Source organism: Microchirus variegatus (assembly GCF_963457635.1).
Source record: "Microchirus variegatus genome assembly, chromosome: 21".
In the NCBI taxonomy this organism is placed as follows: domain Eukaryota; kingdom Metazoa; phylum Chordata; class Actinopteri; order Pleuronectiformes; family Soleidae; genus Microchirus; species Microchirus variegatus.
The window spans coordinates 16,405,994-16,466,941 of record NC_139822.1 but is presented as its reverse complement, the minus strand read 5'-3'; the positions used below and the strand labels follow the sequence as shown (position 1 = coordinate 16,466,941).

General features: G+C 45.5%; 1 protein-coding gene across 1 annotated transcript; it reads right to left on the bottom strand.

Moving 5' to 3' along the window:
- Nucleotides 1-484: 484 nt before the first annotated feature.
- Nucleotides 485-33,599, bottom strand: LOC310942277 (cysteine-rich motor neuron 1 protein). The gene is made up of 15 exons (XM_083907631.1): nt 33,181-33,599; nt 28,106-28,267; nt 27,669-27,842; nt 19,976-20,218; nt 15,976-16,155; nt 12,377-12,580; nt 10,987-11,115; nt 10,542-10,695; nt 8,294-8,415; nt 6,289-6,510; nt 4,721-4,936; nt 3,179-3,400; nt 2,415-2,558; nt 1,390-1,568; nt 485-745 (listed from the first exon to the last, which is right to left on the bottom strand). The coding sequence occupies exons 1-15, from the start codon at nt 33,479-33,481 to the stop codon at nt 551-553; spliced, it is 2,847 nt and encodes a 948-aa protein (XP_083763757.1). The 5' UTR covers nt 33,482-33,599; the 3' UTR covers nt 485-550.
- Nucleotides 33,600-60,948: the final 27,349 nt, after the last annotated feature.

The window sequence follows — 60,948 nt, the reverse complement described above, 5'->3', positions numbered from 1 at the left end:
CCTGCTGATGATAATGATTACATCCACGACAACACTGCAGCACTCTGGTGGAGTGTCCCCTTTAAACTACACCTCCCGTCCTAAAGCTTTTTTTTTTTTTTTTTTTTTGTAAATGCTCCTCAAAGTTCCAGTTTTCAAGGAGGCAACAATAAGAAATAATATCACAATGTTCACAGTCAAAGTCTCACTGGCTGCCACCGTTCTCTGTTTAAAAAGCAGATCACAGAGCCTTTTTTTTACGAGTCCACACGTCTCTGACCGCTGCCCAGCATCTCACTCCGCCCAAATGTCCAAACACAGAAAACTATGCGCACGTGATGATAAAAAAAAAAGAAACTAAGGTCACTTGCTTTGTCTCTTGCAGAGCATCCTTGCTTTTTACTGTTGCACAGGTAAAAAAAAAAAAAGGGAGGCGGGGGTGGAAATATGGTGGTGCCTGAGGGTGTGCACAGTTACGTTAAACGCCTTGGATACAGCAGTACGAGAGAGTGGGGAGTCGCCGGGAACGTGCTCTGATCTGCAGAGTCTCTTGAGTGCGTGTGTGTTTTTTTTAGCGCGACGTCCAGTTGTTGCCCATGCTCAGTTTGGCCCTGGGGATGGTCATCTTGTCCGCACACGGGGAGCCCATCTCTGGAGAGAAGTGGATGATGCCGCAGTTGTCCCGCACGTTCTGAAACTTGTTCTCCTTGGAAGGCTCCATGTAGACCACGGAGTTCTTGTTCACATGCTTCTGTAGGATAACTGTCTAAGGAAGGGAAACGTGAAGGATTAGGAATAGAACCAGCAAAACTGTTTTCAGCTGTGCTAACATCATCATCACAAGGGTTTTTAAGGGTTTTCTAATCATCCAATAGCCTTCTAACGCGATTAGCAAACACAATGTACCATTAGAACACTGGAAATGGGCCTCTATACACCTATGTGCATATTCCATTAAAAACCAGACGTTTGCAGCTGGAATAGTCGTTTACCACATTAACAATGTATAGAGTGTATTTCTGATTCATTTAATCTTGTATTGCTTTTCCTTCAAAAAATAGGTACATTTCTAAGTGACCCCAAACTTTTGAAGGGTAGCGTAGATGACTTCAGGTAGGTGCATGCTTGGCTTTACAATACCGTACAGTAACAACATGGTAAACATGTTGTAATCGGGGGAATTTCACTGATTTTTATCACCTCGTTCCAGCTTGAAAGAACAGCGCGAAGAAGAAAAAGGACCTTAATCCTGACGTCCTGACAGGCCTCTAGCACGCCTCCCGACCTCTTCACTTATCAACTCTGAACTCGCCCGTGTAATTTAGCACCTTCCTAATCCAGCACTTCCCAACCAAAGGAGGCTGATTTGTGTGATTTACTAAGAGCTTCTTCTTTTTTTCTTTCTTTTACCTTCTTTGGTGCACTGTAGCAGGACATCTGCACCCACTTCTTTTTCTTGTTGACGAGTAACGCCACGATGAGGAAGATGATCACGGCGAGGAGGAGACCAGCCAGGATCCAGGCAGCCGACTGATAGATGAGGGCCATCTCCGTTCGGCTGGGGTAATTCTCACCCAAAGCTGGTCCGTCTGTGAGATGCAGAAACACGCCGTTATTTCAATGTCATCGTTACCATAGAGAGCTTGTTGAATTAGTTTATATTCCAGCAGTATTTGCTTTAAAGGTATGGCATGTAATACCTGGCAGAATCAAATATTGTTGGCGTAATAGCATAGTTATATTTGAACGTTTTCGGAAAAAACATTTTTTTTTTTATCAAGCACAATGGTAAAGTTAGGCGAATATCACAATTACCAAAAAATGACTAAAGCAATTATGCTATTAGGTAACGCTATGCTAACCATAAGTTGTCATATATACTTTTATATAAAGTAATTTGGTTTTTGGAGCCTTGGAATGCCGTCCTTTTTGGGATGTAAAGGCTACCGTAGTTCCCTGACATGCTCGGGACTGTGTGAGCTGAAGACTCCTCTAGGGCTGCGTCCAACCATTATTTCCATGATTGACTAATCTGTCGATTAATCGAGTCATCGTTTGGTCCAGAAAATGTCAGAAAATGACGAAAACGGACGTTTTAATGATTTCTTTGTTGTGTGGAGCAAAGAAACCAGAGGAAAAAAATCAGAAAACTGGTTTTAACTCCTCACTCAAAATAATCGACAATTCATTTAATAATCGTTAGATGAAGTAATTGTTTCAGCCCTAGAGGCCTTCATTTGTTACCGTCTGCAGTCTCGCTATTAGATGTCACTAATTCTTACAGTGGAGGTTTTCAAGAGCGATAAAGTCATGCCATTCCTTCGTTCCCTCATTCATCGTCATCTTTTTTCGTTGGCTTATGTTTCACTGTCGATCGAAACCCTGCCACTCGTCGTTATTGGTTCATTGGAGACGTAAACACTCAGCATTTTTACCTGTATCGGCGATGATGTGCGGCACATGGACAGTGGTGGTGGTGGTGGTGGTGGTGACCGGCGCTGCGCTCTCCGCCGTAGCAGCAGCGACCGTTGCCTTGCGCACACTGGTGGACACCGTCACCGGCACTGACGTCGTCATTTCTGTTCAAACGGGATGATTATTAGCAAGAATCGCACTGTGAATACATGTATGGTTCCCCTGCTGTTACGTCGATCGTTGCTGTGTTGTATAGGAAATGTCCTCCCCGTCTTGTTTTCCACTGGAAAAAACAAAAGGGCTACATATCGGCGTGAACAATGGGAGAACTACGCTGACATTTTCCCTCTATAGGAAAAGCTGATACGCAGCTTTTGCCTTCCTGTGCCGCCACAGACGGCGTGTTTGCCGGGGGACAGGAAACACGTGTGAATGTGCGGATGCTCGAGGAATGTTTTCGCTCTGGAGTGGACCGTGTGTGTGTGTGTCACATGGAATGTTGTTTGCGGATTATTGTGTTTGCCTATGTAGCGCCAGAGTGGCTAGGCCTAATGAAGAAGCACACATTTGAGTCTGGCAAATGGGCATTTTCTGAGATACTCCCACTTTCTCACAAATGCCATGTTATGAATTATAACTTTTCTCCAATAACAGGCTCTGCCCTCGTTTCATTGGTCCACATAGAATTGTGGTTTTGCACAGCTCTGATGGTTTTTTGAAGTGATCCATAAATCATATTTTATTGTTTTATTGTGTAAAAAAAAAAAATTTATAAAAAACTCACCCAGACAGTGTGGGCAGCACTGGCCCTTGCGTAAGACGGGCACCCTGCAGTTGGCGGCCGGACAGCGCTGAGAGAAACACTGAATGGTTCCGTTGTTGCAGGTGCAGCTGGTGCAGGCGTTCGCCTTCCAGGAATCTCCGGCCAGCAGCACGTCTCCGTCGCTGGTTATGCAGTACTCCTGCTGGCTGTTGTTCACCGGCAGCAACGGGCTCAGCGTCTCATCTGTGGTTGCACACACAGGTATGTGAAGGCTTCAATCGCGACAGTGCACGGACATGTTTGAGCCTCTTTTTATGCATTTACAAAGCGGTTGCGTTCAAGATGACTAGTTCACGCTGTGTCGTTCTCTCATCAGAGGCCTGAGATCTCTGGCCTTCCCATGACCAAAGACTTAGCTTATGTATAAACACCGTTCTGCCCAACTGTAACCATACATCGTGTGGCCCGGTCACTGTGATGTCTCTGATTCCACCACATTCCTGGCGACCAGGCCCGTACATATATCAAAGGCTGCCCTCTCTGACAATCTGCTTTTGTGAGGGGGGTGGAGGGGGTGAGATGCAGCGATGATAAGGCGGGCCTGGCATTCTCGAGGAGCAGCTCTCTCAGGCGCAGTCATGCGTTGCTGATTTGTGGGCCTCATGCTTGGAAGTGCTCGGGATATGTTGTTTTTAAGTGTGAGAGAGACTCGAGTGTTTGGGCGCAGCTGTAAATAAAAATAGGCGTGTGCGGTTTTGCTGTGTTTGCCTTGACGTTTGTGTGTGTCTGAGTGCGTTCCCACAACTGTCTGTACGAACAGTACAGATTCAGAGAGATTAGCCCACATTCTTAGAGTTGGATGAACCTCTGGTGTGAGCCGCTGGGGTAAAGAAAAGCAGTCCACATGTGCTACTGCCTGCCCTCGAGGATCTCTGTGTAAACCCAACAGATCTTGGCTGGTTTCTTTATGAGCGCCTGACAAAAAAACGGACCGACAAAGTGCAACATGCGAGACCTTTCAAACCCACATGCTGATAGCATATGTAAAGCTGCCCTTATATATTTACCTAACTACTCGGGACACACGATATTGGACTTTTTGAGTATTCTGAGTATTGCGTGTGACGTCAGAGAGGTGCGTAGCTGAAGCAGGAAGTAATGCGTTCCGTGTGTTTACATTAGCGAGCCGCAGGTGAACGTCTCGCCCTTCATATTTTGAGTTATTCCTCTTATTGTGAGAGTCGCACAATAATGAGAGAGACTGTGTATCACCCTGCAGTGCTGTGAATAAAGTGATGTTCTTCGATAGACAGGCTACATCCAGGATAGTTCAAAAAGTCAATCTAGAGTGTCCAATTTGACCTAATCCCCATATTGCATGTTTTCGGACTCTAGGCTGAAGCCGGAGAAAACCCACAAGGGGAGAACACGCAAACTTCACTTTTCCTAGTCCTAGTTGCATAAATAACGAGCTTCCCATGTTTCAAAGACCAGCAACCGACCATTTCTAAAGGCGTTTGTGGCATAAAATATTAAGTCAACCCCCCTGTGTTCGTCTCTTACCTGGACATACGTGGCAACACGTGTCCTTGTTCCTGGTCGGCGTCTGGCAGAGAGCCGGGGGACACACTTCCGTGTCGCACAGGACGCGGCCCTTCCTGCAGGTGCACCGCGTGCACTCGTCCAGGTTCCAGGTCTCGCCCTCCACGTAAAACTCCCCGCCGGGCGCCCTGCACACCACCATGTCCATCCCCTCGGGCTGACCGCTGCCCGACTCATCTACAGTGACAGAGGAGAGAGAGTGTGTGTCACGTGTGGATCATGATTTACATTCTGATGAGAGAGATTAAACGAGTGTTGCACTACGACGACATTGAGAGAGTAAACGCGGAGTGGAAGGTTACTAGAATACGGATGTAATGGGAGAACTACGCTCCAGTAAAAGCCTCAGGCGGTGCGGTGTCGTGTCAAAGTTGTGTTTTGACACTCTCTCTCTCCGTCCAGCAGAGCAGCAGACATCTGCTAAGACTTAGCCCCGTTGTCCCCCCGACTGCAAAGAGTGTGAATCTCCGGAAGAGTTGTAGACATTCTTTCACTCCTAAATATTTGAACAGCCCAGCTGAGTCACTCCTCCATAAATACTCCGCATGAGTCGGTGGAGGGGTTTGTGGATAAAATAGCGAGGGGGGGCGTGGATCAAGAGTGACTTCCATTTTTAGAGAGAAACAGACAGAGAGAATGTGTGTCTGTGAGTTTTTTTTTTCGTGGCAAAGCAAGGCGAAGGTCCTAAAAAGCGATAATGGCCCAGAGTTCTTGGCTGAACCGAGCTGCGAGGAGACGTGCGGTGACAGATGTGTGGCCTCGCTGCACGTAATTCTGTAATTGATTACGTCCCAGAGCTTAAATGAAACTACATCTACTGATCTCAAAGCAAGAATTCATTAGTACAGAATACGTGAGCAACAGCACGTACACTCTTAGAAATAAGGGTTCCTTCTAAAAGGGCTGAGGATCTACCTGGAACCATTTGCTTCTGAAAAACCCAAGAGGGTTCTTGGTAAAACTAATGGTTCCAGTAAGAACCATTTTGATCCCTTTAAAACCCCTTTCCTGAATAAAGGGTTTTAAAAGGGTTCTTGGTGGAACCCTCCAAAAGGGTTTCATGTGGAACATTTATAAAAAAGGTTCTACCTGGTGCCAAAAAAGGGTTCTCCGACTAGCCGAAGAACCTTATATGGTTCTACTTCGCACTTTTATTTCTAATGATGAGAAGGGGAACAGTGAAGCTGGTGTGTAAGTTTGTGGTGAATTAATGGATTGAGGAGCAATTGGAACATTTCTCTTTTTAAATGAGTAAGGATAATCTGGAGGTTTATTATGGGAAAAAATGAAAGAAAATATAATTTATATTAAAGAAAAAACAGGAATTTTAGGACTAATCAAGGGCCGCTTCTTGGCAAATGTATGCTTTTGAAATTCTGAGTAGAGCCACATCTTTTCTCCAATATCACCTTCTTTTTGGTAAGTAAATGAAGAGTTTTCACAAAGAGCATTAAAACCCCAGGCTCCATTCCTACAACCCTTTAATCCTCCATATGAAATAACCTGAATATGCCTTCGCAGACGCTTACCCTCGCACGTGGGACAACACTGGTCGGGCTTGACGACCGGATGAGAGCAGCTGGGGACGGGACAGGAAATGAGGACGCACATCTCCCGCCCGGCGTGACAGTAGCAGTCGCGGCAGCCGTCGTGCCAGCCGTCGCCCTCCTCGTAGCGGTGCCCGTTGGAGGTGAGGCAGTAGCTGGGCAAGGGTGCTGCCGGGGCAGTTGTGCTCGGGATGTGGCCGCTTTCTAAAGATGAAACACGTGAAAACACAAACGTTATCGAGTGGGAAACGGTGGGAAGTGGAACAGCTGTGCGAGAAGCTTTGTAAAGTCACGGGAAATGTCATCGATCATGTTTGGTTTAAACTCAGAATTCTGACTTTAAAACTTGGAAGTCTGAATTTAAAACTTAGAAGTTTGAATTTGAACTGAGAATTCTGACTTTATACTGAGAATTCTGACAGAATTTCTGAGTTTAAAGTCAGAATTTTGACTTAAACTCAGAGTTCTGACTTTATTATCATAATTCTGACTTTATTCTCATAATTCTGACTTTATTCTAAGAATTTCTGTTTTTAAAACCCAGAATTCTGACTTTATTCTCAGAATTCTTACTTTAAAACTCAGAATTCGGACTTTATTCTCAGAATTCTTACTTTAAAACTCAGAATTCAGACTTTATTCTCAGAATTCTTACTTTAAAACCCAGAATTCTGACTTTATTCCCAGAATTCTTACTTTAAAACTCAGAATTCTGACTTTATTCTCAGAATTCTTACTTTAAAACTCAGAATTCTGACTTTATTCTCAGAATTCTGACTTTATTCTCAGAATTCTTACTTTAAAACCCAGAATTCTGACTTAATTCTCAGAATTCTTACTTTAAAACTCAGAATTCGAACTTTATTCTCAGAATTCTTACTTTAAAACTCAGAATTAATCCTGTGTGGCCCAAATCCTCTTCCGTAGAGGAGTAATTCATCAGTCAGGAATATGTGAGTGTTTTTTGATTGTGTATATTATTTCAATAACAACATACAACAGCATCCATTTCAGCGTCTTTTAAATACATTCTAAAATAAACACATTCCTAACCTCTGAATAGTAAATAAAACAGTCCACATAGGGACTGATCCAGGAGTTTCAACGTCAGGTAAACAGCAGTTTATTTGTAGTAGAATTGGACAGAGTGTGTCTATCTGTTTGTGGAGGCGAGAAGCCAGCTCTACTGATCTGAAAACTAAGTGTATTTGAGTTGGAAATATTTATAAAGCAGCTTAACTGGCAACACAAACATGGCTGGGCATAAATATGGCATCTGCATACTTGCTTTAAACCTAAAGGGGCTGCTGGAATCTAATCAGAGCAGCACAAACAGCTCCTGAACACCAACAAGGAACCAAAAACAAGCAGACGGAGAAAAGCCTCCACAGCAGAGCAGTGAAAGGTCACAGGAAATCAAAGCTGCAGCTCAGTGGCAGAAATACAAACCGCTAACAGAGCTCTGCTATCTCCTTCCATCCTCTAGCCTTTTGCGACTGCCAACATGCTGTGTATTGTGATAAGGTCTATCCTTTGGGGGAGCACGGTTGGTAAATGTCACTACCTGTCTGTAAATGCGTTGTTACGGTCTGGTAACAGATGAAAGGTCAGTGAGCCCACCGTGAAAAACAATCCAAAAAAAACTAATCAAGAAAATTCGATGAAAATCTCATGCAGCGCCCGAAATAAGAAGAATAAGTTCCCCGTGTCTGAACGTGCGTCGTAAAAAATATATGTTGTGTAAAATAGTGATTGTGTCCTGGTGAAGTCCTTTAAAGTTATTGGGTCACAAACAGGATTACGAAACATCTGAAAACATAAAAACTACACTCCATGTCAATATGGCCAGCATCTGTTCTGGGCTTAAAAAGCCGAGCAACAGGAAACTGTGACAACGATCTACAACCTCTGATTTAGAGCTCGTAGTTTGACAAATGCGACGCATTGGTGTGAGCTACGTGGAATAATAGAGTTTAGTTTAGTTTACCTTTACACATGCAGATGGAGCAGCCCTTCCTGTTCTGTCGATAGCCGTCGCTGCAGTGCTTGTCGCAGGTGAAGGGAGGACACTTGACGCATCGGCACATCTCACAGCCGTGCTTGTTCCGCCTACACAGCAGCAAACATACAGGTTTTAATAATACCATCGATATCAAGTCGCTTCTCGTTGCAGATGTCACCAGGATCAGCCGTCGTGCCCCCTACAGTCTGAAGACGTATCTGCATTTAAGGGGTGTCCCATTTCTAAGTGACAAAATAACCCTCAACACTTGGTTTTGAGGGCCAGTTAAGATTAAGGGTTGAGATTGAGGATTAAGATAGGAATTGGAATTGGCCCTTATTCTGATGGTTGAACAGTATGACGGGCAAAAAGCTGGAGAATCTGGAAATATATCAGTTGGATCCACTGGAATGGGATGGATGAGCTGCAGGTTGATAATCTGTCAACGCTTGGATAAAAGAATGACCTGCATCTAATGCCTCTCACCTCACCTCCTTCTCATTTATCCTCTCTCAACCTTATTGCGTCTCCCAAGGAGGTAAGTGATGATACCCTTTTTTATAATGCAATGGCCTCATTCGGCCTCGGTAATGACGCCATTAATCTTTATCTTCCAGGATCCCCAAGAGCAGCGCTGGTGTCCCATGAAGGGGACACACTCAACACAACAGAGGACCGCCCCCCCACCCCCCGCCCCCTGCCTGCCCCCTCCTCCATCATCCATGCTGAAGCAGCAATAACAGGTTTCTGAAACAACACATGTGTGAGGGCTCGGGCCAGTGCCTCACTGTACAAATACAGAGACGGAGAGCGCTGTGTGTGACCTTTGTTTAAAGACGGTAGTGTGGAATGCCAAGCAGTGCTTTGGGCTCCAGGGGGATACACGCCGGGCTGTTGGGGGGGGAGGGCCCCCCGGGGGGGCCTGGGACTGCTGCTAGGCTCAGCACAATTTCCACTGTGCCGCAGCGCTGATGGCTACTGGAATACGATTGGAGACGTGTGTAGGCACAGTGATGATTTTGAGATAGGAAGGATGGAAAATTTCGCCCTTTAGCCCAACAGAGATCACTCTCTATATATATACGGCGTACCTTCATCCTGAGCTTTCAGCTTTAATGCTTTGGAATAATCAAGAGTGTCATCAGTACGACACAATGAGCCCTTTTTGATTTTTGGTTTCTGCGTGCTGGGTTCCTGTGCGAGGAGACGGATCTGTGTTGGCAAAGTCTCTGAGGGGGTTTTAGACTTCTGAGGCTCCACTTAAAACTGCTACTTATGAGGGATAAAGCCAGGACTTCCTGCTCCTCGTCTCCTCTCGAATACGTTTGACAACAAAAGCCGCCTTTGTCAATGTCGCGATGTGTTTTCGATTGTTTTTTTATTTGCAAACACGACAATGATTTATGAAATGAACGTAAAGTGCCCGCCCGGGGGGAACCAAATATCCCAGCAGAGAGCAATTCCAGATGTTTGATTGGGTTAAATGGGATTAGAGGGAGATTTAAAATCCTGGGATACACCACCAAGGTGGGCCCTTTGATCTCGGATGCCAAAGTACAGTTGTGCGTCTGTTGTGCTTCCTTTTTAAACGTGACCAAACAGGCACTGGCCTCCGCGATAAGCTCAACAAATTTAACTGAATTTAATTTACCATTGTCTTTAGGCACAGCGCTTACAACTTTCCTCTTTACTTGCTCGACTGTACGATCGTAGCCGGCCTCCCGCATCCGTTGTTGCATTTTTACGTAGGCCATCTTGTTCCTGGACGACTCCAGGCTTCTTCTGTATCTCGTCCTCCGACCAGATACTGATCAGGCACTTGGTTTCGGAGGTGCTCCACGTACAGCGTCCAGCGCCCTCCTTCACCCCCGCCAAAAGTCCTGGGGTCGATGCTAATTAGCGCGCCCTATCTGCTAATCGCCTAAACCCTGACCTCCCGCTGTCGCGAGCCCGACGCGTTCTCTTTATACGCGCTTTGAAGTTGTCGGGGACTACGAAAAGCGTAATGTAAAGTGGGCCTAAATCCACCCCTACATTGGCACAACCTTCAGCTTCATGAACGTTTCACATTGGAAACTGATCGTTTCAAAACAGAATTTCCAAAGATTTCTTCACGCATCTACTAAAGATCTACGTATGCCTTTAAACAGGAGTGAAAACACGGATGACAAATGAGTGTAGCCACGCTTGAGGGATGAGGGGAAAAACCCAGGGTGACTGGGAAATTACTTACACGTATCCATAGGGGCAGGTCTTTGTGCAGGTCAGAGGTTTACACCTCGGCGTAGGGACGCTGCACTCGCACACCTCGCAGCCAAAATCGTCCCTCTCGTATCCCATCGGGCATTGCAGGGAGCAGTATTTTCCCAGTTCGGGGCAGGAGTCGTCTGAAAGATTTAAGGTAAAGGTCATGCAATGCACAGGGGGGGGGCACAGCAATCCATCAAAGGGGGGAAAAGGCGTGAGTTGCTATGGGGAATGTGGATGTGTGCGGTGGTGACGATTGTTAAACACGTCTCTGTGGTTGTCGAAGTCAAAAGTGCTTGACAAATTAGTTCGACATCATCGGCGTGTGTGTGCGAGAAAAGGTAAATGTTGTGTTGTTTGTCCACCGCAAGAAGAGGCACGTCAAAGGAAATGGAAGCTTTAACGCCTTAAAGTGAGGACAGCGAACTTACTGCTGAGACACTGGCAGAGGAGACATCCATTCTGGTCTTGCTCGAAGCCGTACGGGCACTCGTTGCCTGACAGGGAGCAGTTTTCCAGTGGAGGACACAGCAGGGGGCTAACTGTTTCATAAGAAGGCTCTGGGATAACAAAAGAAGAGATGGGGGGGGTGAGATTTTTCGCATGTTAGCAACAGTTTAAGTAAAAACAATAAAGAAAACAAAGATTTAAAAAAAAAAAAATATGTGTGCTCAGATTGCCTCAGGTCTAATACCTCATTTCTGCTGTTTTGTGCCAACTTTAATAGCTACCTATTTACACTGCTATTATTCTGGGTAAACAATAATTACAGATAACTGTGGAGCAATTACACCTGGGTGGGTCTCACTGTGAGGGGTGGATTATACCTCTATATCGTACAGCGTGGAACTGTCTACCCATTAATACGTTGATACGTGTAAATGTTTTTTGTTTGTTTTTTTTTGCTCTAAGACTACCAGGAACCATAATAGGGGTGTTTCCGGGACTTTAGTCAGACTCTGGCACTGCCCAGATCGAGTTGAACCCAAGCCAGGTTTATCGAGAAGCCACAACAACTGAAGACAGCTTGGATTATTCACACACTGTGGAGCTATTGTCTGTACACTGCATTGACTTCCTAACCTGGACTGGACCACCATCACCACACGCCGACTCAGTAGGTCTGCGCACTAGAATTTTAACCCTAAAACCCTTAACCCAAACCCAAACCCCATCCCCAACCCTTACCCTTGTTAGGGTTAGACCTGGACTGGACCACCATCACCACACGCCGGCTTAGTAGGCCTGCGCACTAGAATTTAAACCCTAAAACCCTTAACCCCAAACCTAACCCTCATTTAGAAGAGTTGACCTTTGTTTACCTCAAATCTTAGCCCCCAAATTTAACCAGAAAAAGTCCTAAGGAGGTACAAGTACACAGACACACACACACACAAACAGTAAAAGCAACCATAGCTATTCCCAAAACCACTCTCGCCACGTTCAGTGGGAGGAGCAGCTCCAATGAGCTGTAACAAATTATGCTCACAAAAAAAAAGGATCCACTTCATTTATGGAGAGCCTCCTGTGCTTTATAAGCATGCTGAAGCCACACACACACATATGCACACAGGTGGGTCTCATTTTGGCGGGGCAAGACTAATAAAGGAACACAAAGAACCCCGCAGCTTGAAGAATGCTCTGTGGCCTCCCCTTTAATGAGCCCATGGCGACATTGGCCTCTGTAGCAAAAGCTGCGGGGCCGCGGGAGCCTCCTCCGTGTGGTATGTGGTCTGATGTGTGTGTGCTTCACGTCGTTGATATGAGGTTCACGTTTTAAGAGATAAAAGATAAAGATTCTGATAAAGTCTGTCTCTGTACCTTCACAGAAAGGGCAGCACTCCCCGGGGATCTTGACCGGGTTCTGGCAGCTCTGTTTGCAGGCCATGGCCGTGCAGTGCGGATCTCCGTCCACGCACTGGCAGAAGGTGCAGTCGTCCTCCTTCCACTGCTCCTCGTGCGCTCGCAGCTTGTTGTTCACCCAGCAGCTGGCCTTTGTGCTGTCCATCGACAGCAACTCCACATCTGAGAGACATATACAAAATTGCAAGGGGGGGTTAGAAGAGGACAGACTTTGATCCGAATAAGTCACATGTCGCATTTTGTGGTTTTGGCAACGGCGATAGGAATTGAAACTCAAAACTGCAGTCGTATGCACCACATACTTCCTCCTCTACTGTAACTGAATTAACAGGGGAACAGAGTGAGAGCACAGCAGAGGGAAGTGGGATACTCCACGAGGGAGCGAATTAGATCGAAACTGGCTCGTCACAGACTGCTATGGAGGGACCACCTTTGAATTCCGATGACTTATTTACATTTTAAGTACTGAGGAGCCCTTGGTTTTGCAACAACACTGCACTTAGGGACCTTAAGCCTAATTTATACTCCTGCGTAAAGTTCTCTGCGTAGGTTACTCAAAGCCCTCTGCGTCGTCTCTGACAGCACAAAATATTTTTTAAGTGTCCGTCACTCCGTCAAGGGACAACGGAGACGAGACGAGAGCTGCGATTGGTCCTCGGGACAGGCCGAGCGAAGCTGCTCTGTGCCGGCTCACAGTGCGCACCGAGCGTCCACAGAGCTGATCACCGCCGACAACGTCGCTGCCAAACTATAAATACGTCATATCTTAATACACAAACCACATGTTTAGACTCTAAATGGCTCATTTCTCGCCTCAAATGATCTTAAAACTGCGTCCCGTGACACAGAAAAGTGAGAAACGGCCACTGTTTCAACAACAACAACAACAGTCTTTCTCTCTCGGACGCCGTTGCTCACTGTAGCCAAAATCACAACAACCTTGCGCAGCGACCCCTACCGATCGGGCGGGAAATTGCAGCGCGTATCCGTCCGCGACGCAGAAGTATGAAGGCTCGAGGGGTCTCCGTGGTTACGCAGTCGGAGTAATATAATGTGGCCTTTAGTTGCAATGAGACGGATGAGGTTTGGAGTAATGCTGTGTCGCCCGGAGAGAAAGTCAGAGATGTAATAACTGGAAACAGAACAAAGATGATGACATCCACAACTGCTGCTCCCCACAGTGTCTCCTCATAGCTGGGCCAAAAGCTTGAACTCATCCATGTGAGTTTTTGGATGTGCCCCCAGGTCAAAGGCTAGGTCAGTGTTTTATACCATAAATCTCAGTCCAAAGCAAAGAGAATTTCAGATCTGTGGCCATTAGTGAGAACCATAAAATGTGACGGCTTAAAAGCCAATAAGCGCAGCCCTTCTGAGATGATGCATCACGCCTGAGCCCGGTCGTGGAAGCCCCCTTGTTTCCACTGTCTATAAACAACTTTAATTGTTTTTTTTGTTTTTTCGCTTGTTGTTGTTTTGCGCTGCTTATTAACAACAGACATCATAGACGGTGACCTCAGCGTTTTCTGTGTGCGAAACAAAGGAAGGTGTGTACACAATTCGCCGTGTTGACACGTTCGCTGCAGCTTACGGAAAGCGTGTCAGAGGGAGAAAAGCTTCACATAACAGTCCTAATTGCCCCCGCGGTTTGATCCCAGCTGAGTTTAAGCTGCCGAAGCGTCTTCCATGTGGCTGCGATTAACCTGAACAGGATCTCTTTCTCTCTCCTAATCGCCCTCTCGCTAACTGGGTACACCTCAAGTACACGTAAGTACTGCATATACCTTCAAATATGCTGCATTTTAAAGCTGTAGTATCTATCATCTAAAGGGATTCCAAACCAAATCAGCTCTATCTTTGCTCTACACTCTTAGAAATAAGGGTTCCAAAAGGGCTGAGGTTCTACCTGGAACCATTTGTGTTACCAAGAACCCTGTAAAACACCTTTCCTGAATAAAGGGGTTTAAAAGGGTTCTTTTCCAGGTGGAACCTTTATAAAAAGCTTCTACCTGGAGCCAAAAAGGGTTCTTCATTCATTCATTTTGTCCCACGATTCTACTGAAATAGTTGGCCAGAACATTGATTTGTAAAATATGTGTGTCAAGCTTCTTACTGGTTTGAATTCTGCTTCAAACAAGAGCCTTTCTGTTTGCATGTTCTCCAAGTGTTTGTATGGATTTTTCTCAGAGGAGCCCGGGTTCCTCCCACAGTCCAAATACATGCAGCTTCAGGTTAGGATAATTTGAGACTGAGATGTGAGTGTGATATGTTGTTTGTCTCTCATTGTAACAGGCGAGCGAGCAGTCCAGGGTGTACCTTTCCTAAAGAACAAAGATGGGATTGGCTCCACTGCAACCTCAGAAGCATAAGCTAAGGTAGAAAATGAATGAATGAACACTAGAAATGTGTCAGGAGGTGGGATATCTCAGCTTTGCTGCAGTTAGTGTAATTTTTAATGAGTGTCTTCACAAAAGTCCTCTCTTAATCCAGATTGAAAGCGTTGCTCTCTTTGTTCTCCGCACCGAGCGTGAGCAGCTTTCTATAGAAGAAAAGAAGAAGAAGATGAAAGCATTCCGCGCTATCTAAATGCCGGCACATTCCAGGTGTATCGCCCAACACTGACCTAACGCGAGCTCCTCTGCGATCCACCTCTTCTTCTTCTTCTTCTCCGTCTTCCCTCCATCTCATGCTTCTGTCTAAGTGTAGCCACGCAGGCAGACGCCAAAGCTGGCTACCATCTCCATCCACACACGCTTCTGGCAGACTGTAATGTGGTTGCCATATGTGTTTTTTTTTTTTTTTTTTACAATCAAAAAGAGTGCACATATCCATGCTCCCGAGCTGGCTTTGAGCACATGTGTTTTTGTGAGCGGGTCCCCCCTCTATTAAGCCAGGGCCAGATATCAAAAAGAACTTTAAAAGTTATTTTTTTTCTACGGTCAAAGTGGAAATGAATCACTTTAGTGTGCCTCTTTAGTTTATGTATGACAAGAAATGTGGAAGCTGGTTAGGGTCAGCGGAGGTAAGGTAGGTTTCCATATACGCTCGCCGTTCAAAAGTTTGCGGTCACTTAGAAATATCCTTATTTTTGAAGGAAAAGCACTTTTTTTCTCAATGACTATAACATTAAATGAATCAGAAATACACTCTATACATTGTTAATGTGGTAAACGACTGTTCTAGCTGCAAATGTCTGGTTTTAAATGGAATATGTACACAGATGTATAGAGGCCCATTTCCAGTGTTCTGATGGTACATCGCGTTAGAAGACTATTGGATCATTAGAAACCCCTTGTGCAATGATGTTAGCACAGCTGAAAACCTTATTGGTTTTAATAATAAAATAATGTCTTGACTATATTTTCTATTCATTTTGCAACTCTTTTGATGAATAAAAGTGTGACTTTTAATGGGAAACACCAACAAAATTGTATAGGTGACCCCCAACTTTTGAACGGTAGCGTAACCTCTACCACATCAAAATTTTTACCCACTAACTAGTGTCGCGTTTTTTCAGTTGCGACTTTTGGCAAAAGACTAAATCGAGCTGTCACTTTCACCTATGCAGACGGGGCAACATTCTCCCTCGGGAATGTAGAAGTTCTCACAGTCCAGCTCCGCGCACTCCGCTTTGGAGCAGAAGGAGATTCCACCTCGGCACTGACACAGCCAGCAGGGGTCCATGCGGTACACCTCGCCCTCTGAGAACTCCTTCCCGTTGTGGATGCACTTGGGAGAGACTACAGAGAAGGAGACGGAGAAGAAACGAGAATCAGACGCAAGGAACGAAGACACAAGCAGGTAATTATCACGTGTCCTTCACATTTTTGGCAGGAAACTACCTCCAGAACTTGCTCCTCATAACAGAATGGACGCAGTTTCCATCACACATGTCAAGTGTGATGTATACAGTCAATTACAAACTCACAAACATCCCGTTTGTTTTCTGCAGTGGACTGAAATGTACGTATCTGAGCCAAATGGCGCCGGGTTATACGCTGATTCTGCAAGGTGGACTCTCACATGTCATCAAACAATAAGGGATAAGAGATGTTACAGAGAGTCTGTGAAAGGCCAAGTAAAAGGAAACAGTAAGCTTAGTTACAGCACCATTAGAATTTGGGTTGAATTCCAATTCCTTGCTTAACCCTCAGTCTTAACCCTCAATCTCAGAAATGCGCGCTCCCTCTAGTGCAAGTGCTGTCCCGATTCTCAGAAAAATTCAGTTGAGGGGCGAGTTTAAGGGCTGTATCACCCTCAATATTGAGATTTTCCGAGACCACCCTTGGGAGCAAGGGCTACCCAGAATGCTTTGCTTGTTTTGACGAAACGAGTACGCTACAAATGAAGTATTTTCTTTGTAAATAGAGATATAAAAATGATGAAAACCATTGTATTATCTTAGTTTAGGCCCATTTTATGGATTACTGACGTCATTGTTGCGTAACATTTATATTTATTTTACGATCTTTTGTCAATAGCCGGCCGGTGCGGACAAGCGATCGTTTGCTATGGTTTACTTTTCAATAAGCCGTGGTGTGTGGTAACTGTCAGCTGAATATGTCCGTGGTTGTGGTATTTGTATGAGTATCATCTTATAACTAACTGACAACCGAATAACTTGACTGACAAACGGATCGTAATAAATAATCGTGACGTAAATGCGTTCTTTTTATTCTTCTTTTTTGGAGTTGACAGACTGGACGCAGCTTCTTTTTCGCGTTATTCTGCCCCCTACAGTCTGCAGACGTATCTGCATTTAAGGGGTGTCCCATTTCTAAGTGACAAAATAACCCTCAACACTTGGTTTTGAGGGCCAGTTAAGATTAAGGGTTGAGCTTGAGGGTTAAGATAGGAATTGGCCCTTTTTGCGTGATTACGACAACATCCTCAATCACATTCATATGAAATATTAGTTATAGTACCAGTCAAAGGAAAGTCTCCGTCTTAAATAAACACGTCGTAACTTCCCATCAAGCGCGCACTCAAACACGAGGGAAGTGTGGTTATGTAAGAACGTCTCCAAAGACTCACGGCGGCGTAGTAAACGCATAGTGCACATGCGAGCAGATGTTTCTCGATATAAATGAGAGTGAAGGTTACGGCGGCATCTGTATGCCATAGCTTTGAGTGCAGACTCAAAGTGTCTGCACCAATGACCCCGTGGCTCCTGACAACCAGCGCTGCACTCTAATACAAAGCAGGTGGACCAACTGAGTTGAAAGTGGAGTAGAGATTTGTTCATCTTTCCTTTTTTTTTTCTTCTTTCCTTTGCCTGCTTTCTGTCTTTTTCCCTCTTTTGCGTGTAACAAAACAAAGCAGAGGAAATAAGCAATAAGCAAATTTTTTTTCTCACATGACGCGATGCTTGCAAGTTACTAGTAATCGCGAAAAACAACTGCGTCTAAAATTCCGGTCGCGCTACGTATTGTTCAGTCGTCCCTAACTGAAAGGTGAAAAATGGATTGACCCGCTGACTCCCAGCCGGTCTAAATAATTCATAATGTCTGTCGTACTGGGCGCTTTTAGTGGTTTACGGGCAACTACAGCAAAAACCGCAGAGGGAAATGACTCCAACAGAAGAATAATGATGGGATTTATTAAAATAAACTTTAGTGTGTCACTTGATCAGCTCAGAAATAAGAGTTTACCTCATGTCACTGACACCACGGCTCAGCTGCCTGACTGTATACAACAAACGCAAGCTGAGCTCCCGAAGAGAGATTTATGCGGTGATCTCAGCCTAATTGCTCAACACCGGCGTAAACCTCCGAAGAACATGTGCAGTCCCCCGAATCAACCCATGCGCTCGCGGCTGACTACAGGGGGAGATATATTCAGTTTATGTGTGACCTAATGCGCTGATCCGCGGCAAACCGCGGCTAAACGAGGTCCAGTGGCGTTGGACTGTAACGCGTGGTGACGCATCCAAGATACTCGAGTCTCAGCTCTCGGGCCAACGGTGGAAAGAGTCGATCGTCGATGGAGGCCAAAATACACAGGTGTGGGGCTCATCGTCACTGACCTTGACTGAATATGAGCCTGTCGCCAAGTGGTGAATGGAAACAGGCCTTACACTTGGGGACAATGGCTGTGTAACAAGTGTATATGGTATTTATAACTAACTTATTGGGTTAGGGTTGTATGTCTTAGTTATACGAGAGGACTGGGAAGGTTACTAGGGTTAGGGTTGTATGGGTTAGTTATACAGGAGGTCTGGGAAGGTTACTAGGGTTAGGTTTGTATTTTGGTTATACGAGAGGACTGGGAAGGTTACTGGGGTTAGGGTAATGTGGGTTAGTTATACAGGAGGACTGGGAAGGTTACTCGGGTTAGGGTTGTATGGGTTCGTTATACAGGACTGGGAAGGTTACTAGGGTTAGGGTTGTATGGGTTAGTTATACAGGAATGGGAAGGTTACCAGGGTTAGGGTTGTATTTTGGTTATACGAGAGGACTGGGAAGGTTACTAGGGTTAGGGTTGTGTGGGTTAGTTATACAGGACTGGGACGGTTACTAGGGTTAGGGTTGTATGGGTTAGTTATACAGGACTGGGACGGTTACTAGGGTTAGGTTTGTATGTCTTAGTTATACAGGAATGGGAAGGTTACCAGGGTTAGGGTTGTATGTCTTCGTTATACAGGAAGGTTACTAGGGTTAGGGTTGTATGTCTTCCTTATACAGGAAGGTTACTAGGGAGTCCAGTGTGTGTATCCTTGTCCATGTCGCTGTCTGAGGAGCTCTGTGGACACAGTGCGCAGTCATGTAGGCCTAACAGACAGTGAGGGCAACACAAAAGGCATCAACTCCCCCACGCCCAAAGAGCAGCGGACATTTGCTATCAAAACACTGATCCCATGGCCCCTGCAGCTGCCATTCAGCACCCGCTGGCCTGCCGGACTTGATTACCCTCCCTACTGGCAGACTGGAGCACATAAAAAGCATTCCCATCAATGAACTGTTGAACCTTTTCTCTTTGGATGTGTGACCAGACAGGAACCCACTGACACTGCACTTCTGTTGAACAAAGTCAGAGCCTAAGCACTTTTCTGGTCACTGGGCTTGTTTACTCGGACACGGCGCTCATTTATACACGAGGAGAGGCCAGAATGGGAATTTGTCCTGTTGGTACAACAGTGAATATTTGTTGGGAGCGCAGAGTAAACAGACTGATGCCACAGCTCCCCTCGCTGACTCTCCTAGTTGTCTCTGGGTCCACGACAGAGAGAGCTGAAGTTTCCCTGTGCGTGTGATCAATGTCTGCTCTTGTGTCTCTTTCTCACCTCCTGAGAAAATCTCAAAGAATCAAGCTGCGTTAAAGAATAATCATTGTAGTTAATATCCCCTTAAGCAATAACAAATATTACAGCCTTAGAAATTCTCTTGGAACCACATCACCCTGGGAGGCATCGACCAGGTCTGATAACAGTAATTATCAACTTTCCTTTTCATCTGTGGACATTTGGTCAGCAGGGAAAGTAATTGCCTACTCTCACACCAACTGTGCTTTTGCTCACCTCAGTGGGAGACCAATCAAAATAAGACTGTGTAGCGTAGTCACCTTTCTGGCACTCAAAGGTGTCACAGCAGTCTCCTGGCTGACCGCTCGCCTGGGCGAGGAGCACGGCTCGCTGTCCGCTCGGGCACTGGGGCTTGAGGCAGGCGAGGAGGTCGCAGGTGCACCGGGGAGGTATGGAAGGACAGCAACCAGCAGGGGGCGTGTAACTCTTGGTCAGCGCTGAGCCGCGAGGGCAGGAGGGCACCTCCACGGCGGGACACGTCACCCTGGCGCACCTCAGCTCCTCTGAAAGAGACAAAGATAGGGACGCACGTTCACTTTAAGACATAGCTGGGTAACGCGGCGAAACAAAAACACAGCTTTGGTGTTGTTTTATTTCTTCATCCCGTGTAGGACGCCACCCTAAACTGCTGGAGTCTGTGACAGTGCCCTCTATGTTCCTCTTGGAAAAAACGGTTGACGTGTGCGTGAAGGGCTGGGAGTTGACCCACAGCGCTACTTGTGTTACACTCTTAAGAGTTCACTCTGTGCACGGTCATCATCGGATGCCCCCAACCTCAGTCTGTGACTGCTTTACAGCATCCTGTCAGATAAATGAGAGTTGCGCTCTAGACGCGACGACACTCCCCACATCCTGGCCCCTCACGCTCTAAAAGCCACTCATTAATACCTGCCAACTTTTAACAGAGACCTTCTTCTTGGCAGTTTGGAATCTCTTTTACCCGGCGAGTTTTGTCTATTCGTTTGCCAGAGCCAACATAATAGCTCTGATACCCCTTGTTGGGCAGAAGGAGACACGCAGGGGCGCTGTGGAAATGGGCAAGGGGCTCACGAGTGTATTTTGGAGCCTGTTCAGGAAAAGAAAAGTGGAGCGCCCCTCTATGCCGACATTGTTGGAGAACAGTAGCTACCTTACAAAGATTAGATTACCCAAATGTGTTTAGTTTGCTCTCAATGTCACTGTAAAGTATACAGTGCCCGGCAGAAGAGAAGGATTGTGGAGAGCAGACTGGCGTCCTGTCCTGTAATTGTCAATCACTAAGTAAATTCCCAGCTGAAAGCACAGTATTTACTGCCACTGCAGCCCGAGCCTCGACGGCCAAAAACGAAGACTGGATACCCGGCGTTAATTAGCAGAGAGACCGTGGATGGCGATAATTTCAAGCTTTAAATCATCGCTGACATTTAAAGGAGGGGAAAATGTCAGCAAATTACCGCCTCATAAGACAGTTAAACGGAGCGGAGAGTGATTTAGTCGTGAGGAATCCTTGACAGTCTTTGCATACATATGGTTTTTGAGGTGAGGGGAATAACACAGACTGGGGTTGCATAACTAGAAGCGCAGTTGTATTGATGTTCTTCCCAGAGTGATTCTGGCTCTATTGCGCAACACAAGTCTCTCAGAGGATGTGCCTCCTCGACCATGACATTTGAAGGCCTGTAAGTGGATCCCTATTGGTTTTGCCACCAGATGGGGAACCTGAACCAGCGAGGACTTTGGGATTCAGACCTCGGATCCCCTGATAATAGCTCTGCTTTGCCAGTTCTCCACTCCGGTTCTTCTTAAAATTTTTTACTGTATAGCCTCATTCATCCCAGCTCCGTCGCCTTCTCATGGTCTGACCTGATGCTCTGCTGGCACTGAAGCTCAGTAGTCATTTGGTGTGTACCCAACCTAAAAAAAAAACATTGAGCAGAGTGACTGTAAGACTTTTCTAACAGATGAAATGGAGGATAAGGGAAACATTGATTTTCTTTTTCTGGTTCCAGATAAACAGAGCAGGAGTGTGAAGTATGGAGTCCATCAATGAGAGCTTTGTAGAGGTCCACACTGTTCCTAAGGCTGCTTGAGTAAACAATACCTTACAGATACTTAAATAGTGTCACAGAAAGTGGGTGCAAACCCCCCGAATTAAGGGCGGCTACAACCATTTCAACGGTTTTTGGCTTAATTCCTACAGTGGAGTTAAATAAACTTCACTCGGAGGTGCTGATTGGTGAATGTTTTCCTTCCAATGGAGTAACGAGGCTCTGCTGCTGCTCAGTTCGAGACTTGTTTTACATATGAAAACCTCGCACTTTTTTCAAAGCCATAGAAAAACGCCTCAGGGACGATCTTGCACAACGCTCATGTGCTGAAAAACACTTTTTTCTGTGTATTGTATGTGTCCCAGAGAAGGCTGATTGCTCTTTCAGTAGTGATAATGGCTGGGGGTTAGAGTGCGCTGGGAAAGGCAGCTGGCAGACAGGCCATTGTCATTCAAATGAACAGAATTGAATCCATCTGTGAAAACGGTCCAACCCTTGCAGGTCCAATTAATATAATTGTCTCGCAGGCACATTAGACGAAAACACAATAGAGACAGACAGAGACGTCAGCAGCAAATGGATTTTTATCCTACGCTGTTTTGGTTTTGTATCACGGCGCATAAATAGCGGTAATTAGCGAGTCAGCAATGACAGAACCAATCTTCACATCCACAGCGGTGGCCGCACTCCAGTTCGCACGAACACAAAAGACCTCGTTTTCGTGCGGTCGACGAAAACTGTCTTTGCTGATTAGGAAACATGCAAAACAGAAAGATAGGAAAGAATGATAAAACCTTTGGCCTCAAACGTACGACTTTGCAAACCTCGCCCATCGCCCCCAACCGCCCGACTCGCACTCAGGTACAGACACCTGACGCCGGTCTGGAAGAGGTGGGATAAGGAAATTGCTTCATTACCCGCAGATTAGTCCCTTTTTGTAAATAATGCATATTTCTGGCAGCTCATTGAAGAAAGAAAAACACCTCCTTTTCTAAATGGGGTTTTTCTTCCCCTTCATGCTCGGATACAAGGAGTACAGTCTTTCCCCCCGAACCGGAGCGGCTCAGCCAGGCAGAGGACGCTGTGTTGACAGCCTGAGTTTACTCATGGAAAAAAGTGCACAATGTGAGTTCTGTTCACCGACTGACTTTGGAAGCAAGTCAGAGGAGAACAAAGCTGTCTCAGTCCAGCTGCCCTACGTGGGTTTTTCTCTGGTCTGTCCTCAGGTTTTATAAAGTTGCTACGCGAAAGGGACACATCAGGGCCGTCTCTCGCGTAAAAGCTGTGGGGGTCTGGCCCGGTGCCCGCCAGCAGTTACTACTGAGAAAGTAAGCATTGTTTGCAGTCTGTGTCGGCGTGTGTCAGTGTATATACGCGAAGACTGTGCGGAGTGAGTCTGTGAGATGCGTCCGGAGGTCAAAAGGCGCAGACCCTAGGGGTCGTCGAAAAAGAAAGACTTAAAAAAGGCTGCGGCCCGTTTTACGCCTGGCTCTCGCGACTCTTTGACTAAATATTTGCAGATGAAAAAAAAAAAAAAACGTGATCTCAGCGTTCCTAAGAAACACCGCCGCAGCTACGAATGAGTGTGTTTGAGTGAGGTCATGAGAACGTCCACGTGTAGGTGCACATTTGCGTGTGTATATCTGTGCATTCCGTTGAAACACACCCTTTCCTTTGCCGTTAGATGGCCGACAAGATTAGGTCAATGACGGGGAGCATGAAGGTTCTGTCTCCACACGTGGTCTATCTCTATTTTGCATTATTATCCATTATATCTTACACTACCGTTCAAAAGTTTAGGGTCACTTTTGAAGGAAAAAGCACTATATATAACATTAAATTAATCAGAAATACACTCTATACATTGTTAATGTGGAAAACGACTATTCTAGCTGCAAACGCCTGTTTTTTAATGGAATATGTACATAGATGTATAGAGGCCCATTTCCAGTGTTCTAGTGGTACATTGTGTTTGCTAATCGCGTTAGAAGGCTATTGGATGGTTAGGAAAACCCTTGAAAACCCTCGTGCAATTATGTTAAAGGTGCATTATATAATAAATCTTAGGCAACTGGCCATAAAATCCTCCTAATGTGTCACAGAGACTCAGGAATAATGTTCATATAACAAACTGAACTCACCAACAACAACAGTACAGACAAAATATTTGCATTAAAAAAAATTTTTTGCAGACTGCAAATCATGTTTATGTTTTGAAATCATGTTTTGGCATGTGGCGCCACCTACCGCCGTCTACCAATCATTGCATTGCAGTAGAGTCTCAGCTGCCGAGCAACCACGGGTTGCCAGTTACGTCGGAAAACGGAAAACCTAAAAGACCTCGGCGTTTTGAATTTGAATGTAGTAACCGTTTTTGGCCACATTCTTACATATGGCACCTTTAACACAACTGAAAACAGTTTTGCTGGTGACTTTTAATGGAAAACACAAAAAAAGTGTATAGGTGACCCCAAACTTTTGAACGGTAGTGTACATAAAACACCGGAGAGTGTACCAGTTCCTCAAAGGACATCACAGCACCGATTCAAAAGCAGAAGACCTGAGATGTAGACAGCTGCTGAATAAATTGTGGCAGGCGCACATGAGTTTAGCCATATGTCTGTTCCATTTCAGGGGGATAACGGGAAAAGGATATCTGATGGGGAGGAGAGCAACAGGGTTTTGGTCGACGCGCTGAGGTTTTAGGTCTAGATTTAGAGAATGATCAAAGTTGGACATGCAGGAATGTTTAATGTCTCGCTGGCTTCGACGCGAGCTGGGTCGGTTCCCGGCAGAACATGAGGAGTGAGTGGGCTGACACCAATCCCAAAATGGCTTTTAAGGGAAGTTCTTTGTCCCGACTGTCACACAAGAGTTTGTCCCCCCCCCCCCACCCCCTTTGAAATCACTACCCACACACAGACTGGGGGGGAAAAGAGCAGCTTGCAGAGCAACAACAGGGGCCACAGCTCCCGCAGACGGCGCACCAACACATGCCACCGAGACGTCTCATGGCCCCTGCCAACCCGCGGTGGTCTGGCCTGGCTCAGACCTGTAATGGCTCTGCCACAAACAGGCTGCAACTAACGGGCCTTTTCACTGGGGCCACAGACTGAGGCGGCACAGGTGGGGTGAGCAGAGTCAGTTGGTGTCGCAGTAGTGAGCGACATCCCTTCGTCTGCTCCAGGCTGCAGTTGCTCGTCAGTGAGCAACGACATCGGAATTCCTCTGAAATAGCAGTGACCTTATCGTGAATGAAATATGTAAACTATCCCTGAGTGTAAAACTACCAAGACTCTGGGGCTTGTTCTTTGACACAAATACCTCAACAAAAACGCTTGGCCTCAGTTGTGATTTCCTGTCTTCCGGTGTTCGCCTCCCCCCCCTGACCCCCCCTCCTCCTCCTTCACTTATCACATCCTCTTTAGCTCCCTGACATGTGGGTGTTGCGTCTGGCGCGCCGTGTTTCATACGAACCACCGAGGCCGTTTGCAGCCATATTACATCAGTGTCTCGCGCACGAGATTCCCACAAACACTACGGCGCGCATAGCTGGGGGATCAGGCAACCAAACGGTGACGGAGCGGAAAAAAAGAAAGATGTTGAGTTTGAACAGAACGCAGTGAGTCACAGCAGAGAGGGGTGAACTGACAAGACCACTGAGTGAGTCAGAGAGAGGGAGAGGCCAAACTGCATCCATGTGTGACCACCCTTTTTAAGACGAGAACCCACTTTCTGGCTGATTCAAGTCGCCGGGACGCAGGTTTAACTCGCTTTAACGCCACGCTGAAGACAAGTGCGGTCAGCTGGGCTCTTGTGCACCCGCGAGGAAACATTTACTTTCACATAGCGCTGTCAAACGTTAAACGCGTCGACGCGCTTCCATGACGACTGACCAGGAAAAAGACGCGCGTGACGTCATGTTTTGCGTGACTCCCGATTTGTTAAAACGACTCTCTAAAGTAACGCTAAGCTTTAAAAACAGAGGCGCACATACGCAGTTAACACAGGTACGCCGGTTATTTGTAGCGCTGCTCTTTTCGTTTTAATAAACGGACCGCTCCAGTTCCACTGTAGGTGCGCTAACGGCGCTAATGCAGCCAACGGAGCTAACTGTCGCGGCACGCAAACAATGACGTCGTGCGCGTCTTTTTCCGGTCAGTCTTCATGGAAACGTGTAACGAGTATTCGACCTATTATTTTCCGATTAATGGAGGACGCCAAACCCATCCGATTACTTGATTAATCGAGGAATAATCGGTAGAATACTCGATTACAAAAATATTCCATAGCTGCAGCCCCAGTAAGCTACATTAAATCAGCTAACGTCGATGTTTACATTAGCTTCTCGATAAAGCGTGAAATGGTCCTACACTTCTGACAGTTTCTGCTTTTTAGGGGGCTGTTTCATTCTCGATCCGGAATGTGCGTCTGCTAAAGCGGTCCGTGTGGAACAATGATCCCCGCGAGTGATTACCCTCTCGAGTAATCGTTGCAGCCCTGGTCCAAAGACGGCGAAGGGTTGACGAACATTGTCATGGTGAGAAAGACCACAGAGTCTGGACGCTCCTACTGATGACAGACAAAGGAAAATCTCTGTCGAGACAAACGAGATAATTATCGCACACGTGTTGACGCGTCTGTCATCACACAAACTTGTGCACGTGGGCGCATCGTTCCGCGTGCACTCGCATACTTGCAGACACAACACAACACACATTTCCCCCGGTCCCTTACTTAATGAGGGGGCCATCAGAAGGGGGGGGTTGGTGGGCGTGTGTGTGTGTGTGTGTGTGCGCGCTGTGGTGAGAACTCATAAGCTGCTGAAAAATGTTGTTTACAGTTTTCACTGGTGCAAGTTGTTTAAACTGTCACCCGTCGCACCCTCCCCGACACGGACGGCTAACAGCAGCACGTCTCTGTTGGCACTCAGGACTCGAACGATGATGATGATGATGATATGTCTAAACAGTATAATGCTCGAGCCGAGGCGGCCGCACTGTAAATGTTATCTGTGCCATCTGCAGACTAAATAACGTCCAAACGTCTTCTGGGAGCGACGGTATTTCTATTTTTAAACCTCGTCCTGTTTAGCAAATGTCATTTAGGAGTTAGCTGACACTTAACGCCAGCCTATCGACCAGATGCCTCACGAGCCAAATGAGGACGTATGCCAGTTACACATGAGGTGGACGCAATTACACATTCTTCTCATGTACACTACCGTTCAAAAGTTTGGGGTCACTTAGAAATGTCCTTATTAATGTTATTTTCAGTGATTATAACATTAAATGAATCAGAAATACACTCTATACATTGTTAATGTGGTAAACGACTATTCTAGCTGCAAACGTCTGGTTTTTAATGGAATATGTACATACGTAGGTGTATAGAGGCCCATTTCCAGTGTTCTAATGATACATTGTGTTTGCTAATCGCGTTAGAAGGCTATTGGATGATTAGAAAACCCTTGTGCAATGATGTTAGCACAGCTGAAAACAGGTTCCCTTTAATGGAAAACACCAAATTGTATAGGTGACCCCAAACTTTGAATGGTAGTGTATCTAAAAGATTCTTAGGCACTAGTTGTCTCCTGTTGCCTGAGGATTCCCAACACTCCATCAACCCATCATCTCTCTTTTTGCTGCTGTCAGATTCACACCTTCTCTCCTTTCACTGTCAAACATAATTTATCTGTGTGTTTTCTCTTCATGACAACAAGGGATCTGTTTCTCTTCGTTCTCCTCCTCCACTTCCATTTCCCACCCTCTATTAGCAGTGTCCTGTGTATAATAATAATAATAATAATAATAATAATACGCACAGACTGTTGTAGCTGCAGCACCCATTTCCCTACATTTGTGTCTAAGTCTGTGTCGAGTTACATGTTGGCTGCTGCTGTGGTTGCAGGTCATTTCAAGGTTACCTGCGGCTTCCTGGCACTGGCTGCGGTTGATGTAGGCGAAGTGGTGATGGCAGCTCTGAGACTCGCACGCGCAGCCCTCGGTGGTCAGGTTACAGCCTGAGAACATGCAGGCCGGGTCGGACGGGCCCACGTACCTCTCCCTGTGTTTCTCCCGGTGCTCATGCCGACGGCCCTCTGAAATCCACACAGGACGCACAAAACCGCCAGTCACCGGTGAGTCACGCACACAATGGCACCATACAAGTGCTGGGACACACGTTGTCTAGTGGCAGGGTGCCACTAGACAACGTGTGTCATCACTATGATATGTATGTAGCGTTAGGCACCTCTGAGCACACATCTGTTATGGATTAGCCCCCTCAATGGACTGCATTATTTCCCCTGACTCATATTCTGTGCACGTGTGGGTGTGTGGTGGAAGACGAAGAGGAGCTCACCTGACTTGACGGCTTTCATGCAGGCTTCTCGGTCTGCGTACGCGAAAGAGCCCAGACAGGAGTGACGGGCGTCACAGACGCACTCCTCTCCGGCTCTGTCGCAGCCCGTCATCAGGGGGCAACGCTCGTCCTCGAGGCCAGCCTCTGGACGGTCAGGGAGCACTGCAGGGGGGGGGGGGGACAGTGATGAAAACATGGAAGGCTGGGAGAGGACATGAACTACTTAGTTGGGACCTATTTGTCCTTTTTTGGATACACTACCGTTCAAAAGTTTGGGGTCACTTAGAAATGTCCTTATTTTTGAAGGAAAAATGCTTTTTTTTCAATGAATATAACATTAAATGAATCAGAAATACACTCTATACATTGTTAATGTGTTAAACGACTATTCTAGCTGCAAAAGTCTGGTTTTTAATTAGTGGTGGGCACGTAACGGGCGGTTATAGGCGTCAACGTTGACGCGCGACACCGGTTCCATGACGACTGACCGGAAAAAGTCGTGTTTACGTGACTCCCGGTTGTTAAAATGAGTCTCTAAAGTAACGCTAAACAGAGGCACACATACGCAGTACACAGGTACGCTGGTTATTTGTAGCGCTGCTCTTATCCTAATAAAAACAGACCACTCCAGTTTGACTTTAGGCACGCTAACCGGCGCTAAAGGAGCTAACACAGCTAACACAGCTAATGGAGCTAACTGCTAAACGGTGCCTGGACTGGGCGCGTAAATATGACGTCATGACGTATGACGGCGCCGTTAAACTAGTGCCCACCTCTATTTTTAATGGAATATATACATATACGTGTATAGAGGCCCATTTCAAGCAACCATCTCCCCAGTGTTCTAATGGTACGTTGTGTTTTCTAATCGCGTTAGAAGGCTATTGGATGATCAGAAAACCCTTGTGCAATGATGTTAGCACAGCTGAAAACAGTTTTGCTGCTTCTTTGACCGAAGGGCAAAATTGTTATTTTGAATAAAAATCATAAATTTCTAATCTTGTCAATGTCTTGGCTATATTTTCTACTTCTATTTTGCAACTCTTTCGATGGATAAAAGTGTGACTTTTTAATGGAAAACCCCCCCGAAATTTTGAACGGTAGTGTAATCACGAGGCAAAATGTGCCAGGAATCTTGCCTCGCTTCCTCGAAAGTGCTGAAGGAGGTTGGCCAACGTACAGCTTTCATTGCAACACATTGTCACAACTGTTACTTCACTGAACAGTGTATTTCTGTGCTGCTGTCCCTCCCTCCCCATCATGCCATGCTACTTGCGCCATTTTTTTTTTGCTTTTGTTCCTCAGCATGGGGTCCTCCCAGGGCTTCCATCTGCTGTTGCTGGGACACCTCTTCTGTACAAATGCCACTTGCTTCACGCCCACTTATTGTTTCTTCTTCCCCCTGTGAGCATCATCCCCCCCCCCCCCAGAGATGGCACATCAAGACTGGGCTCAACGTGCATGAAACGTTCAACAGGAAGGAATGCACGAGGGTACAATGTGTCACACTGGTGCCATGTGAGCTGAATAACCGTCAAAAAAACCCCGCGGGATTAAAGGGCCCCAACGTACACTTTGTTCAAAGTCTCCCTTTTCCCATTCACGCATAAATAAACACACATATACCCCCCCCCCCCTCAAATCTCCTTCATAGCCTGTTGAAGAGCAGTATGAGTGGCAGCAGAGTAAACAGGATGAGACCAACTGTAACACAAGAGCGACCCCCTTCCCAAGCGTTTAGCTCCCAGGCCTCAAATCAAGAGTGTGGAAGCGTGATTGGAGCTTATCATAATACTCTGGCTCTCTTCTCCAAACAGCAATACTCACAGAACAATGCGCGAGAGGAAACGGTTTTAACTCGCCAAGATAAACACGCGGGAGTCGTATCGGTGGATTCACCTGACTACTGGTGTTGATCCTACCTGGAATAAAGCGTCGTATAACGCAAAGGCGCAGTTGGGGGTCCAGGAGAAGGTGATGGGACGACCCAAAGTGACCCAGAAGACGTTGGAATTCCATGGATTTGCTTTTCCAGTCGTAATAAAATGCATATGTTGATCGATTTTAATTTGAAGCAGACATTCCACCACGGGGGGAAAAGCCATTTTGTTCATGATTTTATGTGAGTCAAGCATTGTATCCTTCCAGGAGTGATAATGTGGACGACGATGCAGGACGCTCAGCGGTGTCATGGGCACCGGCAGCCGGTGAAAGAAGTGAAGGGAACACTGAGCCAGCCTGTGCTCATAATAGCTCTCCTTGTCAATATGCCACACCAAAAACTTTCCCTCTGATTTCCTCTCACACTTCCACATTTTTCCATCCAGAGGCTTTTTTCCTGTGCCCGTTCGTACCTGGTATTAGCATCCATACATCCGTCCTCCGTTATCCGATCGCAAGCAGACTTAGCCTTAAGTTACGACTGCCCACACCTGCACTAAAACATGTCTTGGATTATGTCTAACATGGAATCAGATCAGAGTTTGCATATTCTCCAGCTTCCTCCCTACAGTCTCTAAATTGACCGTATGCGTTTGACATGGCGACCTTTGTCGCCTTTCCCCCACTTTGAGCCCACTTTGCTCTAAGTTGCTCTGTATCAGCCTTGAACCCTTTGGCCCTAAACCTACTCTGATCTGGTCCAGTCCTGTTATCTGGCTGCCTGGCATGACTCGACTCTAGCAAGGCCTATGGCTGGCTTCATCCCCCGGGAGGATTTCTCTCTCTCTCTCTCTCTCAGCCACTGAGACTGCTTGTCTTGGCATCCAGAGCCAGGATGGAAACGTTGACCTCTGGAGGCCCTTTAGCTGATAGCATGCTAAAAAGGAAGTCTTTGAAACATTAGATAATACCAGAGGAAGAGGACTAACCAAGGAGTGCAGTGGACATTACGTCTCTGTAAGACACTCACACACTCTGGGTTACGTTGGTATGTTAAGTGCCTTTGGAGCTCGGGGGGGAATTATTTGTGGGATGACATACACAGAAACGCAATGAAATCATTCAGCTGCAAAGACTTGATGATGTCACAAGACTGATGGTGTGTAATCAGTGACGCAATTACAGTACAGTGAGGTGAAAAGTCAGAATTTCTCGCTGAATGAAAACAGGCACTTGAACGCTCTCGAGAGATCCGACACGACTTTTCACAACGTTTTTCGTTAAACTTCGTTCTTGGCAAGCTCCAGATCTGCTGGTGCTTTGTTCAAATATTAGCTCACAATTAGAAATAATTGAATTACTGGAAAGAGAACAGTGGATTTAAAAAAAAAAACAAAAAAAAAACGCCCCCAGTTGCAATAACAGGATTAACAATTTACGTCCAGTTCCTTTTTGATATTGGATCTTGTGTAACATTTTCTGCGTTGGGGGGGGGGGGGGAGAAACTCAATGACGATCTCCGCTTCCCCGTGGAGCCCGTTTGAATTGTTGTTTCCAAGTTTGTCAAGCACATAAACGACGACCGTCACCTGTATTTAGAGGTAGCTCCATCCCAACACTCACAGATTCTGACCACCCAGAAAATCGAGCGGATCAGAAAGCGGAAATATTCAACCCCCCCCCCCCCCCGCTCCTGATTGCGAGTCTAATCACTATAAGACTCGGAGGGAAATCTGGGATCAGCCTATCCTGCCTACTGCGGCCCCCTGAAAACACACTGGGAGGTGTTGATTTACCCCCACCTAGACCCTCTGGGGAGGCCTAGGTTTGCACGTGTATGTGTCTAATTTCGGGGGGGTCACCAGCATGCTTCCAGGTCCCTGGGGCCACAGGAGGACCAGAGGCACGACTCAATCAGAGGAGACATTAGGCCTCCCACTCAGTCCAAAGCTGTTAATTTGCAGAGACGCCAGCACAACCTGCACCCGGGGCACAATCAGCAAGGCCTGGGGCCAGAGACCCCTAGACGTGGAGCCCTGACTGGGACCACCCCTCTGATGCATGATGGGAGGGCAGGAGAGCTGCTTACTCTCTCGCCAATAGTCCTGTCAATCCTCTTCAATCATGCCAAAACAGGCTGGACGGAGTGCAGGTGGAGGGCTCCTCCCACTGGGAATTTGTTTCCTTAGGGGACGTTGCTACCGCTGCTACTTGTTTGGTTCAAAGTGCAGAACCCGACACTCGACGTCAGCGCCTGCTTTGAAGTTTCCCCGAAAGTTGCTCAAATGGTGCCACACATCCACAGCGTAACAGCTTGGCTCTGCTCGCCAGGAACAAAACAGTGCCCCCACTGTGGGTTTTACAGGATTGCAAATGAAAATCTGCAGGGGGGGTGGGGGTGGGGGGGGGGGACTTTTGTAATCGTGCTGTCAAACAATGACACACACACACAAACAATAATGAGCCAGAAAAGGGCAGCTTATGGATTAAATTACAGTGTGTTTCCAAGAGTGAACATACAATCATCATTGTTTTTGTCACACCACAATTTTCAACCTCCCACAGATTCAACCACTCCATTGTTTTTTTCTTTCTTTTGTCTCATCTCAATTCACTGCCGTCTAATAAATAAATAACTAAATGTCTCTTTGAGCTGCAGAACCAAAAGCAGGAGGAGCACATGGGGACCACGCAGAGCCGTAACCACGAGAGTGAATGAAGCTTTGAGGAGGAGAAGAAAGAGCCGTTGAACATGACTCCTCTCCTGGAAGACAAGAGCCACTCAGACCTGCATGGGGAGCAGCCAGAGAGGAGGTAAACACTGATGTCTGAATAGTGGTGTTCTCAAGAAGGGGACGGTTTTCGCACAGTCAACAAACACAACTACTACACAACTTCAACTCTCTTTGAATCACAGCAAAGGAGATTGTGTTTCTGCTCGTGTCCAAAAAGTAGAGGTTTTCTGTGGATGAAGGTGTAGAGAAGTGTGGCTTCTTCTATTCATTCATAATTTTTTGCTCCCACTCGTGCGTTTCCTTCTGTTGTCTTGTGTGGGCAATTAGAAAAGGTCACACTTGAGGCGTTTACGCACAGTTGGCACAAGGTGCTGCTGTACAGTAACATTAAAACCCGGACTTAAAACACACTCAAAAAAGTAAAAAAAAAATACGCTGAAATGACACACTTGGACTCACCTTTACATACTCCAATCTCAGGGATTGTGGCAGCTCCGGTCTTGTTGACGGAGGCGCACGTCAGCCCCAGGGCGCAGTAGCCGTGCGCCCAGTCCTGCCCTCCGCAGGTCTCCCACTCCAGGCGGGCGCAACGGTCGCAACATCCGCACGGATCCTTGGCCAGGGTCCGGCCACCCTCGCAGGCGCCGTGCGCGCCTTTGACCGAACAGGAGCGCAGATTGCACGGCGTGCACTCGGGAGCCGAGAGCGCCCGCGCCAGAAAGAGGACGTTCAATAAGACAACGGAACACTTGCTGAACATGTTTTCTTTTTTTTCTCCCCCCCTCTCGTGTGATCAGTTTTTCCTGAGAAATGACTCTGATCTGTAAAAATCACAAGCAGCGCGTAAAGTCAGCCAAAACTGAAAGTCTTCAAAGTTTAGTGATGAGTACACAGCAGCTCGCTTCTTTCTTCAAAGAAAGTAAAACAAAAGAGAAGAAAAAGAAATAAACCACAAATCCGAAGTAAAGTGGCAGCAAAATCCAGATCAGTACAAACAGGTAGACGCGCGTCCCAGGCGAAATACGCGCAGGGAATCCTGGACAGAGGCTGTGGACGTCTGCTGAGGATGAAGCTGCTGCTGCTGCTGCTGCTGACAGCCACACACGAGAAGGCAATGTGAGCTTTAATATGACTCACAGGAATATAGGAATTAGCGGTGCTCCCCTCCTCCTGACTGACGCAGCAGCGGACCAGTCACAAGGAGCGAAAAGGAGGGAGGATTTGAGACTCCTCTGTGGCTGTGTGGTGGGGTTGCGCAATCATGCAACTTTACATGTCCTGAATTAACGTCTCACCCCCCCCCCCAACTTTCTCTTTCTTTTTTTCTGCTTCGTTTACTATAAACACAACTGCTGTAAAAAAAACATTTCTGACTTTCCAATAGTCTTTAAATGTTACTTAAAAAAAACTTAAAGGTGCCATATGTAAGAATGTGGCCACAAACGGTTACTACATTCAAATTCAAAACACCGAGGTCTTTTAGTTTTCTGACGTAACTGGCAACCCGTGGTCGCTCGGCACCTGAGACTCTACTGACTGCAATGATTGGTAGACGGCGGTAGGTGGCGCCACATGCCAAAAACATGATTTCAAAACATAAACATGATTTGCAGTCTGCAAAATATTTTTTTTTAATGCAAATATTTTGTCTGTACTGTTGTTGTTGGTGAGTTCAGTTTGTTATATGAACATTATTCCTGAGTCTCTGTGACATATTAGGAGGATTCTATGGCCAGTTGCTTCAGATTTATTACATAATGCACCTTTAATGTGTTATGTTAAGATACCGAACTGTAGATGAGTTAAAAAGACTTAACAATCCTAAAAAAATGTGGCTTAATCTCCAACACCAAGGAAACGTCCAAAATCTCAATATTTAACAGTGGAGTCTGGCGTATTTAGCGACAGCACTTTACTGATCGTGGGCTGGTCAGTCGTGCCGTGCCGTGCCGTGCCGTGCCGTGCCGAGACCATAGTGGAAAAGAGCCATAAGTCTCAAGATGTCTGTCTGGCAGCCCTAACCCATGTTAAAATAGTGCATTAACAATTTAAAATGAAGCAAAAACAACCGTTTTATAGAGGAAAAAAAAACCACTACAGTTGTACATGAACACCAGATTTTGCGTGTTAAATTAACATAAATTAAATAAAACATCATTAAATTTGTATGAGTCTTTGTCTCAATGTGCAAAAACTATGTACTGGCTTAACAAAGACGATGATTCACCGGCTTTTAATTAATTGAATTGCATCATCTCTAGTATTTACATAAAATGATACTCAGAGGAGGGTTAGGGTTACACATCAAACCTTGAAGCAACTTTATTAAATATATTTATTAAGTGGGCCAGTAAAAAGCTAGGTTCACATGCCAGACCTAATCATTTTTGTCTCCTAAAATGTGCCAAAGATCTACTGGTGAGTTGGCTACACCTGATCTAGAAGGGACTATCCTGTTCTATCTCATAGAGTCAGTATTTACAGGAAGACTCTTGTCGCCGCTGTTCTATTTGTTCTCTACTTCTGTTACAACAATACGGCACATAAAGTCCGTCAGAGCCTCATAATTCAACATATCAGGCCTTATCAAGGCCATTTATCACTCCACAGCTTTACCTTTTTGCTTGTGTGCGTACTTGTGTTTGTAGGCTGTGTGTGCAGGTGGCTTCAGGAGGGTGATATGGTTATCTGGTGTTTGTTGATGTAGTGTTTGTGTGCGTTTGTAGGCAGATGGTGGTGGTGGTGGTGGGCACAGCTGGTGCAACAGGCACTAAAGACACAAGACATCCAGAGAGCACAAAACTCTGTTTCCACATCAGGATCACTGAGCACCAAGACTGCTCAGTTTAATCCTGAATCTGTGCTGTATCCATATCTAGATTACCACCAAAATCTAATCATTTCTTCCCTGGAATATTGGACGACTACATCATAGAAACCAGAACATTTAATGGTGCATTATGTAATAAATGTAAAGCAACTGGTCATAAAATCCTTCTAATATGTCACAGAGACTCAGGAATAATGTTCATATAACAAACTGAACTCACCAACAACAACAGTACAGACAAAATATTAGCATAAAAAAAAAATATTTTGCAGACTGCAAATCATGTTTATGTTTTGAAATCATGTTTTTGGCATGTGGCGCCACCTACCGCCGTCTACCAATCATTGCAGTCAGTAGAGTCTCAGCTGCCGGGCAACCACGGGTTGCCAGTTACGTCAGAAAACGAAACCAAAAAATCCATCGGTATTTTGAATTTCAATGTAGTAACTTTTTGGCCACATTCTTACATATGGCGCCTTTAATCATCAGAATATTTTCAAATGCTCACACACACACACACACAGAAAGACCATGCACCGCATATGAAAAGTGGTCTCCTAGTTGGCCGGGTGAAGCTGAACAGGAAATGAGAATATTTAGAATAGCCTCTAGGGGGCACCTTGAATGGAAGTTTGTGGGAAAATGGGGTTAGGGTTAGCACATGGTGTCACGGCCCATAGGAGTGGACGCGGTTGTGATTGACAGCTCGGGTTGTCCAATAGGAGCCTGGTCGCAGGTGGGTTTCCAGTTGCAGAACCTCAACATGGCGTTATGACCAGTCGGGTGTTACATAAATGACCAAAAACGGAGCGAGTTTTCCCCTTGGTGACGGGTCATTGAATCCTTTTTTTAGAGCCAGTCATGTGCTACAACATGAAGGTTGTTTCTAAACAACTTCCAATTTATCAAATATAAGAATCGTGAGCCTATAAATCCCGCCCCCCCCCCCCATCCCCAAACACCAATCAGATGTCATCTGGGAGGGACGATTTCCCCCCGCAATGTCAACACACAACAGCACCTCCTTCATTTGCAACATCTGCCTGGAGCCACTCGCTCCAACACAAACACAACATCCAGGAAACCATCCCCGCAGCACGCATAATCAGCCCTTGCAACACAACTCGGCTCTTGTCCTCCTGTCCCCCCCCACCACCCCCACCACCACCACCACCACCACCACCCTCCACTCCCTCGCGCCATCCACTCCTTAAAGCTCTTGTCAAATGGGCTGACCGACGACCGCTGACCACGGACTGCTCACTGCCGCTGGACGGATCGCGCGAGGACCTTGAAGAGGCTGGTATTTTGAAAAGATTAGAGGCACCGCACAGATCCGAGACCTGTTGAGAGGTCACAGCAGCACCGTCTGATTTGACTGTGGAGGAAATTGACCGTCCAGGGTGTGACCCCCGCCTATCGCCCTATGGGTGGTTCTCATTCATCCAGGTCAGGCTAACAACTCAAGACACCCTCTATTTTAACTAACTAGATGTGTGAAAGTGCACCACCATAATGGGTCCCTTTCCAATTAACAGTACAAATGACTGGAGTTACGTCAGAACACACACACACCCTCATTAGACTCACACTTGGCATGTGCCTCGAGTCAAATGGCGCATGAATGTAGTGCTTTGAACATGTCATCGTAATCACGTCCAGGCGTCACGCGCCGCAGGCAGATTATCCATCATGTTAGCGTTGATAGATTCCAAAATTGAGTCCAATCGATCAGAGCTAATCAGATCTGCGCCATGCCACGTTCTGTAGTGCGTAACATTTAAAACGTCTGAAACCAAATGAGTTCACACAATTGCCGTGTGTGTGTTTCTCAGTGTATCGGTGGTGGTGTTTGGATCTTTTATTGTCCTTAATGACATTTCTGCGCCGCAACACAGGAAAGGATCTGTTTGCGAGACAACAACAAAATTGTGCTACCCTGAGGTTCTACCTGGAACCATTTGTTTTTCAAGGGTTCTTGGTAACACTAATGGTTCCAGTAAGAACCATTTTGATCCAGGGAAACCTTTAAAACCCCTTTCCTGAATAAAAGGTTTTAAAAGGGTTCTTGGTAACACTAAGGGTTGAAAGGTTCCACCTGGAACCAAAAAGGGTTCTCCTATGAGGACAAGCCGAAGAACCTTATATGGTTCTACTTAGCACTTTTATTTCTGAAGCCCAATTTATACTCCTCTGTGCTCTACGTAGGTTACGGAGACCCCTCTACGTCGCCGTCCGCAGAGGCGGAGCTGATCACCGCCGACGACGTCGCTGCCAAACTATAAATACGTCATACCTTAACACACACAGCACATGTTTAGTCTCTAAATGGCTAATTTCTCGCCTCAAATGATCTTAAAGCTGCGTTCCGGGACACAGAAAAGTGAGAAACGGCCACTGTTTCAATGTTATTCAGCTGCAACAACAACAACAACAGTTCACGGACGCCATTGCTCACTGTAGCCAGAAGCACAACAGCCTTGCGTAGCGACCCCTACTGATCGGGTTGGAAATTGCAGTGCGTATCCGGCACCACGACGGAAAACTATGAAGGCTCGAGGGGATCTCCGTGGTTACGCGGTCGGGTAACGCATTACGCAGTCGGGGTGTGGAGGGTGTAGCAACGTCAGTGAGACAGCTGCAAACAGGTTAGCGCTATGACCGGAAACAAAAAGTAGAAGAAGAAGCACCCGCGGAAAAGTGAATGCTACGGCTAAAAACACCCTGATTTTTCAGCAGTCTTGCTCCTGTGCTGCCGCTGTATACACATAAATGCTACCTCTCCATCCGGTGTGATAGTAAGGATGCGTCCAAAAAAACCTGACTTTTCTCACTGCAGCTTCAAAAAGTAAGAGTGCAACCTTCTACACCACGTGCCAGGGCGCGTTGTTAATTTGCGTCTCCGCGTGAAAACAAACAGGTGGAGCCGTGAAAAGCTTTTTGCAGGAGCGTAATAACTGCTCTGCGTGTGTTTAATAATGATGTTCTGAGACACAGAGCGTTGGGGAAAACCTCTATCTGTCACCCATTCCTCTATCAGTGCTGTCGTGGAGGTGTCAGGGCGCTGGCGATGAGGTGTTTCTCTGCTGTAGATGTGTGTGAGCGACGGGTTGGAGAGCGCACTGATACGAAGGAGGATGGCGACACGGCGGAGTCGAGTGCGCGTTGAGTGGACGGCGTGTGGCACACCGGAATCATCTCCAAGGATGAGCTCAGGGGGTTGTGTTTTCTCTTTCTTCCAAGCGCACAGTTATCATCTTCGCTTCCAGCTTATCTGCGAACGCAAGGTGTTAGTGATGGGGAACGGCAGTTAATTTGAGTGTACTGAATCACTAGAATCCGTTCATTAAAATGATTCGTTCAAAAGATTCGTTCACCGAATTCGTTCCCTGAGCGCGGGTCATTGAGTGACGAGATTCACGTCCCCTCCGCGAACGAGATTCACGTCCCCTCCGCGAATGAGAATTACGTCCATTCCGCGAACGAGATTCACGTCCACTACGCGAACGACATTCACGTCCACAGCCACGGTTCAGTGTTTGTCAGTATGTGCGCGGGTCAGTGAGTGAGTGACATCGCGAACGAGATTCACGTCCACTCCGCGAATGAGATTCACGTCCACTCCGCGAATGAGATTCACGTCCACTCCGCGAACGACATTCACGTCCACTCCGCGAACGAGATTCACGTCCACTCCGCGAACGACATTCACGTCCACTCCGTGAATGAGATTCACGTCCGCTCCGCGAACGAGATTCACGTCCACTCTGCGAACGAGATTCACGTCCACTCCGCGAACGAGATTCACATCCACTCCGCGAACGAGATTCACGTCCTCAGCCACGGTTCAGTGTGTGTCAGTATGTGCGCGGGTCAGTGAGTGAGTGACATCGCGAACGAGATTCACGTCCACAGCCACAGTTCACCAGTTCTCTGTGTGTCAGTTCGTTCGTGATGCGAACGAGATTCACGTCCACTCCGCGAACGAGATTCACGTCCGCTCCGCGAACGGGATTCGCGTCCCCTCCTCAAACGAGATTCGCGTCCACTCCGCGAACGAGATTCGCGTCAACAGCCACGGTTCAGTGTGTGTCAGTATGTGCGCGGGTCAGTGAGTGAGTGACATCGCGAACGAGATTCACGTCCACCGCCACAGTTCACCAGTTCTCTGTGTGTCAGTTCGTACGCGAATCACGACTGAGTCGGTGACTGACAGAGCGAACGAATCGCAGCAGCACGGCAGACACAGTTCTTCTTACTCGTCACTCCCTCCCCGCTCGGCGCACTTTGGCTGGCGTCGTTTGCCGAAGATTCACGAGTGAGTGACGGCGCCGGCGAACGACTTCGCGAGTGATTCACAGAACGCGGCAGTTCCACTCCCGGCCGCCACGATCGCTGCTGAACTCGACTGAACTAAGAAAGGAACGAATCAGTTCATGAAGTGATCCCATTCAGTTCGCTCACTCGAATGATTCGTTCTTTCGAGCGAATCATTCATGACCGACACAACACTACAAGGTGTTGGACTGCTCACACTCAGGCCAAAGTGATGGGCTCTCCAGTGCAGTTTGCTTCCAAAGGGAAGCATTTAGCGCGGAGACGAAGCAACGCGTACACTAATGATCGTCCCGTTTTCAAACTCAGAACACATGAAGTCATTGTTTTCTTTTGCACAACGGGAGAGGCGGAGAAAATCTGGTACATGACAAAGAGGTGTGAACAAATCAAAACATTTCGGAGAATTAGTCAAAACCATTAACAGATGCAAAGACAATGATTTCCTTTTGACGCGGCGCTTTGAAGACGAAATGCACGGCCGTGATGACTCTTTTCCATGACTGCCGTCCATCTGGACTCACAACTGTTTTTGTTTCTCGCTTTAATCGTGTGGAGCGTTGTAGTTTTTTTTTTTTTACGTTTTGGAAATAGTCGGAAGGAAACTTCCAGGAAGTTCTCGTGTAGCAGATTAAAGCAGGCAAACACTGAGCATTTTGTCTTCTTTCTCTTTGGCCCCCTCCACTTTCTCTGTTTTCCCCCTGGTGCAGTTGCTGTTGTCCTTGCAAGGGACTATAATAACGTGTTTTGACACCACCAGGTCTCCTGCAGTCATCTTCTTTCTGTTTTGCAGAACCCACAGAGTCGTCACGGCAGCGGAGCAGCAACACATTGCTTCACCAGTCCCCTCCTCCTCCTCCTCCTCCGTCTTCTGCTTCTTCTTCTGGCTAAAAATCAGTCCTGGTTGAACCTTTAAGGGTTCAGCGGGTTCAAACAACCCCAAGGGTGAGGTATGCCACTTTGGCTTTGTAGTCTGTAAATTGTTGTTTTCTATGCAGTAATGGGGAGAGGATGTAAATCTAAGCAGATGTCTGGTCAGTGAGTGAGTGAGTGGGAAACAAGTGACATGTAAATATGCGATATCTGGGGTCATTTCAATGTTTTCTCACATTTATGGGAAGTGCACGACATACGAGATCTAATTTGTTGGACTTAGAGCCCTTTGCCTGTGACAAATTATTGCATTTATGAACTCAAAGCCTCTCATTATTCATGGTTCCCAGAGGATCCTTAGTAATACTTTGGGGTTCACCGCATCACGACATAGACGTATAGGACGAATTCCCGTAAAATATGACGCTATTTTATATTTAAAGGTGCATTATGTAATAAATCTAAAGCATAAAATCCTCCTAATATGTCACAGAGACTCAGGAATAATGTTCATATAACAAACTGAACTCACCAACAACAACAGTACAGACAAAATATTTGCATTCAAAAAAATATTTTGCAGGCTGCAAATCATGTTTATGTTTTGAAATCATGTTTTTGGCATGCAATCATTGCAGTCAGTAGAGTCTCAGCTGCCGAGCAACCACGGGTTGCCAGTTATGTCAGAAAAAGAAACCTAAAAGACCTCTGTATTTTGAATTTGAATGTAGTAACTGTTTTTGGCCACATTCTTACAAATGGCACCTTTAACATCACTTATCACTAAACTTAAACCTTAACAGTTATCTTATTAATGTCCTCACTGAAATTAATGATATTTTTGAGCAATGCGTCCAGACGTGTACCGCCACCCGATGGTGAAGTTAGATGTTTCACACTGAAGCTTTAAGTGCAACTGGGGAAACAATTATTATGCAATTATTACATATTAAATGAATGGTATTTATGAACTTCAAATGGCAATTGTCAACACATGTGGCACAATACCGATATCTCACACGATATCAGTCCGATACAGAAGTTGTTAACAACACATTTGTGTCATTTCAGGCTTTTTTAAAGACATAATTCTCCACCTGTGGAACAAAATGATCTTCTCCCATAAAGGTAAATTGCTGGAATTTATTCACGTGTTTATGGATACCCGATCCAATGATTTTGACCAGTATCAGACCGATACCAATCCTCAGTATCGTATCGGCTCATGCCTAATTGTTAAGCGAAATTTGAGGCTGCCCCGTTAAAACAATCTGAAAGGAGCAAGGTTTAAAAGCTAAATCTGCGGTGCGTGTGTGAGCGTTTGTGTCATGGTGGATAAAATAAATGCGAGAGTGATAAATAACTAAGATAAAGAACCACATTAGCTGTAACGACACGTGAGGTTTCTGGGTTCCTTTGGCTGCCTCTCCCTCCATGACCTTGTCCACTTGTTTGACTGCTGTGCTCCAGCACTACATGAAGTGGACCGCTGACCAACTCTTTCAGTCCCATTCCAGCGCAGCGCTTCCCTAGTGTATCCTCCCTTTCACACGTGAGATAATTGAGAGCGGTCTACAGTTACAGTACATGAGTAGAGGGAGAGGCCGTATAACCCAGATTTTCTGTCCGAGTGGGTGTAGCCGGGAGGCATTTGTCAAGTAGATTAACTGAACCGAGCCTTGTACGTATGTGACGATTGTATATGTGGACCTCACTGGGCTTGGCCCTGTCGCAGGCAAAGGGCTCAGATTTACTGGCAGATTAGGTTTGATGTGGATCGCGGTGTCCAGACACGAACAATACCTCATCTGCTCTCTTTGTTATGCAACCCCGCGATGATTTATTTCATATGAGCACAACTTCATGTTATGGTTTTATTTGTTGGAAACGCAAAGGTTCTTAACACACTCGCTGTCATTGTGTCTCCTTGTTAGCAAAAACGACTGGATCCGACTGACCAGCGTACGTCTCCGTGTCTTCCTGGCCCAAAAAAATGTAAGTCACAATAAACATTTAAAGTAATAATGGCTAGTTTGAATGTCATCATTCACGTGGTTTTCATTTAGGTTGCAGCTTAAACACATTCAGAAAATTTAAGACTTTGTTTTGTTCTCGTACAGACCGATTTGACCTCTGTTTTCATTCTATGTCGTCATATTTCTTTATGCAATCTAAATGAGTTTGGAGTCACTTTCTTCTCGGGTTGGTGTCTAAAAACGATTGCTATCTTCTTGGAAATGGAAAGAAAATGGAGGCAAAACAACAGGTTTTCTTTGAGCCGCCGTCAATTACGGAAATATATTCAAATGTTTAGTCTTTTATTGCGAAAAACGCAATTTGAATCAGTTCTATTAACATGTTCTTAGCAGCCAAAACATCTCAAATTGGATAAATTTTACCCTGAATTAGCAAACGCTACTTTGCGCTAATGCTAATTTACGCTAAAACGCAAAATTTATTTTTTGTTATTAGGGTTCACTTTTCATTGTATGTCATTATATTTATGTAATCTAAATGAGTTTGGGGTCACTTTCTTCTCGGGTTGATGTCTAAAAACGATTACTATCTGCTTGGAAGTGGAAGGAATGGAGGCAAAACAACAGGTTTTTCTTTGAGTCGCCATCAATTACGGAAATATATTCAAAACATTTTTTTATTATTGTGTAACAAAACACTAATTTGCATCAGTTCTATTAACATGCTTTTAGCAGCCAAAGATTTGATCAGTTTTACATCTCAAACCGGATAAATTTGACCCTGTATTAGCAAACGCTACCTTGCGCTAATTTACGCTAAAATGCTAATTTATTTTTGTTATTAGGGTTCACTTTTCATTGTATGTCATTATATTTATGGAAATTAAATTAGTTTGGAGTCACTTTCTTCTCGGGTTGGTGTCTAAAAACGATTGCTATCTTCTTGGAAGTGGAAAGAAAATAGAGGCAAAACAACAGGTTTTCTTTGAGTCGCCGTCAATTACGGAAATACATTCAAATTTTCAGTCTTTTATTGTGTAACAAAACAATAATTTGCATCAGTTCTATTAACATGCTCTTAGCAGCCAATGATTTGATCAGTTTTACATCTCAAACCGGATAAATTTGACCCTGAATTAGCGAACGCTAATTTGCGCTAACGCTAAACACTTAAAAACATACACCTGTGGCTAAAAAATAGACGTTTCTCGTGCTTTCAGTAGGTTTTGCTGGAGGAACCCTGCAGGGAAAGAAGGTGCCACATTTACAAATAGACCTCCAGCTGTAAGAGGAATGTCACAACCTGTGTTTCGGAGCAGTAAATTCTGACATAATTACAGTGGCGCTAACTCAGACATCGAGGTGAAACAACCACCTTGGCCGGGGGAAAACGATCAGTGCTTAACGTCGTGTCTGGGACACAGATTTTTAGGATGGGCTCGTAAGAGCAAGAATGTGAGAAATGTATGAGTTCTCTGACCTTTATGAAGGTGAAGCAATGAGCTGACATCATTACCATAGCTGGCGTGTGCGTACATGCAGACACGGAGGCCAAAGGAAAGTAGACACAGGTCAAATTAGGGGGAGAGTCGGTTCTGTGCTGTGTAAATACTTGTGTTTTCTTGACGTGTAAAACACACGTCAGAGATTGTGAGTGTTGAGAGGATAATGAAAAAGCAACGTTCAGAGATAAACTGGGAAGAAATGGTTCCAACATTTATACTTTCTTGTTAAACGCAGAGGAAAAGATGGCTGCCACTCATGCAGCCCATTTCCTATGTAGAGCATCTGGCTCTGTTCAACTCTCATTTACAAGCATCTTCAAAAGCTCATTGACTTAAAGTCACCTTGACTCGGGAACAGGTGATAGCATCCTACGTATCGACAACATTTTTCCACAAACCAAGATTAACTAAGGTTAATTTGCTGCAGGTCTTGGCTTTATTTCGATCCCATATAGATACTTAAAGGCACCATATGTAAGAATGTGGCCAAAAACGGTTACTACACTCAAATTCAAAATACCGAACTGCCCATCACTCTATACCTGCCAAACAAAGAATACCAGGTCCTTTGAGTATAGTGTATTGTATATTGTGTATTGTGTCTAGCCTGAACTGACACCTTCCTACAACATCCGCAGGAAGTCGGCTCCCCGATACCTACAGTAGACAAAGGGGTGTGAAAACACTGCCTGGAATGGCAGACTCTTTGTCTATTGGAGGAATGCGAAAGGGGAGTTGCTCCTGTGATGATTGACCTTTTCCTTGTAACGAAAATAAAAATGTGTCGGCTGGCAGAAGTTTCTCTATATAGAGAATTTACACAACAATATGAATATTATTCCTGAGTCTCTGTGACATATTAGGAGGATTTAATGGCCAATTGCTTTAGATTTATTACATAATGCACCTTTAATGGGGCTGTTATTTATATGTTTACCTCCATATGTCTATGTGTGTATGTTTTCGCTGTCTACATCAAGACAGCGAATACACATATTTCCCTAAAATGTCAAACTAAACCTTTAAAATCGTTATTTTTTCCTCCGTCGCTCTGACAACACCGTTTCCTGCCTTCGTTCCCCCAAAGCGTCAAACTTTCCCCCAGACATCTGGGATTATTCAGAAAATAAACCCTACATCCTGTTTTTCACCACGACGCGCTAAAATAAGCCAATAAAGTCAATAAATAAATTGACTCATAAACTCAATAATTTGAGTTTACTGAGCGTATGAATGGACAGGGAGGGAAGTGCTGAAATGACTTTTTCCTATAAACAATGTGGTGCTGCCACCATGTGAAATAATAAAAGCAGTGCAGCACAGTGGGACACATTATCTTTACATTTAAGGTAAACCTGACAATAAATCTGTCAGCGTGAGTGGAAACATCTAAAGGCAGGAAGCCTTTTTTATTCCTCCTGGGGCATTTCTTTCTCTCTTTCTTTTCACAGTCTGTGTCGCGCTGTATCCTGTTTTTCTTCTGCGACTAAACCACCAACAAACAATACAAGGAAGGGGGTCTGCATGCTCTCTGTCTAGACCATGGTGTTGTCCCGGCTGCGGCGTGGAAGCAAAACAACAGCCGTGACCCTTGACCTCTTCTCACTGAGGCGAACGAGACAATTAAAAGTCCTATTAGTCCGGGTTCATCCTGTGAATTATGTCCTCAAACCATCATTCCACCTATTTAAAGTTTAGTTTTTTTGCTGATAAGCTGAAAAAAAAAAACATTTTGTACAATGCAATGGCGTATTCAAGTCAATAGAGGGCACAATAACACAACTATCCAGTGGGTTTTTTGAGGTCACCTTTATTTCATGGCACAATATAAGACGGTTATTGAACTATAGCTTTCTCAAAGGTGTGCGTAAAATCAGCTGTGATCATATCCACCTTCCTGTGTTTATTAACCTGTGGTGCTGTAATAAACACATAGAGAAATAACCTCACTATTATCCTCTTGCTTCATAACAAGAAGCAAGAGGAGCCTTGACATGTGTTGATCATTCCAAACCAAGCGTGGCCCGGAGAGATGATAGTGACACCTATAGCTGTCTGTCTTTGAAGACTCTAAGACTAATTTGATATTGCGCTTTCATACGGGCTGCAGGAAGAAAAGAAAAGAAAAGAAAGAGTGCAGCCAGTGTCAAAGTAGGTATAGGGGCAGACTTTCTGGAGCCCGGCTTCCCTCATACCCCTCTGACGACCTGTCACTGGTCAGAAGGACTTTGGGTGAATTCCAATTTCTTGCTTAACCCTCAATCTTAACCCTCAATCTCAGAAATGCTGCGCTCCCTCTAGTGCAAGTGCTGTCCCCGATTCTCAGAGAAATTAAGTCGAGGGCCGAGCTTAAGGGCTGCATCGCCCTCAATATTGAGATTTTCCGAGACCACCCTTGGGAGCAAGGGCTACCCAGAATGCATTGCAATGCGTGTTTTTCCATAACAAAGATGGCGCCGAAAAGCAGCGGAAAAACGAGTACGCTACAAATTAAGTATTTTCTTTGCTAATAGAGATATAAAAATGATGAAAATTAAATGTATTATCTTAGTTTAGGCCCATATTATTGATTACTTACGTAACATTTATTTTTTATTTTACGATGCTATGGTTTACCCTTCAATAAGCCGTGGTGTGTGGTAACTCTCAGCTGAATATGTCCGTGGTTGTGGTATTTGTATGAGTATCATCTTATAACTAACTGACAACCTAATAACTTGACTGACAAACGGATCGTAATAAATAATCGTGACGTAAATACGTTCTTCTTTTTTGGAGTTAAAAAAGAAGAATGCAGCTTATTTCGCGTTATTCTGCCCCCTACAGTCTGAAGACGTATCTGCATTTAAGGGGTGTCCCATTTCTAAGTGACAAAATAACCCTCAACATTTGGTTTTGAGGGCCAGTTAAGATTTGAGCTTGAGGGTTAAGATAGGAATTGGAATTGGCCCCTTAGTCTCTCCTAGCAGATGATGTGATAGAGAAAAGGAACGCAATCAAACACAGAGAGGGAAAGGAGAACGACAGAGAAGGGGGTTGAATTGAGAATAAAGACAACAGGAGTGAGACAGGAATAAAGTGTGAGTAAGTAAGGTAAAAAAGAACGAGACAAAGGAGTGAGAGAGAAAGTGAGAGAGCAGAGCACAGAGTCTTAACCCTGAGGCGTTGTTTCTCCGTCTGCGCTCTCTCTCTGTGTGTGTGTGTGTGTGTGTGTGTGTGTGTGTGTGTGTGTGTGTGTGTGTGTGTGTGTGTGTGTGTGTGTGCGGACGACGCCAGCAGCCGTGTCATACACAGCTGAAGACAATCTCTGTCGGCCAAAGAAGAAGAAGTAGAAGAAGAAGCACATCTGGATTTCTCATAATGAAATCCAGTCGGGCTGCAAAGTTTTAACTGTGCAGAAAAAAAAACAAAAAAAAAAAACAGTAGAGCGTATTCACTTTAAAAAAAAAAAAAAAGACAAATTCATGAGAAACTTTATGTGCACGCATGCGAGCAGACTCTCTGCGACGTGTAGAAGCAATGACCTCCTGCATTGGTGTGTGCCACAGGGTTAGGAATCTGTTGTTTCACACACACACACACACACTGCAGAGCTGTCCAATCCTCTGCATGTGCCACATATCCTCCACTTCTTCCCCCTCCTCCCCCTCCTCCTCCTCCTCCTCTTTTCAACATCCTTGCACAATACCGAGGAGCTGCACTCAGGTTACGTGTTCAGGTTGGACCTCTCGATTGCTCCCCGGGGCTGAGTGGAGTGGAGAGAGAGAGGTGGAGGAGGAGGATGATGGAAGGAAGGCCCACAATAACAGTCTGTTTCCTTGCATGTCGAGGCCTGCAGCCTAACCTACTGCACCTGTTGTGGAGGGTCACGGTGACATGTGTGAGGGGAGGCGGGGAGTGTAGGGTAGGGTGGAAAGGGCTTAGGGGAGTTGTGGAGGGGGGGAGGGGGGAGGGGGGGGCACCTGTATCATGGCCCAAAGCCAGCTGGATCTGGACAAACCTCAGTGCACTTTGTCAGTATCCAGTCTGTGCACTTGACAACCCCTGTAGCCACGCTCTGACGTGTGTGTGTGTGTGTGTGCGTGTGTGTGTGTGCGCGCCACTCGGCAGTCTTACGAGGTAATTGGGTAAAGTGTGTAATAACGTTGGTCACGCGTATCTGCGACCCGACCACGGCTGCTGGGTTAACCGTGACCCGGGCAGAACCTGCGTGTACGAAGAATAGATGAGGATCTGTTTATGATTTTTTTTTTTGGGAGTGCTGTGGATGGGGGTGGGGTGGGGGGGGGGGATGATGTGAGCGGAGCTGCAGTAGCAGTCACGTTTAAGTTTGGTTTCAGCTACAGGATTGTGTTATGAATCACTCACACCCCCTCTATTTTATTGGTTTCTGTGTAAACGCACGCTGTAGTAGCAGGTTTGCTGCACTGTAACGTTTAAAGGACTCATATTATGGCCTATTTCTACAAGTTAAGTTCCCTGGTGTCCTAATGAACATGCCTGTGACATGCTTTGGTCAAAAAACCTTAAGGATGAAGCACCACAGCAGTTCAATCACCCTGTTCAGAACGCTCGGTTTTGAGCGCCTGTCTCTTTAAATGCAAATGAGACGCAGGAAACTACGTCAGCATCAGTTAGCATTTGGAAAAGCTCTGACAGCTAACAGCAGTTAGCATTTGGAAAAGCTCCGGCAGCTAACAGCAGTTAGCACTTGGAAAAGCTCCGGGAGCTAACAGCAGTTAGCATTTGGAAAAGCTCGGGCAGCTAACAGCAGTTAGCATTTGGAAAAGCTCCGGCAGCTAACAGCAGTTAGCACTTGAAAAAATTCCGCCAGCTTACAGCAGTTAGCATTTGGAAAAGCTCCGGCAGCTAACAGCAGTTAGCATTTGGAAAAGCCCTGGCAGCTAAGAGCAGTTAGCACTTGGAACAGCTCCGGCAGCTAACACCAGTTAGCATTTGGAAAAGCTCCGGCAGCTAACAGCAGTTAGCATTTGGAAAAGCTCCGGCAGCTAACAGCAGTTAGCACTTGGAAAAGCTCCGGCAGCTAACAGCAGTTAGCATTTAGAAAAGCTCCAGCAGCTAACAGCAGTTAGCATTTGGAAAAGCTCCGGCAGCTAACAGCAGTTAGCATTTGGAATAGCCATCTTTTGCCGACTCTAGCCGGCACATTGCCGTCATATATAACATGTATCCACTGGACACGTAAATCCTCTGAGGCTGGAAGTTTGTGTAGAACTCTGTGCTGCACTGTGCAGCCAAGAATACAACACTTTGCGGACTTCCGCTCTCCCGGATACTATTGTCGTCGCCTGCACTCTCACGTTTCTTTTTTTTTTACGGACAAAGTAAATTGATAACAATTCTAGGAATTGTACCTGCGCAAGTCATCTTTTTCACACTTTGCCTATTCCAGAGTCCCAAATATATTCAATTATTAAAATGATTAAAAAGTAGATTTTTGGCATAATTTATCCCCTTTAAAGTAAAATGGCTTTACGGGACGTAGACTCTGGTGACGTCTCTCCTCATAACCCATCACAGTTGCGTTGCAACAACGCTGTGGAAACCCCGATGGCACAGAAACGTGATCTTTCCAAGTTTCTGTCGACGGCCGCGCGTCTTGCCCACATTCCTCCTCCAGGGCACTGAGGCTTTTTCTCGCTGTACATGTGACTGACTGACTCGACTGTGCCACACTACCACAACAGAGAGGGGGGAGGGGGGGAGGTTCACTCTCATCTGTCACTTCAGACAAGAAGATGAGCAATCTCCTTTCGGGGGGGTTTGCCGAGGCATTTTGTGATCCTCGATGACATGTTTTCAACACAGTTCTTCAGAGAGCACTCTCTGGGGGGAGGGGGGGGGTTGGGTTGACTCTCTCTCTATTAAGACTCTCCCTCTCTGTCGCGCCCCCTTCTTTCTAAAACTCCTAAAGCTCTGATTGCCATATTAGTGGAGCTGTGTGACCACATCATCAAGAGCAGCGAGCGTAGCAGCGAGAGCTTATTATCTCTCATTGCCTCCTCCAGGAACAGGAAATGAACTAAGCAAAGTCTCGGGGCCGTTCCAGGGCATTAAATCTCCGAGGGTTTCGCACTAGATCGACTTTTTATACCGGCTAACCAAAACATAATTATCCAATTCCCTAAATACATTTGCATAAAAGTTGTTTTGGACATGCTAAGGTACGCTTCGATATTTAGATAAGCTCATTATGCAGATCAGATGATTGACAGTGACTAAAGTGTAGGACTAGCAGCCTTGTCGAGCGAACCTGCCGTATGTAAACAAGTCTCCATGCTGCTGTCATGGGGCATTACCAGAGGCGCAGCTTGTGAACAGGCAAGGCAGGCAACTGCTTGGGGCCCCCGGGCTGATAGGGGGCCCCCGACACTCGGAGCCTGAGGGCTGTTTTTACTGAAATGTGCAGTGACCAGCCGCCTCCCCGTCCCCCTTAAACAACAATGGGCGATTTGCAATGACATCTCAGTAGGAAACCTCCCCCTAAAGGGGCCCCACCTCACTTTAACCTGTGTGAAGTTATCAGTCTGCAATTTGGAAAACGAAGAGGATTATTTACAGTGTAATGCATTTTTACTCAGTTTATATATGTTTTTTTAAAAGCTATTTACAGTATTTTATTGTTCTTTACATTTATATTTCCACATAACTTTTTAGTTATTTCATTCATTTTGGAAAAAAACAAACAGTGGTTGGAAGGGCCCCCTCGGAAACTTTTGCCTAGGGGCCCCTACAGACTCTAGAATCGCCTCTGGGCGTTATACCGCTCACTACGACCACCCTTTCCCCTTCACTGTGTCACTTTCTATTAAACGCTCCCTCTTTTTTCACTTCATGCCTTCACTCACTCCGCATCTCTACCTCCTCTCAATCATGTCACCTCTCGACTCCTTCTCTCCTCCTCCTCCTCCTTCTGTTTGACCGTAGTCCGCAGTTGTCGTCGGACAAGGCCGTCTCTGTCTGAGCACTTAGCCTGTGTGAATGCACGGTCTATGTGTGCTGTTGATAACTGTTGATATCAGTGTGTGTGTGTGTGTGTGTGTGTGTGTGTGTGTGTGTTTAAGCACGCCTGGGCTGAGCCTTGAGGGCAGTCCTCCCTTTGTCCTCCCAAACATCTCCCAGAGATGGATGTGTCTCTGGGGGGAATTGGCCCCCAGAAGAAAAAGCACCTCCAGCTCTCTCTCATATTAAATTCTGCTGAGCAAATACAATCTACCAGCCTGCTCTCCCCTCTCCCCTCTTCCCTTCCCTCCTCTTTTTTTTTTTTTTTTTCCTCCTGTGTTTTTGAGAGGAACTAATTTAATGTGCACGAGAGGGAGAAGCAACAAAAGTGAAGAATCTTTCATAAAAAAGCATTTATCGTGCAGTCGGCAAAGCTCACGTCGTGGATCGGATATCTTTGACCAAATGCTTCAGTTCCTTTTGTTGACACATTTGGATGTCATGCCCCCCCCACCCCCCCCTCCTCCCCCCTCCTCCCCCCCTTCCTCCTCTAGCCTTTTCCATTACGCTCCTGGCTTCCTTGCCCTGTTTTGGGGGCCAGTGACTGTTATAAACCCATCCTCATAACAGACGAGGAAAGAAGATTCAGAAAACAGCTAACCTCCCCCCACCTCCGTCCTCCTCAACTCTCTCCAACCGCATCCACTTGCCTCTCCCTGATTTTTTTACTCCACTCCACTCCACTCCACTCCTCCCCCAGGCTCAAGGCACGGCACCTGTGGGCCCCTCCTCCTCCTCCCTTCCTCCCCTCCCGTCCTCCCGTCCTCCCAACGATTAACTTTTTCACTCCCCCTCAGTCTGGCAGCGCGCCTGTTGCACTGACACAATCACGGCTCTTTTGCATGAGAGGGAGTGCCTGTGTTTTCCATGCCTCGCTGATTTGTGTGTGTGCAGGGAGAGACGCGTGCATTTGTGTATGAAATCGAGGGAGTGATTAGACACACACGCGCACACACGCGTGCACACACACGCACACATCTCTGCATGCGCAACACAACAAGTCAGACAAAGCGTGGAACCTGCAGATAAGCGAGTGAACTCGGGGTGATTCAACTCTCGCAGCACTGACCTCCGACCCTCAGGGAACTCCACTCCTCCACTCTTAGAAATAAGGGTTCCAAAAGGGTTCTTCTACAAGGGCTGAGGTTCTACCTGGAACCATGTGCAGGGTTCTTTAGAACACTAAGGGTTCCAGTAAGAACCATTTTGATCCAGAGAACCCTTTAAAACCCCTTTCCTGAATTTTAAAAAGGTTCTTGGCTTCTCCTATGAGGACAAGCCAAAGAACCTTATGTTCTACTTACCAACCTTTGACTGTAAATATAAAATAAAGCTCTTTCTTTTGAAAAATCCCACCAGCCAAATACAGTAAATTTCAAAATGGCGCCATTTCCAACCGTCTTTTCTATCAGAATGTCATTTCCTGGCCCGATTTTTGTGTCAAATGATCGGTAAAAATTCCAATTAATAAATCAGAAATTGTTTTTATATCTTTCTGCCATTCACTCTTCTCATGTTCAGGTTATAATTGGTTATAACATGTTGTTTGTTGTGTGCCATGATGCATGTTCAGTAGTAAGCAAAGGATTCTGCTCCTCATGAGCAAATACATTGACCATTTTTGTACATAATGTTGTGTTTGTGCATATTTTGTACATTATTTGAGAAAAATATTCTGAGTAAATGGCAGAAAGAGATATAAGAAGGATTTCCGATTTATAAATGTGAATTTCTACCAATCATTTGACACCAAAATCACTGAAATCGGCCCCCGGAAAATGAAATTCTGACGTGAAAAGGCTTAATGGGATTTTTCAAAAGAATGATCCAGGAGGTACAGTCACAATAATCTGCTCTACTGTCCTCCATCCAGAGGCGGTTCTAGAGTCTGTAGGGGCCCTAAGCAAAAATTCCCAGGGGGCCCTTCCTTCCAAACAGTGTTCAACACCATTATGTTACAAATAATCTGACACCAACGAAAAATGTATAAGTTCAAAAATATATTTTTTTCAAAATGAATGAAATAACATGGAGAAACCTTGTAATTGAAAAGTATGTGGAAATATAAATGTGAAGAACAATAAAATACTGTAAATAGCTTTTAAAAAACGATATATAAACTGAGTAAAAAAGATATGCATTACACTGTAAATAATCCTCTTCATTTTCCAACTTGCAGAACGATAACTTCACACAGGTTAACGTGAGGTGGGGCCCCTTTAGGGGGGGTTTACTACTGAGATGTCATTGCAAATCGCCCATTGTTGTTTAAGGGGGACGGGGAGGCGGCTGGTCGGCTGGTCACTGCACATTTCAGTAAAAACAGCCCTCAGGCTCCGAGTATCGGGGGGCCCCTATCGGCTCGGGGGCCCAAGCAGTTGCCTGCCTTGCCTGTTCACAAACTGCGCCTCTGCTCTCCATCGTCACTCGTTGCCCTTCTTTGACTCCGTATATTTGTCATGTTATCGCACAGAGAACGGCTGTGGAGCTCATTCCGACGTGATTTTTACTAGTAAAGGGAGATTTTATATAGCCCTGCACCTGCTCTCTAGTAAATGGCACTATAAAACAGCTGTGGATGTAAAACTTAATTTCCACATCCCCATGACCAAAGCTTGCCAGGTTATCCTCCTCCTCCTCCTCCTCCTCCTCCTCCTCCTCCTCCTCCTCCTCCTCGACTCTTTGTCACTACTTTCCCTTGATTGAAACTGATGAGTACAAGCAGTTTTGCAAAATCATTCTGCCTTCTCTCCTTCCTGGCACCTGGGGCTGCATGGCATCGCCCCAAACACATGGTTTTAATTTCCCTTCTGTGCTCGCTCTGTTCTTTCTTTCTTTCTTTCTTTCTTTCTTTTTTTTCTCTCTTCATCCACTTGTTTTGTAGTTCTGTTCCAGCCCTCGCGTATGTAAATTCACACTCGGTAACCCCATATCAAGACAGAACATAACTTTAAGACTATCTTGTCACACACAGGATTTGATGGATTCCCTCTCGCTCCCTCCGCCATGTGGCATCGATTGGACTGTTGTGATCTCGCTGTCAGCCGCGCAGTCCCTCAAGGTTAGGCAATAATAACGCATCGCTCACGGCCCCGCGGCTCATCTACTGTTTCCACTGCACATCTTCGAGGAGCTGTGCAGTGGTTTTCACGAGTAGAAAAGCTGCCAAGGAGCAATCACTCTCCTCGGTTTCCTCAGTATTGACTCGTGTTCTATACGGCACATGGATTAACTGCATCTGTTTCCCTGCAGGATCTGAGGACCCAGAAAAGAAATCCAGAGGAGAATTAATCCACGTTTTTGTTCAATATTTGCATATATATATATACACTCTTAGAAATAAGGGTTCCAAAAGGGTTCTTCTACAAGGACCGAGGTTCTACCTGGAACCATTTGCTTCTGAAAAACCTTTTTCAAGGGTTTTTCAAGGCTTCTTGGTAACAACAGAAAACTTTAAAACCCCTTTCCTGAATAAAGGGTTTGAAAAGGGTTCTTTGTGAAACCTTTATAAAAAGGTTCTACCTGGAGCCAAAAAGGGTTCTATGAGGACAAACCTTATAGACGAACCTTATATTATGGTTCTACTTCGCACTTTTATTTCTAAGAGTGTATGTACACTGCCGTTCAAAAGTTTGGGCTCACCTATACAATTTTCTTGTGTTTTCCATTAAAAGTCACACTTTTATTCATCAAAAGAGTTGCAAAATGAATAGAAAATATAGTCAAGACATTGACAAGATTAGAAATAAGGATTTTTATTCAAAATAATACTGTTTTCAGCTGTGCTAACATCATTGCACAAGGGTTTTCAAGGGTTTTCTAATCATCCAATAGCCTTCTAACGCCATTAGCAAACACAATGAACACTGGAGAGATGGTTGCTGGAAATGGGCCTCTATACATTTACACACTTAGAAATAAGGGTTCCAAAAGGGTTCTTCTACAAGGGCTGAGGTTCTACCTGGATCCATTAACTTTTGAAAAACCCTTTCCAGAAGAAAGGGTTTTTCAAGGGTTCTTGGTGGAACCCTCCAGGTGGAAAGGGTTCTCCTATGAGGACAAGCCGAAGAACCTTGAAAAAAAGTGCTTTTCCTTAAAAAATAAGGACATTTCTAAGTGACGCCAAACTTTTGAACGGTAGTGTAAATATATGTGATTGTAGCCACTATGAGCTTCCAAAATACACACTTTAAAGGTGCATTATGTAATAAATCTAAAGCAACTGGTCATAAAATCCTCCTAATATATCACAGAGACTCAGGAATAATGTTCATATAACAAACTGAACTCACCAACAACAACAGTACGGACAAAATATTTGCATGAAAAACAATATTTTGCAGACTGCAAATCATGTTTATGTTTTGAAATCATGTTTTGGCATGTGGCGCCACCTACTGCCGCCTACCAATCATTGCAGTCAGTAGAGTCTCAGCTGCCGAGCAACCACGGGTTGCCAGAAAATGAAACCTAAAAGACCTCGGTATTTTGAATTTGAACGTAGTAACTGTTTTTGGCCACATTCTTACATATGGCGCCTTTAATAAAATGGCATGAAGGTATAATAAAACAATACACACTGTAACAAGTCTGTGAGCTGAATCTGATGGGAGAAAGTGCTTTTTTTTTTTAGTGTGCATGTTTTGTTTTTTTTTGCGATCAGCGCTTCACAAGCCGTGTGATCTTCAAACAGTCGACCGTGACCACAAGTAGCGGCTAATCCCCGTCATGTGACCATTTAGCAATTTGAAAGACGCGAAGACCCGGTGATTAAAGTGGCGAATCTCCTTCATCAAAAGGAGCCGCTATGCGACGGCTGCTCTCGAGTCACGCTGACTTGCTTTAATCTCGCTCTCTAATTAGGCACCAGAAGAGAAAACGGACACACACACACACACAAAAAAAAAAAAGCCCGAGATGCTTTTGTTTTCTGAAATGACTTGAACGTGCAGATTCGTGCAATAACTGCACGTTGTGGAAAATGATGTCTGACATGAACAACAATTACACTGTGGGTTTTTCTCTCTCCCTCGCTTGCCGGAGACGGTTTTTTACACAAAGACTCAACAGGTACGACAAAATGCTGTCAGCTGGCTACTTTCCAATTAAGAAAACTCGGACCTATTATGCATCACCTGGATGCTGAGCACTGGCCAACAAAAGCCCCCCCCCTGCTTGGACAAAGGATTACGTCCCCTATGGCCACAAACCTTCTAATGGGACAGTGATTATAAACGAGCACAATAGGCCGTCGACTGTGTGCACGTGCACGCGTGTTTTTTGCGTGTGCACGAGAACGCTCGCTTAAGTGTTTGTGCACTCTGTGTGAACTAATCCATAATTAAAACCTTTTTGGATTGTTCCTACTGCTCCCATTAGTCAAACAATGTATTAAAAATAAAGAAGGATTAGGCCTAACTAATAGAAGTAAACAAAGGCCATATGAACTTACTCAGCAATTAGTGATTAGTATGTGAACATGTTGTAATATTTATCCGCTAAAGAGCCGCTTTGTCCCTCGGGAGGCTGATTTACTTCTTTCTGTGATTGTTTTTGATCTGCTAATAGATGTATTACCTAACCACATTTTCGTTGCCATTTTTCAGAATCGATTACTGCAAACCTGTTCTCTTCTGTGCTCTTGAAAGACATTCGCGTGCGACTACAGTGGCTGCAAAACAATGTGTAAAGTAAGTCCACCTCTCGCTTTGTCCACAGCTCTAATCACCCTGTCATTTAAATAATGGTCTCATTTTTGTTCCACAGAATCAAGACGCCGCTCATGAAACTGCAAATCAAAGGATTCAAACTAGCGGGAACATAACGTTTTTGCCAATTCATCCACTAGATGGTAAGTCATTTCTATAAGTCAAAACTGTATTCTCTTATCACCGTAAATATCTATAACATCTATCTTTGTAGTAGTTATATATCGGAAATATTTCATTTGTAACATTTGTTGACCATTGACACCTGAACCATGCTGCTAGCATTGCTACATAGTAATGCTGGGCACCTTAAAGCTCACATAGAGTGGTCCTGTTACGCATAATGTGAGTTATGAAGGTCTACTTACATACATGAACTTGTTTTTATGGTCAAAAACCTCCTAGTTGCTGTAAACGAGCGGATAGAAATCTCTCTTTACTGACGCTCTCCTCAGCCCGCGGTGTTTCAGACTGAAATCTCACCCCCAGAAGACAGACTGTGTTGTGATTGGCCAGCCAGCGTAGAGCCTTCCCAACTGTCTTGTGATTGGCCGATACCGGGGAAGTGACATAATCAGCACACCAGCGTCATGTTTAGATGCCGCGGCACCGGAGTCCAGGCACCGTTTACCATTTAGGTCCGTTAGCTGCGTTAGCTCCTTTAGCGCCGTTAGCTCGCCAACAGTCGAACTGGAACGTTTACGTCTGTTAAACGAAAAGAGCAGCGCTACAAATAACCAGCGTACCTGTGTGCTGTGTATGTGTGCCTCTGTTTTTTAAAGTTTAGCGTTAACTTTAGAGACTAATTTTAACAAATCGGGAGTCGCGTAAACATGACGTCGCGCGCGTCTTTTTTCTGGTCAGTCGTTGTGGAAACGTGCCATGCATTAACGTTGGCGTTCACCCGGCACTACTAGAAAGTCATTGCATCCATCAAAGGTCATCAGAGGTTATGTGTTAAACGCAAAGTTTGTTTGTTCGCAACGTAGCACAGAAAGGGAAGGAAAGATGTTGGTAATGTGGACACAAAAAAACTGAGCAGCCTTAGGGGCAGGTTTACACTCAACGAGCGCCTTCACTAGGTAGTGGCGTAATTGAGCCATAGCTAAATGTTGTGGCACTGAACTGCAGAAGAATGCTTGACGTCTGATGGAGAGGATTTGCTTCTCTTGCACCGTTTGCCAGTCAGACTTTCTAATCTCTGGCAGCAGCGGTCTGACCACTGGTGCCAGCTGTGAACAGAAGTCCCTCATTAGCACTGTTTTTCACGTGACCAGGCCGCGTGGCCCGCAAGCGACGCGCGAGAAAGGTTTGCACAGCTATGCTTCTTTGGACACTGCGCTGGCTTCCATTCATTCACACAGTCTAAGAGTTGTCCCTGACCTTAACCATTAACCTAAACCTAACCAGAATTCAAATCTTAGCTTTAAACATAGCAAATTCTATCTTTTTTTGGCCTGCATAAGGGACTATTGGTCCTGACAAGGTCTTAAATAGGTAACAAATACAAGCTCACACACACAGACGCACACACACAAACCACACCACACCACATGACCAGATGAAGAGGAACCATTGTTCGACATCACAGGACATTTAACCACAGACGCACACAATTCTTCCTCTGCATTTGCCATTTGTGAGGAACCAGCCAGAGTTGTGCTAATATATCGGCGGCTTACATGCTTCCACATGCTTTCACTGCCCGTAAACATACAAATCCCCTCTGTGTTCACGTCTGAATCTATGGGGGCGTCTGTGTGCATCTGGCTTTCTATAAGCATGACAGAAATCAGTGTTGTGTCACACAAATGCATATAGAGATCTGAACCGCACAGATGAACCACCCCCCGCCTCTGCATGCCCCTTGGCCCCGACTCGAGTTTGTTCAGTCCTCATAGAGCTGTCAGACTGTGGCAGGCAGTGACAGTGGCGGGCCATTAGCTTATCGAGCTAAAAGTGAGCGAGGTCAAACCCCTGACCCCCCGCGAGTCTGCGGTCCGAACGGGACCCAGGGATCAGGGGTGAAGAGGTCACGGGGGGGGGGGGCGGAGACATTTGACCATGTCTTTCTTTCTTTGGAGACCAGTAACAAGACAAACATTTTCAGCTATGATTTATGAGCCACTGGACCTTTTGTTCACGCACGACGATCATTTAAGGCTTAAACCAAGTACTTGTCGACTGGTAAATGTAAAAATTCTCTACGAAACTAAGTCAAAACCATAACTTTTGTTATTGCTGCTGCTTGACAAAGTGTGATTGTCACTACATTATCTACTGAAGTGATGATGTCTTAAGTGGAACAGCCATTTAAACGCTATATGTAATGCACTTTCCTGTCTAGAGGCGCTTTGTTAGAGCAACTCTGTTTGTTTGTAAAAGTGCTATAGAAATATATTTGGTTTGGATTGTATATTTCAGGTGTGCTAATGGTACAACAACACTGCATTCATTTCAGGCACTGCTCTGCATAAATGTAGCTGATTTTTGTAGACTTGAAATGGCTCTGTCAAGCAATACTATCAGACCTGAGTGAGGGTTGTTTGTGTGTAACACTCAGTTACAGTGTGAGCGGGGGTAAAAAGTGCAACAAGTGTTTTTGTCCCGTCTAACTGCTGAAAGACTTTCTGCGAACACTTCATTTTCAGCCGTATTCGCTTTACTAGCGCAATGTTGCTATTTCCTCCGTCTGTCTTTGACTCAAATAAATAATTTGCTCTGTACAAAGCAGGAAAGTTAACTTAATCGGCGTTGTATGCACTCGTCTGAGGATGTTTGAATGCAACGGGCAGTTGTTTAGATTTAAAAGTAGCCCTTAATTCCAATACCTCTGTGCAAAAGCAACTTGTGCATAGCCTGTCCTTTCTAGAAGCGTGTTTCTCCCTGTAAGCTCACACTTCTGACTGAAACTCCGACAGGTGTTGTGTCTTTGTTACACAGTAAGAACACACAGCTGTGCGGCTTGAGTGTAAAAAACCACAGACACTCTAGGGAAATGCACCTGTGACAGAGCGAGATTATGAGCCCTCCCCGTGTCAAAGCCTGACCTGGCAACCACATCCCCTCCTCAAGCACATACACCCAAAACCAGTACATCACACTGTCGCTGTACCTTGAGGTGTCTGGGGTGCTTCTGCATTTAAAGTACGACGACTAAAAGCCAGCCGAGGACAAGACTGACCAGTTGTTTGTTTTTTAAAAGATAACACCTATTGCGGTTGACGATCTTCGGGGGGGGGGAACGTCACCGCGGTTCCTGTTTTTCGCCGAGGTGCACAGCCGCGTGTCACAATATCGCCTCATTCCTTATAAAAACAAGCAAGTGCCACACTGTCACTTCCCCTCTTGCACCATGAACCCCTGCTGGCATCCTGTGTCGGTGATAAGCAATCCCCTGATACCTCGCAGCCCCACTCTCAGAACAAAAGAAGCACAGGAAGAGGTCAGGCACTTGCCACGCAAGCCTGCCAAGAAATCGTAGCGCTCCATATGTTTCATGTTGAGGCTAACTCATAACAAATCCCCTGACTGCACTGTGCAGTCGTATACAATTAGGGGAAATACAACTTACTTATAGATGGGCCAGTGTTGTTTGGCTTAGGTAACGATGATATACCTGCACACTGTCAAATATTGTCAGTCTGATCATCGTTCACCCGGCGCTCTCACTGACCTACTAATCACAGTGTTTGTTGTGACTGTGCACATGAGCAGGGTGCACATGCTTTGCACTTTACGAAGTCGGCTGTCTCACCTCAGAGAAAGCAATCGTCCGTCAATGCTGTGACACTGTTGTTCTGCCTTATGGGTTGTAGTAGAGTTACAAAGACGCTATTTAACCAGAGTCAGAGGGTACGAGTCTAATGCTTGCCAGGGTCAACCAGGGCCAGGTCGTTCTTCGCTTAAAGCGGCCATAGAGTGGTCCTATCGCACATATATGTGAGTTATGGAGGTCTACTTACATACATTAACTT

What these genes read in the sequence shown, in the direction of transcription:
- LOC310942277 (XM_083907631.1), bottom strand. Translation starts at nt 33,481, where the DNA reads ATGTTCAGCAAGTGTTCCGTTGTCTTATTGAACGTCCTCTTTCTGGCG. An exon ending in GTGCTGCCCACACTGTCTGG is followed by an intron (nt 2,559 to 3,178) that starts GTGAGTTTTTTA and finishes CCGTTTGAACAG; the next exon opens with AAATGACGACGTCAGTGCCG. An exon ending in GCTACAGTGCACCAAAGAAG is followed by an intron (nt 746 to 1,389) that starts GTAAAAGAAAGA and finishes TCCCTTCCTTAG; the next exon opens with ACAGTTATCCTACAGAAGCA.